Here is a 68,884-nt window from a genome sequence, read left to right on the forward strand (position 1 = left end):
TTGACAGGAGGAAACAAGGTTTTATGGGCTAATTGGGCTTTACTGCTTGCAACTCATTTTCGGTCCTTTCAAATCTGTAGACCCTCTACTGATGCTCTGGGTCTCGTTCTACTTGTCCGAGTGCAGGAGTTACAGGATCAAAGTATACCTAGATATTTGCCAGACAGCCAGCCTATACTGAGTTTATGAAATAGAAATATCTTAACATTTCTTTCTCCAAAGCAGAAGCTCTCAGGTATGCTTTAAGGTACGATGAGGAAATAATACAGAAGGTGGAAGTGGAAGGCTTCAAGTCTGAGCAGATGGGCTGGGCTTGCTGGCTGAGGACAAGGTTGCCTTTTCCTGTCTCAGTGGCACTCGGCAGGATGGCTGCCTCTTCAGCCTCCAAAAAGCCGCGTAGCTGAGGCTTGGCTACACCTGCACACACGCATGGCCCAGGGCTGAGGCGTGGGATGCTGGGGACAGGGAATCCTGCAGACACGTGTGCTGGGTGTCCTCCGGACAGCTGGGGCCTCGTACCTCCAGAGCAGTGTTTTCAGATTGCCAGGCTGAACATTAAAAAATAAGCTGACTGCAGAGAGCTTGAGCTGTTAGCTCCTTTGCTGGTGGTTGGAGCTGCGCTGAAAGCCTCCAGCCAGGACCAAAACCTCGCAGGTACAGCCTTGTCCACACTTTGAAGACCTTCCTCCTTCCACATCCACCTCCCTGTGCCACTCTCTCTCCCCTCGCAGGCCAGCCCAAGGCCTCTCCCACCGTCCACCTCTACCCGCCGTCCGATGAGATCTCCACGCAGAGCAAAGCCACTCTGATGTGTCTGCTGGAAGACTGCTACCCCGGCACCGTGCAGGTGACCTGGACGGCTGATGGCCAGACGCTCACCAGCAGCAGCGAGATCAGCCAGCCCCAGCGGCAGAGCAACAGCGAGTACATGGCCAGCAGCTACCTGACACTGAGTGCCGCCGACTGGAAGAGCCACGAGACCTGCGGCTGCAAGGTCACGCATGAGGCCGGCAGCATGGAGAAGAGCCTGAAGAGATCCGAGTGCTCCTAACCCCCAAGGGGAAGGGACAGCACTGGCTTTGGAACATCACACCCTCTGACACAGTGCTTCACCGTCTGCCCCATCCCTGTTCCCTGCTTCTGTGCAAGTCTCTGCCATCTCTGTGGGCCCTTCCTTATCCCTGTGCCTGAATCCCTCCCATCTACCCTGCCCTGTCCCCTCATTCTGGGCATCATCCAAATAAACCCTGAGCTAGCGCTGTCCCTGCTTCCACGTCTCCCAGTCCTTCCTCCTTGATCAAACAGGATCATGATGCTGCAACAAAACGTGGTCCCAATCAGCAAGAGGTCAACTGCTCGCTCCCATGTCCTGAGCTCGCTGCGTTGCTGCATTTTCAGCTGCAATGGTCTGTGCCTGGTCCTCAGGTGTCCCCTTCTCCTGCCCCAAGTTCTGTTGCACCTGGGGAGCAGGGCAGGAGCCATCTCAGGTGCTGGGGCTGCACCAGCCCTGAGTTTGGTCCGTGGGCACTGGCTTGACCCCCCGCAGCAAAGGCAGGAGCTAAATTAATTTGGAGAAAGCAGCCGGGCAGGGCTTCTCTGCTACAGTGTCCAGTGCTGGCCAATGGCCCTAGCCCTCCCCTCTGCCTGCGGACCAGGCCTCCCAACCCAGGCAGGGCATTAAGCGCTGAAACCTGTGCTGAGCTCTGTTAGGGCAGAACTAAAGCCCCTGTGAATTCAGCCTTCGGTCACCACCCACTGATGCAGCGACAGGGGCCTTCAGCAAGGGTGTGACCCTCCGTCATGGCTGGCAGGCTTCGTTGGCTCAGGGGGGCTCTGAACTTCCCCACACCAGAGGCAACCCTGCACCAGTGCCTTTGCCGGCGCCAGGGTGCCAGGTGTGATGAAGGGAAGTGCTTATCTAGCCGCGGTGGGATGGCCCAGTGCCCCGTGCCCAGCCCCGAGTGCAGGGCTGAGCTCTGGCACAGCGGCAGGCGCAGTGCGACAGCAGCTGGGGCTGCACCGCTCCCCTGCCGCCGGCTGCCCCAGCACAGGGCACCCCGACACCGCTGCTGCAAGGAGGCTCGCCCGCCCGCCAGGCACCAAAAGTCCTGCCCAGGTAAGGCCGTGGGCTGTGCCAGGGTCTACTTTTGCCCTGGAGAGCAGAGCCAGGCAGCAGCGTGGCACGGGTGCCAGGCGGTGGGATTCCCTATGAAACCGCAGCGCCTATGTCAGCTCCGGTGTTCCTGGGCAGTGGGAGGACAGATGGATGGTTTCTTCATGAAGTTTACCCGCACACACACTGTCCGATGGCAGGTGGTCCCCGCTGGCCCCAGCCACAGCCACGGTGTGGCCCAAGGAGTGGCAGGTCACAGCCCCAGGGCAGCCACAGCCACCCGCGTGGCAGCAGAACAGGTCAAGGCAAGGCGCTGCCTGTCGCTCCTTAGGAGCACCCAAAGCTTCCACCAGCCCTTCCTCACCTGGGACTAAGCCATGGGCAGGGACATGGGCTTGTAACACGCACAAGGCTTGTGGTGCTGGGCAGCAGTGTGTCCCTGGAGCAGCTGACAACACGGCCGCAGCTCTGGAGAGCCCAGCCAATATGGTCCATGTGGGATGGTGGGGCCAAAGCCACCCCATTTTCCCGTGGCCCCTCCAGCAAGGACATGCAGCCATCCCCATATGTCTGTCCTGCTGCTCCTGCTCTGACACATCCACTGGGACACGTCCAGCACCATGCATGCAGCCCACTGTGTCCATCGGGGCACCTCCATCTCATCACCTTCCTCCTGCTGGGGTCCATCAGGGCATCTCCATCTCATCACCTTCCTCCTGTTGTGTTCATCCGGACATCTCCACCCCATCACCATCCTCCTGCCACATCCATGGGCACCTGGACTGCTCGTGCTATGGGGCAGGAAGTTTTTGCATGGCCCTGTATCACTGTGTGGTATATTCGGGCCTGGGACCACACTGACTATCGCAGGTGAGTTGCTGACTTCTTCTCGGTCTTTCCTTCCCCACTGCGAAATTGTGACATTTTGACAAATTTTGGTGATTTGGGGTTTTTTTCTCGGACTTGGCTGTGGGCTGGGGTCTGCTGCCGGTTTGGGGACGGGCACTAAGTGCAGCACTGCGGGGTGTGTCTTGTCCCTGCAGACTCGGAGGGCTGTGGTGCACACCACAGAGGATTGGGGTGTATTGTCTCAACTGAAAGATCTTAAAATTTGGCCAGGAAATGTGTTTTTGAAAATTTGATATTTAAAAAATTGTGTTGCAAAAGGAAAGAAAGGAGTTTATGGCAACCAACCAGAGATTTTGTTTTATATTATATATATTATGTATAAAAATATATATAATTTATAAAACATATATATTGTATCAAAATATATGTAAATACACAAACATGTATATTATATAATGGCATATAATTATACACATATTTATATAACAACACATACTACATATATATCGGTATTATATTGTATATTTTTATATGTATTATATCCTCTGTGATTCATTGTGTAGGGTTTAAAGATATCCCTTTTTTTTAAAACAGATGAGGCAAAGGATGAGGTGGGCCTGTGTGAACCTCATGAGGTTCAACAAGGTCAAGTTCAAGGTCCTACACCTGGGTCGGGGTAATCCCTGGTACCAATACAGGCTGGGGGATGAAAGGATCGAGAGCAGCCCTGCTGAGTGGGACTTGGGGGTACTGACAGACGAAAGGCTGGACATGAGCCGGCAATGTGCGCTGACAGCCCAGAGGGCCAACCGTGTCCTGGGCTGCATCAAGAGAAGCGTGGCCAGCAGGTCGAGAGAGGTGATTCTGCCCCTCTACTCTGCTCTGGTGAGACCTCACCTGGAGTACTGCGTTCAGCTCTGGAGCCCTCAGCACAAGAAGGACATGGAACTGTTGGAGCGGGTCCAAAGTAGGGCTACAAAAATGATGCGAGGGCTGGAGCACCTCTCCTATGAGGACAGGCTGAGAGAGCTGGGCTTGTTCAGCCTGGAGAAGAGAAGGCTGCGGGGAGACCTGGTTGCAGCCTTTCAGTACTTAAAGGGAGCCGATAGGAAAGATGGGGACAATCTTTTTAGTAGAGACAGCAGTGACAGGACGAGGGGTAATGGTTTTAAACTAAAACAGGGTAGGTTTAGGCTGGATATAAGGAAGAAATTCTTTACGATGAGGGTGGTGAAACACTGGAACGGGTTGCCCAGAGAGGTAGTGGAGGCCCCATCCCTGGAAACATTCAAGGCCAGGTTGGACAGGGCTCTGAGCAACCTGATCTCGTTAGTGGTGTCCCTGCTCGCTGCGGGGGGGTTGGACTAGATGACCTCTAGGGGTCCCTTCCGACCCAAAACTTTCTATGATTCTATGATTCTATGATGCTGATGTGCCCTGGCAGAGCTCTCCTGTCCTGTTCCCTAACCGCTGGGCATTGCTGTGCATCAAGGTGCCATGTCCCTCCCTGCCCCTCGTGGGACCACCACCTGGTGATCAAGATGGTCCTGGTGACCAGCCGGCCCCAGAGATGAGTTAAAGCTGGTGCTTTCCCGATGCACCTCCGTATCTCACTGTAACGAACATGGCACTTGGCACGCCACTTCCCAGAGCTGCTCTCCTCCGGCGGGGGCCCAGGCCTGTGGTGTGGGGGGTGCTCGTGCTGGATGCTGACCTGCAGGCAGCGGGGATGACCAAATGCCCGACAGCGATGGCGTTAGCTGCTGGAGAGCCCAGGGGAGGGGCTGTGTTTCTAGCCGACGCTGTCGTAGTTTCAGTAGCCAGACTTCCCAGCAACAGGGAATGGCCCCCGCAGATACCTGAGCCTCCTCCAGCCAAGAAGTGGGTGAGGGAGGGTAGTGCAGGGGCTGGGCTACACAACAGCCTGTTGGGAAGGCTGCCCAGTCTCTGTGGTCCCAGCCACGCTGAACGTCAAGGCTTTTCACAGTCTTGTGGTGTTTCCTGCCCTCCCTGTTTGTCCTGCAGCTCTTCTGGGCTGTGATGGTGCCAGCTCATGCCCACCCTGCTCCCAGCTGAGTCCAACGCTGCTGTGAGGGCAGACGTGGTCTTCTCTGTGAGGTGGCTGGATGCCACCAGGAAAGCCTCTCTGAGGACCCTGCCTGTGTCGGTCCCGCTCTGGAGCACAAGGTAGCAGGGTTTCGAGCCCGGGAGGCACTGTGGGCAGTGGCCAGGACAGCAGCTGTACCTGCGCAGCAGAGCAGGAGGAAGCCACAGGGCTTTGAGGCGAATGCAGGGTGCTGTGGCAGTAAGTCCTGGTCACTGTTTCACCCTGGCCTGAAGGGTAGCTGAGCTTGGTCAGTGGCGTGTCAACCTGGGATAAATCTTACCTTGTTTGGGTGAGTTCCTTCTGTTCACTGAGCACATCTCATACTGCGTGCAGGAGGGAATAGAGCTGGCAGAGTGGGATGAGCATGGGGCTGGGCTCATACCTGTTCTTGTATTTTGCACAGCCAGGTACTGTCCTGCACCCCTGGGCCGTCCGAGCAATGTGCATGGCTTACGCACCGGCTGCATCTTCCATTTGGTGGCCAAATGTTGCTGTACAAGTCATCCTGCAGCAGTGCTTAGCGGGGCCTGTAGCATCATCCCCTTTTCCTGCAGAGATACTGAGACATACGGATGAAATCATGGCCCCAGGCTGGTCAGCAGATGTGGAGGACCTGAATAGCAGGAACCAGTAGCAACGCTGATGTACTGCATATCCAGTGCTCTCTGCTCTGTGGACAAATTCCCTTGCTCCAAAATGCCCCTCCTGGCATGAGGGGGTGATTTCCTTCTGCCTTCATGGGTCTTCGTTTCACAGCCTGTGTCTAATCCATGGATTTGACTTCTTCAGCGCTTGGTGACAGGGTGCATGTGTGACGCTCTTCACCTAGGACACACGCGCAGGGTGACTCATGTTCACCTTGCCACCACCTTGCAGTTAGTTTCGGGGGTGCTGGTGGGTAACAGCTGGAACTGAGTCTGCAGCATGCTCATACCTGCATGGGCTCGCTGGCCTGGCTGCATGAAACACAAGCTGCTGATACACTGCAATGGCAGGGCTTCACAAGCCCAGAAGGTATCAAGGCAAAGCCCCAGCCTTGAAGGGGCTTTGGAGCTGGCCTCACGCAGCCGTTGCTGCCCGCTGTGGGCTGGCTCTATGAAGTCTGATGCAGCAGGTTTGCCCGGATGGGCACAGGTGGGACACTGCCAGGCTTTAACGCACGCGTGGGGACTGCTGAGGCTCCTATATGCTCCACAGCCCCCTGGCAGATGTACAAGAGTCCTTGCTGCCCTGCTGTAATGCAGCAGCCCCCGCAGCCCAGCTGTGCAAGCTGCTGTATGGTCCCATCAGGTGTAACTGGCAGCTCACCACTTCATAGCACTGCAGGTGCAGACCCTGCTCTGTGGCATCTGTGTTACAGCTGCTCTGATTGTCCCCATCAATGACACCTTTCACTCTCCTTTTCCCCATGGAACGTGGAAAGAGGGACAGGCCACTTGGGAAGAGTAGCGGAATGTTGTCAGAGCATGCAGGGATGCAACGAGGAAGGCTAAGTTCCACCTGGAACTGAAGCTGGCAAGGGATGTCAAAGACAACAAGAAGGCCTTCTTCAAGTGCATCAGCAGCAAACGGAAGACTAGGGATAATGTGGGGCTGCTGCTGAACAAGGTGGGTGTCCTGGTGACGGAGGATGCAGAGAAGGCAGAGTTGCTGAATGCCTTCTTTGCTTCAGTCTCCAGTGCTAAGGCCAGCCCTCAGGAATCCCAGGTCCTGGAGGTAAGAGTGGAAGCCTGCAGAAAGGTTATCAGGAGCAGTCAACGTGGATTCACCAAGGGGAAATCATGCTTGACCAATCTGATAGCTTTCTACGATGGCATGACTGGCTGGGTAGATGAAGGGAGAGCAGTGGATGTTGTCTACCTCGACTTCAGCAAGGCTTTTGACACTGTCTCCCATAACATCCTCATAGGGAAGCTCAGGAAGTGTGGGCTGGATGAGTGGTCAGTGAGGAGGATTGAGAACTGGCTGAATGGCAGAGCTTAGAGAGTTGTCATCAGCAGCGCTGAGTCTAGTTGGAGGCCTGTAATTACTGGTGTCCCTCAGGGGTTAGTACTCGGCCCAGTCTTGTTCAACTTCTTCGTCAATGACCTGGATGAAGGGTCAGAGTGTACCCTCACAAGTTTGCTGATGACACCAAACTGGAAGGAGTGGTGGATACACCGGAAGGCTGTGCTGTCATTCAGCGAGACCTGGACAGGCTGGAGCGTTAGGCGCAGAGGAACCTGATGAAGTTCAACAAGGGCAAGTGCAGGGTCCTGCACCTGGGGAGGAACAACCCCATGCACCAGTACAGGCTTGGGGTGGACCTGCTGGGAAGCAGCTCTGTGGAGAGGGACCTGGGTGTGCTGGTGGATGACAAGTTGGCCATGAGCCAGCAGTGTGCCCTGGTTGCCAAGAAGGCCAATGGGATCTTGGGGTGCATTAAGAAGAGTGTGGCCAGCAGTTTGAGGGAGGTTCTCCTTCTCCTCTACACTTCCCTAGTGAGGCTGCATCTGGAGTACTGTGTCCAGTTCTGGGCTCCCCAGTTCAAGAAAGATGAGGAGCTACTGGAGAGAGTCCAGCAGAGGGCTACGAGGATGGTGAGGGGACTGGAGCATCTCTGCTATGAGGAAAGGTTGAGGGAGCTGGGCTTGTTTAGCCTGAAGAAGAGAAGGCTGAGAGGGGACCTTAGAAATGTTTATAAATATCTCAAGGGTGGGTGTCAGGAGGATGGGGCCAGACTTTTCAGTGGTGCCCAGCGACAGGACACGGGGCAATGGGCACAAACTGAAGCAGAGGAAGTTCCGTCTGAACATGAAGAAGAACTTCTTCACTTAGAGGGTGATGGAGCCCTGGAACAGGCTGCCCAGGGAGGCTGTGGATTCTCTTGCTCTGGAGATATTCAAGACCCGCCTGGACAAGGTCCTGTGCAGCCTGCTCTAGGTGACCCTGCTTCGGCAGGAGGGTTGGACTAGATGACCCAGAGAGGTCCCTTCCAACCGCTAACATTCTGTGATTCTGTGATCCCCTCACTGCTCCCAAGGGAGCCTGTGTCACAGTAATTTGGGCACTGTTGTGTGGGTGTTTGCTTTTGTTAGACCAACTGATAGAGAACGCAGAAAAAACAGATGAGCCGTAGGGCGCACCAGCCGTTGTTCAGAGCACTGCAGCGTGGCACAGCAAAGCAAGTGTCCAGCTTGCTGCGTTGCATGCTTGGGTGATGGTGGTGGTTCCTCTTCAGGATCTGCCCGTGCCAGAGACACGGTGCTGGGGTGTTCTGATGAGGCAGGGCTGTGTCTCAGGGCTGCATTTTCCCTCAGACTCAGAGCACGCACGAGCCAGTCATGTCAGGAACCACTTGCAAACATCTTTGGCTCGGGGGCACCTCGGGAGCAGGGCTGGGTGCTGCAGGGGGGAGGGAAGGGGCCGTCGGTGGGTGGTGATGTGATGGCATCAGGAGGGGCTGATCCTGCCTGTGGAGGGCAGGAGGTACCCGCAGGGTATGGGGGCTGCGAGTTGCCTGCCGCCCACGCTGCTGCGAGGGACGGCCACAGGCTGGTGACTGGAGGGTGCACAGACGTGCTGGGGGGAGGCCAGCCCGTGGCTGTGGCTGGCTGTGTAATGTGGCGTCTCTGGGCCCTGTGGCAGGTGTTACAGACAGGAGGGGTGTTACGCCCACTGAGTCTGGCAGCCTTTTGCTGTAACGGCCTGCTGTCTTTCCGCGCAAGGCACCAGCTGGGCTGCAGCCATGGCTCGCTGCACCGGCTTCCTTGGGAAACGTTGCTGGCCGGCCACTTTGGCAGCCAGCCCCGTGTGTTTGCCTGTGGCTGCTGCTCCTCAGGCGGCCCTGGCAAAGAGGCAGCGTTCCCAGCACCGTCGGCAGCTCCCAGCCCGTGCCACGGGGCAGCCCTTGGCCCAGCAACGGAGCTGAGTGGAGAAGGGTGCAGCAACTTCCCTGATGCTCCTTCTGCGATGAGACAGCTGCGGGGGGGCTTGGGCACGTCCTGTCCTTCTTTCTCCCTGGTGGCAGCAGAGCCAGCTGGCCCCCTGCCGGCTGCTACCACCGGGCATTGGCAAAAGGCCTGAGTGCAAGACCACAGGGAAACCTCTCTGCTCCCCCGATCAGAGGAGAGGTGGTCAGGGATGCCTCCCCATCGAACCCCCCTGCCCTGGGCAGAAGGGGAGGAGTGGCTGTGCCTGCATGGGTGCACCTGGAGGAAATGGCCTAGCCTGGGGCGAAGGTGGGCAGTGGGTCGCAATGCTCAGCTCTTGCCCCGCTGCTTCAAGCCCCCTCCCTGAAGCCCAGCTGCAGCAAAGCCAGCAGCGCAGGGAGCTGGAGTCCCCAAGCCCCCTGTGTCATTTACATACGCCTCACCGGCGCCAGCCGCGCAGCAGCCTGGGTTCATGTAGCACTGCAGACCCTCTCCGAAACAGCCTCCCTCCCTCTGCTTCCCGCCATGGCCCTGGGCTTCACGGTCCTGCTCCTGGTGGGGACAGGTAAGGGTGGTGCGGCTGAGGTGGCTGCTGCCTGCGGGGCGGCCCGCAGGACTGGGCTGTACGAAGGGGATGTCAGTCTGAGCAGGGCAGCGTGCTCTAGGGCTGTGTGGTGGGACGAGCCGGGTGGAGGCTGGCTAACAGGGTTCCCTCAAGGGAGCGGGGGGACGTCTTGGGGCTGGGGGTGGTGGGGAACATGGCTCAGCCCATCAGTTAACTGCATCCTTGGTGTGCACAGCTTCCAGGGCTCAGCCCATGCTGACCCAGCCACCCTCCGTGTTGGTGCTGCCCGGGCAGACCGCTCGGCTCTCCTGCACCCTGAGCCCCCAGTACAATATCAGCAAGTTCGGCATCTCCTGGTACCAGCAGCGCCCGGGGCACTCCTTGAGGTATCTGCTCTATTACAACTCCGAGCGAGACAAGCACAAGCCCGACAAGATTCCCGACCGCTTCTCTGCTACCAAAGACCTCGCCAGCAATGCCTGCATCCTCATCATCACATCTGCCCGCCACGAAGACAACGGCAGCTATTACTGCTCCCTGTCACATGCCTTCAACTGGTTTTAGAGACAGGGAACAAAAGCTTTCTGCGTTTTGCCTTGCAACCCTGACGCAAAGCCCTCAACAGGGAGAATGGCAGCCGGAGGAGGAATGGCAAAAGACCCTCTCGCACGCTTGAGCAAGCCCAGCAGCACCGCGTTGCGCCGTGAGGTGCGGCAACCTCCTCTTCGACCCCCAATGTCCCCCATGGAGCATCAGACAGCCTGACGCGGTGCGAGACCTGCCAGGGCTCAGCCCAGGAACACACAGCAGCAGGGATCTCCTGCTGCGGTGGGAGGACGGCGAGTGCTGCCCTGGCCAGGCTTTCCTGGGCTCTGCCAGCACTTGACACAATGCAGGCTTGATCCCAGCCTGAGCTTCTGCGCGGTTTGGCTCCCCTGATGATAAAGGTTAATCCTCAGCCCCGTGGCTTGTGTCATGTGTGCGGCGCCCAGAGGAGCCCCTCGGGCGTCTCTCTGTGGGGCTGAGCCAGGAGGGCAAGCCACAGGCGCTGCGCTGTGGCGTCGAGGTTGGTGGGACCTCTCGGGCCTGGAGGGAGCTGCATCACCCACCCCCGGCAGAGCCCACCTTCCCCAGCGAGCCAGAGCCCCTGCCAGAGCACCCCAACGCCTCTTCACGGCCCCAGCGCCTCCCTGAGCCCCACCTCCCTTCGCGCCGCTTCTCCCCACGCCGCCATCTTCCCTCACCCCACAAGCCCCCACAGCTTCTGAGGGGAGAAGGACGCCTTCAGACACACGGGCACTCGCGGGCACTTTCTACGAACGCGTTCACGCGGGAAGATCATGCATTTCCCCACCACAATCCCGCACACTTCATTCAAAACACGGCGGGGGGGGGGGGGGGGGGAGGGGGGGGGGAGGAAGGGGAGGGAACGCCACAGCGCTTCGCCCCCCGCACCAGCGGCAGCCTCCCCTCGGGACTGCGCATGCTCAGCGCCGAGGGCCAGCACCGGGGCGGGAGTTACGGCCCTTCCACCGGCGCCGCCGTCACGTGGGGCGCTGCTGGCGCTGCCATTGGCTTGTGGGAGGAGACAGGGAGGCGCGTCACTTCCTGGTTACCTCAGCGGGCGCCCGACGAGGGGCGGGGCGCCCGACGAGGGGCGGGGCGCCCGACGAGGGGCGGGGCGCCCGACGAGGGGCGGGGCGCCCGACGAGGGGCGGGGCGCCCGACGAGGGGCGGGGCGCCCGACGAGGGGCGGGGCGCCCGACGAGGGGCGGGGCGCCCGACGAGGGGCGGGGCGGGATGGAGAGCAGCCGCGGCGGGAGGGCGCGGTGCCGCTTCGCTGCATCGCCGGGCCAGAGGAGCGGCCCCGGGCCCGCAGCTTCAGCGCGGGGTGGCGGTCCGCCCCGGCCCGGCCCGGCCCGGCCCGGCCTGGCCCAGCTCAGCTCAGCTCGCCCCATCCCCGCCCTGTTGCTGCTGCTGCGGGCAGCGCGCTCCCTCGCCTCCGGCTGCGTGCGGGAGGGAGAGCGGCCTGCTCTCCCCGGGCAGGAGCGGGCTGGGCTGCCTGCGTGGGGCATCTCGGGCTCGCTGCGGGGTGTTTCCTCAAAGCTGAGCCTGAAAGGAATCCCTGCTGGGCCTGCAGTGCTTTGCCAGGCTTTGCGCGTGCCCTGCAGCGGCGGAACGGGTTTGTGCTGTTCTGCGAAGTAACCTGGGCTAAAGCTCGCTCTGTCCTCCTGCTGTGCCTGAAGTTGGTGTTAGCGTTGGGGGACCTTCACAGCCGCCACCGCTGCGGTGGTCTGCTGGTGGAGTTCAGCGAGCTGCTGGTTCCGGGAAAGGTTCAGCACACCTTGTGTATAGGGAACCTGTGCAGCAAGGAGAACTGTGACTGCCTCAGGACCCTGGCTGGGGACATGCATGTTGTTAGGGGGGACTCAGAGGTAATGTTCTTGCTGCTGTGAATTCCTCAGCCCACCTTCCCGCGTGCTGCGGCTGTTCCCGTGAAAACTGGGGAGTCCTTCAGCATTAGCAATTCCCAAACCGTTGTTCACGAGGATGGGAAGTAGGGAAAAGTAAGACTGAAGAAACAAACTTCTTTACCAGACCCTTCTTGTTGCACTTGCAGCAGGGGGACTGGGGGTGTGTGTCTGTGGGGGGGGGCAATACGTGCGCTTGATTCGTATGAACTCTGGCACAAGTCCGTTCGTGATTGCTGTGAGGCCACTGGAGTCCCCCAGCTGGCTGTGTCGTTGCCGGAACTGGGGACTTGTGTGTGTGTTTATTTACTGTTGAGTAGGCTTGAGGCTCATGATCTCTGTGCAAATTCCCTGCTCTTTGCTCGGCAGTTGCTCTTGCTGGGGTGTGGTACAGGCATCCAGCGGGTCCGCACCTGGGAAGAGACCTTGTACCCTCGAATAGCAAAAAGAGGTCTGTGTCTTGGAACGTAGGAGTATACATTGCGTAGGCAAGGTGTCTTTGGCTGATTTATAGGCTATGCCTTTCTCCTTCTCGGAGCCTGAATTATCCTGAAGAGAAGGTTGTAACTGTCGGGCAGTTCAGAATCGGGCTGATTCGTGGCCATCAAGTTATTCCCTGGGGCGATGTGGCCAGGCTGGCACTGCTGCAGAGGCAGCTGGACGTGGACATCCTCATGTCGGGATGCACACACAGAGATCTGAAACATTTCAACGTGAAAACAAATTCTACACCAACCCGGGATCAGCTACAGGAGCCTGCAGTGCTTTGGAACCATGAGTGATGGGGTCCCTGAGCTGCCCGGTGCAGCAGAGCCTGTAGGCATACCCGAAGTGTATGCCCAAGTGTCTGGCTACCCTGTTGGCGAGGTGCCGTGAGGCGCAGGAAGCCAGCTCTGTCCCTTGCCGGGGAATGCAGTGGGGCTTCCCCCTTACTAGGGTTTTACTTAGCCCCCGTGTTGGGCACAACGGCCCGGCACTAGTGTGTCTGGGGCTGCTTCTTGGGCCCTGAGAGGGGCGCATTCCAGCAGCTTCTTGAAGTAGTCTTGGTGTTTAGGGTCTTCCCAGAAGCTGCATGCTAGTATTTTGTAGGAATTCAGACTTCTGAAGGCACTGTCAGCTTAGATGTCTGAGCCTGACACGACTTCGGCTGTTGAGTTGAGGAGCTATTGGAGAGAGTCAGTGGAGGGGTACAAGAATGATGAGGGGACTGGAGCCTCTCTCCTGCTTTGGCACGGTGGTTGGACTAGATCATCCACAGAGGTCCCTTCCAACCCCTACTGTTCTGTAAGTCTGTGTTCCGCAGCCTCAAGGGCTGTTCGAGGCTACGTGCAACTGTGCCTGGGACGCTGTTGTCAGTGCCTGCCAGCTGCAGTGTTTCCAGATCCCTCCAGCCTTTGGCAACCAAGCGTATTAGAACACATAAGCATAAAGTACGTTAATAGCAAGAGTGTAATCTAATTGGGAAGATCAGCAAAGTATGCTTTCTTTCCAGGAACATCCTCCCTTCATTTGTGCTGACGGATATGCAGGCTTCCACAGTTGTGACTTATGTATACCAACTAATTGAGGATGATGTGAACGTAGAAAGAATGGAGTTCAAGAAGTACTGAATTAAGTTCAGACTGGCTTGCGGACTTCTGACCGCCTTGCATTCCTTCTCTTTCTAGCCAAGTGTAGGCGGAGGCAGGCCACGGGGGGGTGCTGCTGCTGTGGCATGCTGGACTGTAAAGGCACCACAAGGCTTTATTGCTTATGAGCTTGTTAAAAAAAAAAATCCAACACCCAGAAAACCTGTTAGCCTTGGTTCCCAACCAGAACTTGTGACAGAAGAAACTGTGGATTAACAGAAAGAGGCCTGTGGAAAATATCCTGTGTGTAAGGAGGGCCTGCTGTATTCCTGGCATAAGGTAGTCGCAGAGGGTGGTGGTAGCTTGGCATTGACCCTCTGTTGTGAAATGAACATAGAATAATAAATCCCTGCCTTTGTGTGTCTGGGTCCTATTCATTATGCCTCTAAAAGGTGATGAGGAGCTGGAATTTAGTCTGAGCGGGCTCTCTGAGGGCTGAAACCTGCAGTTTGCTTCCTGAGACGCAGCCCTGAAAACCTTCAGGAGCTGTCAGAGACACAGGGGACTCTTCAGAGCCTGGGACAGCACGGAGAGGAGGAGGCAGGTCTGGGAAGGCCGCTGTGGAGAGCTGTGGGTGGTGCGGTGGAGCTGGGCCAGCTGGGCATTTGCCCTGAAGCTGCAGAACCAGCAGGACTTGGCAGAGTCCAGAGCGCTTCTCCTCGTGCCCACGGTGCTGTGGGGAAGCAGGAGCGCCCGTGCTGCCGGAGCGATCCCCACCCGGGCCCAGGAGGCCTCGAAGCACTGGCGTGCCGTGGGTCTGCGCTGCGGGCAGGGTTCTGGGCCGGGTGCGGAGCCCTGCGGAGAAGTGCCCGTGTCGGGAGGGGAAGGGGAGCGTGGCTGGAGGAGCTGTGCTGCTGCACAGGGATGCTCTCAGGGTGGGTGTGTGGGTGATGCCAGGGTCGCAGATGGGCTGAGGCGGTTGCAGAGGGTGTGTCAGCGAGGCAGGGTAGCAAAGTGTTTCTGCCATCCCTTGGCATGTGCCTTGGCTAAGTTGTATTTGCCAAAGCCAGAGTCCAGGAGCTCTTGCCCAGACACCTCGATCCAGCCGGTCACAGTCTTGTGGCTCCTGAGAGAAACCCAGCTGTGGTGCCCTGGACTGAAGCAGGACCCGGTTTTCCCAGCTTGCAAGGCCCAGGGAGCAGGCAGCCCAGCGTGATCCTGGTGCTTTTGGTGGGCACTATATGGCCCCCTCCCTCTCTCCTCTCCCTCTGCAGGTTCCCTGGTCCAGGCAGCGCTGACTCAGCCACCCTCGGTGTCAGTGAACCTGGGAGAAACCGCCCAGATCACCTGCTCCGGGCTTAGCAGCGGCTATGCTGTTGGCTGGTTCCAGCAGAAGGTCCCTGCAGTGTCCCAGTCACTGTGATCTACTACAACAACCAGAGACCCTCAGACATCCCTTCGTGATTCTCCGGAACCAAGTCTGGCTTCACAAGCACGTTAACCATCACTGGGGTCCAAGCCGAGGACGAGGCTGTCTATTACTGTGGTGGCTGGGACAGCAGCAGCAATGGTGTGTGGTGACAATGAGTAATAGGAGGTGAGACACAGACTCCAAAATCAGCGGAAGGTTTTCACCCCTTCTCCCTCCTGGCAAAGCAGAGTTGTGGCTGTGGTGCTGATGCTGGTTCCTGTCCCCTCTGGATGGCCACGGCTGTGAATGTCCTCCCTTCTGTGTCCCAGACGACTGCAGGTGACTTGGTGGTTTTGGACTGTTATCTCTGTCCCGACAAAATTCCCACTGTGGCCTGGTCTGCCACTCCACTTCCTCCTGGTGCTCATGACCATGTCCTCCTGCTGCTGCCAGAGCTGCCTATGTGCTGTGATGCATTGGGCTGGGCTCTGCTCCCAGATTTACCGTGACAGTGCTTGTGTCCACTCTTCTGTGATTTTATGGCATTCCCTGTTCCGCTGCCTGGGGAGGGCTGTGATTCTGGGGCACTGTCTGCTCTCTCCTCTCCCTCTGCAGGTTCCCTGATCCAGGCAGAGGTGACTCAGCCACCCTCGGTGTCAGTGAACCTGGGAGAAACTGCCCAGATCACCTGCTCCGGGCTTGACAGCAGCTATCCTTATGCTGGCTGGTACCAGCAGAAGGTCCCTGGCAGTGCCCCTGTCACTGTCATCTACAATGACAACTACAGACCCTCAGACATCCCTTCACGATTCTCCGGATCCACATCTGGCACCACGGCCACGTTAACCATCACTGGGGTTCAAGCCGAGGATGAGGCTGATTGTTACTGTGGTGGCTGGGAGGACAACAGTTCTGATCGGGGTGATGGAGGCACTGAGTACCGTGGAAGCAAGACACAGACACTATCATTGAAGAGGCAGGTTTTCAGGCCTTCTGCCTCTTGGCCAAGCAGAGTTGTCCCTGTGGGGTAGATGCCAGTTCCTGTCCTCTCTGCATGGCCATGGCTGTGAATATCATCCCTTTCGTGTCTTAGAGCACTGGAGGTGACTCAATGGCTGTGGAGCATTGTCCCTGTCATTGTTTGACCACCGTGTCTGTAAAGCAATGCAGGGATGAGCCCAGCAGCCCTGTCCCTGCCCTTTGCTGCAGGGCAGAGGTCCCCTGCGCTCCCTGGCTGGCCCCCAGGGCCCTGCCGGGTGCCTCCCTGCCCTCCCCCCAGCCCGGCTGCGCCAGGAGGCCCCGGGGCATCACCCGAGGGGGGTTCAGCCCTGCTGAAAGTGCAGCCCCAGCACCAAGAGGTGGGGACGTGCTGTGGGCGGGGGAGCTGGGCCAAAGCTCTGCCTGCAAGCCCTGGGAAGGGAAGTTTCCCCTGGGCACAGCAGCTCAGGGCCGTGCACAAGGCTGTCGGGGCAGAGCAGGGCTGGCCAGGAGCTGCTCTGTTGTGCTGCAAGAGCAGCCCACGGGCTCCTCCAGCGTTGGCTGTGTCTGCGCAGTGCCAGCCCACGGGGCTCATGCTCAGCCTGTGCCCGAGCCTCCCAGCACATCTGCCCTCTTGGGAAGCCCCTGACCCTGGCTGATTTCCCACCATGGCCCCACAACAGCAGGGTATGCCCAGCACCCAGACCACATCCCCGTCCTGTGCTGTGTGAGTTCAGGTCTGTGGCTATCACTGGGGACAAAGGCACCGTCTCCTTCATGTCATGAGGTGCCACTTGCTTTCATCAGTGACGTTTCCTCTGTCCCAACAAGTGTGACGGGGCAGGGGACAAGATGTGGGGGTGCGTAGGTGTGACAGGTTCAGGCTGTGGGTAGGGGTGCTGGCCCCATGGGGGCTGCATTTGCAGTGTCGGGATGTGCCATGTGGGCAGCCGGGTCCCAGGTGGCCTTGTGCCCCAGCTCTGTGCCCAGGACCATGGTGCTGGGGAGGAGGGCCATGTGCCATGGGCTGGGGCCAGGAGGGCAAGAGCAGGGCTGCTCTGAGCACCCTGAGGTCTTCAGGGGCGAGGGCAGCTGTGTGCTCCCTGAGAAGCCCCACTCCCAGCCCCCTCCCTCCAGGCCACTGCAGGTTACGTTCCCAGGTGCTCATTGGTCATAGATAAGGTTCAGCTGAGGATCTCAGAGGGATTGAAATGGGGACTTTATTCTTGCTTTTTCTCAGCTTGAGCACTGGCTTATCCTTCCATCCTGGCACAGGCACCGGCTTGTCTACTCCCCGCGACCCGTGGCAGGGCTGTTGGAGCTGTGGGCGCTGCCCGTGCCCCCTGCACCCTGCCCCAGCTCCCGACTCCCCGCACCCATTGGCCCTGCAGCCCTCGTCCGCGGCTGGGCACGGGGGTCCGTGCTGGTGGGTTTCGAACTCTGAGCTGGGACGTGTCTCCGTGCTGTGCCTGGGGACAAGCTCCACTGCATCTGGGGTGGTGGGGCTGGGCAGGAGTGGGGAGGGAGGGAGGTGGGGAGAGGCGTGGGGAGGATGCGGCCCTGAGCGTGGAGTCAGATTTGCATGGAGGGGCCGTGCCCTGGACAGGCGGGGGGTTAAAAAGGAGTCGCGGTCCACAAAACATCTCCACCGGCGTGGGGACGCAGAGCTGGTGGGATCGCGCCATGGCCTGGGCCCCTCTCCTCCTTGCGGTGCTCACCCACAGCTCAGGTGCCCTGGCCAGACTCGCTGCGCCCGGCTGTGACCCTTGGGCACAGGGGCTCCGTCCCGCTGTCCGGGCAGGGCTGTGCCTGCGGAACACTGGCTGACCTCCATCTTCTGCTCTCTCTGTTCTCCCTCTGCAGGTTCCCTGGTCCAGGCAGCGCTGACTCAGCCACCCTCGGTGTCAGTGAACCTGGGAGAAACCGCCCAGATCACCTGCTCCGGGAGCAGCTACAGCTATGGCTGGTTCCAGCAGAAGGTCCCTGGCAGTGCCCCTGTCACTGTGATCTACGCTAACGACAAGAGACCCTCGGGCATCCCTTCACGATTCTCCGGATCCAAGTCTGGCACCACGGCCACGTTAACCATCACTGGGGTCCAAGCCGAGGACGAAGCTGTCTATTACTGTGGAAGCTACGACAGCAGCAGTACTGGTGCCACGGTGACACAGAGCAATGGGGAAGTGATACAAGAACATCTCACCGTCACAGGGGCCAGTTAGGAGTCTCTGCTGTCCTCAGTTGATGGTGGCAGATCCACACCGTCGACCTGCCCTCACTGCCCTGTGCTGCAGGTGGCTGTGCCTGGTGTCCCAGCTCGGACGTTCCTTGGATCCCTAGGTCTGTGCCCATGCCCTGTCATTCGGTAAGGAGATAACTACCAGCAGCCCCGTGCCTGCCTTGAGCTGCAGGGCTGAGGTCCCCTGCGCTCCCCGGCTGGCACCAAGGGCTGTGTTTTGCCCAGTGCCAGCCCACAGAGCTCATGCTCAGCCTGTGCAGGAGCCCCTCACTCTGGCCAATATCCCACCATGGCCCCACGACAGCAAGGGGCTGCCCAGCAGCCTGCGTTCCTGGTCATGTGTTGGGACCAGGTGCCTGGGTGGCTTTGTCCCTCTCCTCATCATGGTGCTCACCCACAGCTGAGGTGCCCTGGCCAGATTTACTGTGCCCAGATGGGGACTTTGAGCACAGGGGTCCTGTCCCTGTCCCACTGCCCGGGCAGGGCTGTGCCTGCGGGACACTGGCTGACCCCCGTCTTCTCCGCTTTCTCCTCTCCCTCTGCAGGTTCCCTGGTCCAGGCAGCACTGACTCAGCCACCCTCGGTGTCAGTGAACCTGGGAAAAACCGCCCAGATCACCTGCTCCAGGTTTAGCAGCAGTAGTGCTGTTGGCTGTCACGAGCAAAAGGTCCCCGGCGATGCCCCCATCACTGTGATCTACAACAGCAACAAGAGACCCTCGGACATCCCTTCACGATTCTGTGGATCCATGTCTGGCTGCACAGGCACGTTAACCATCACTGGGGTCCATGCCGAGGAATGAGGCTCTCTGTTACTGTGGTGGTGCCGACAGCAGCTATGATGGTGACATGGAGCAATGGGGCAGTGACACAGAAAGCTCCCACCATCACCGGAGCTGGTTGGGAGTATCTGTTGTCCCCATTTGATGGTGGTCCAGGTCCCCATCATGGCCCTGACCTTGTTGCCCTCTGCTGCAGGTGGTTGTGGCTGGCGTCCCTGCTCAGCCATTGCTTAGAGCCCCAGGTCTGTGCCCATCCCCTGTCATTGCGGAGGGGATGACCCCAAGCAGCCCTGCGCCTGCCCCTGTGCCTTCCTGCACCACGGCCCCTCTTGTCACTGGCACCTGCTCCCCACCACCCTCTCCCCTTCCCTTGGACCTGGAGCTGCTGTGACGCGCTGTGGTTGCTGACGGGCTTTTCCTTGGCCTGGAGGTGTCCAGCTGGCACGGCTCTGTGCGAGCACCGGCATGGAAATGTCTGACTGCTCCGGCAGCCAAAGGGCTCTGACTGCAGCCACGCAGCACGGAGGGAGCGTGGTGCTGCTGGGCTGTTGCAGAGGCCCTTGTGCTGTGGGACACTGAAGTCCTGGGCAGGGGTAGGTATGGGCTGAGGAGCCGTAGCCATTGGTTTGGGGTGACCGGTGCGTCTGGGTGCAGGCCGGGGGAGCCCACCTGGGCTGGGCTGCAGGAGAGGGGTGCCTGGCCATGCTTGGGCTTGACCTGCCCACAGCAAGGTCTGTGCCTGATCCTGGGCATCCCTGCTGGGGAGTTCAGCCTGCTGAAAGCTCAGCCCCATCACAGACAGGCAGGACCGTGCTGCCAGCCGAGCAGCCAGGACAAAGCTTGACCTCCAACCCCCAGGATGAGGAGTTTGGGAGAGCAAAGTGGTGCTGGTGGGAAGCCTGGGCAGCCGACAGTCTACCAAGGGCTGCAGGCCAGGGAAGCTTGCGGCTCCATGCTGCTTTGGTTTGGACTGGATAAATGCCAGGTGCCCACCAAAGCAGCTCTGTCACTGCCCCACCTCAGCTGGACAGGCAAGAAAAAATATGATGAAAGGCTCGTGGGACGAGATAAGGACAGGGAGAGATCACTCACCAATTACTGTCACGGGCAAAACAGATTGAACTTGGGGAGAAAAGGAAGTTTAATTTATCACCAATCAATTCAGAGTAGCATAATGAGACATAAAACTAAATCTTGAAAAGCCTTCCCCCCACCCGTGCCATCTTCCTGGGTCAACTTCACTTCCATTTTTCTACCTCCTCCCCCCCGAGCGGCACAGGGGGACGGGGAATGGGCGTTGTGGTCAGTTCATCACACGTTGTCTCTGCCACTCCTTCCTCCTCAGGAGGAGGACTCCTCACACTCTGCCCCTGCTCCAGCGTGAGGTCCCTCTCAGGGGAGACAGTTCTCCACAAACTTCTCCAGCGTGAGTCCTTCCCACGGGCTGCAGCTCTTCACAAACTGCCCCAGCATGGGTCCTTCCCACGGGGTGCCTGCCTCCCCGTGGTCTTCATCACGGGCTGCAGGGGAAAAATCTCTGTTCTGGCATCTGGAGCATCACTTCCCCCTCCTTCTTCACTGACCTTGGTGTCTGCAGAGTTGTTTCTCTCACATAGTCTCACTCCTCTCTCTCGACTGCCATTTTGACTGCAGGATGTTTTTTCTCCCTTCTTAAATATTTTATCACAGAGGCGCTACCACTGTTGCGGATTGGCTTGGCCTTGGCCAGTGGTGAGTCCGTCTTAGAGCCAGCTGGCATTGGCTCTATCAGACATGGGGGAAGCTTCTAGCAACTTCTCACAGAAGCCATCCCTATAGCCCCCCCCACTTCCAAAACCTTTTCATGCAAATCCACAACACATGCCCAGGGACACTGCCCACTGCAGCTGCCCCACAGGCACCCGACGTTCCCTGGGGACTGTCGGTGAGAGGCTGGAGCCCATCCGGATGGTGTTGGGCTGTGGGACAGAGCCTGAGGCATGGGGCTGGGCACTGGGTGCTCTGCTCACCCAAGGCCAAGACCAGGCAGGAGAAGGGCCAGGCAGGGGGCAAGGCTGCAGCAGGACCCGAGGGAAGGAGGGGGGGAATGGGAGGATCAGTCTTGACGTCTGACGCTGGGGAGCAGAAAGGCATTGGTGCTGCCCCACGCCATGTGCCCAGAGCTCTCTGCAGCTGCTGCTGCCCTGGCCTCTCTGTGCTCTAGGTGGTCCAGGCAAGATGTATGCCCTGAGTGTGGGCTCAGATTTGCATGGAGGAGTCGTGCCCTGGGCAGGCGGGGGCTTAAAAGGGAGTCAGGGTCCGCAAAACATCTCCATCGGCGTGGGGACGCAGAGCTGGTGGAATCGTGCCATGGCCTGAGCCCCTCTCCTCCTCGCGGTGCTGGCCCACAGCTCAGGTGCCCTGGCCAGACTCGCTGTGCCCGGCCGCGGCCCTTGGGCTCAGGGCCTCCGTCCCGCTGTCCGGGCAGGGCTGTGACTGCAGGACACTGGCTGACCCCCATCTTCTGCCCTCTCTCCTCTCCCTCTGCAGGTTCCCTGGTCCAGGCAGCGCTGACTCAGCCACCCTCGGTGTCAATGAACCTGGGAGAAACCGCCCAGATCACCTGCTCCGGGCTATACAGCAGCAGCAGCAGCTATGCTGTTGGCTGGTTCCAGCAGAAGGTCCCTGGTAGTCCCCCTGTCACTGTGATCTACAACAGCAACCAGAGACCCTCGGACATCCCCTCACGATTCTCCGGGTCCAAGTCTGGCACCACGGGCACGTTAACCATCACTGGGGTCCAAGCCAAGGACTAGGCTGTCTATTACTGTGGTGGCTACGACGACAGCAGCAGCAATGGTGTGTGGTGACAATGAGTAATAGGAAGTGAGACACAGACTCCAAAATCAGCGGAAGGTTTTCACCCCTTCTCCCTCCTGGCAAAGCAGAGTTGTGGCTGTGGTGCTGATGCTGGTTCCTGTCCCCTCTGGATGGCCACGGCTGTGAATGTCCTCCCTTCTGTGTCCCAGACCACTGCAGATGACTTGGTGGTTGTGGACTGTTATCTCTGTCTCTACAAAATTCCCACTGTGGCCTGGTCTGCCACCCCAGTGCCTCTTGCTGTTGACGACCATGTCCTCCTGCTGCTGTCACATCATTTTCTGTGCTGGGATGTGTTGGGCTGGGCTCTGCTGCCCAAATGTGCTCCGGGGTTGACAGCAGCAGCAGCAATGATGTCGGCTGGTACCAGCCAAAGGTCCTTGGCAGTGCCCCTGTCACTGTGATCTACAATGACAACAAGAGACCCTCGGACATCCCTTCGCGATTCTCCGTACCTTTCTTTGGCTCCATGGCCACGTTAACCATCACTGGGGTCTAAGCCGAGCACGAGGCTTTCTATTACTGTGGTGGCTCTGATGGCAGCAGTTCTGATCTGGGTGGTGGAGGCACCGGGTAATAGGGAAGTGAGACACAGCCTACAGCATCGAAGAGGAAGGTTTTCAGCCCGTTTCCCTCCTGGCCAAGCAGAGTTGTGGCTGTGGAGATGAGGCAGGTTCCTGTCCCCTGTCCAAGGAGGTCACTTTGAAGAGCCCTACCTCCATTCCGCGAGGCACAGAAGGTGACTGTGTGGCTGGGGGTTCCTTTTCCCTATTGCTATAATAGTCTTATTGCCTCATCCCCAGCCTTGCTGCCTTTTGCTCCTGGCAACCCCATCCTCCTCTTGCTGCTGGAGCTGCCTCTGCTGGCTTGCTCTGGGCCAGGCTGGGCTCTGCTCCCCAGAAGTTTCTGTAGCCATGACCAGGTGCCTTGCCCTCAGAGGGTGGTGTTCTGCTTCCCTGCTGCTGCCAGCTCTCCTTGCAGGGCCATGGGTCTCTGGTCTTCAGTGCTGTGTGTGGGGCTGTTGGCCAGCTGGGGCATGAGGGCGTTTCGGCACAGGGGCCATGTCCCACTTGTGTGGTATTGACTGACCCCCATCTTCTGCTCTCTCTGTTCTCCCTCTGCAGGTTCCCTGGTCCAGGCAGCGCTGACTCAGCCACCCTCGGTGTCAGTGAACATGGGAGAAACTGCCCAGATCACCTGCTCTGGGCTTGACAGCAGCAGCTATGCTGGCTGGTACCAGAAGAAGGTCCCTGGCAGCGCCCCTGTCACTGTGATCTACAAGGACGACCAGAGACCCTCGGACATCCCTTCGTGATTCTCCGGATCCGTATCTGGCTCCACGGGCACGTTAACCATCACTGGGGTCCAAGCCGAGGACGAGGCTGTCTATTACTTCGGTAGTGAAGGCAGCAGTGCTGATCACATGGTGACACCAAGCCAAAGGCAAGCAAGACCTTGAGTGCGAAAGTGGTCGGTTTGATCTCCTGCCTCTGTGCCCAGCAGGGGCATCTTGCGAGCTTTGGGATTTTTCATTTTCCATGCCGCTGCCCTTGCCCATGTACCCTGTTTCTCAGGGCTGTTAGTATGTCCCCAGTTATATGGCTTTGGTGCTGGAGAGGCCCTGGCTGCGCTAGTTCTGCTGCCCAATGTCCATGTGAGGAGCAGAAAAGCCTGCAACAGTGTTAGGAGTTGGAGCCTACGGAGCTGCCTGGGAAAAGTTTGGAAGCATTTTTACAACCTTAGGCTGAGGCTTACCTGGGGCCCCGTGCCATTGCAGCTGACCTGTGGGCATGGGGCTGGGTGCATGGGCATTTGCCAGGCTGGGGAAGCCTCTGGCACTGTGGCTGGGAAGGGAGAGCTTCTCTCTCAACCCCTTGCTCTCCCATGGGTCTGGCTCAGCCACCTGCAGTGTCTACGTCCCTTGGACAAACCACCTAGATGTGCTCTGGGAGTACCAATGGTGTTTATGGCTGGTACCAGCAGAAGACAACTGGCAGCGCCCCTGTCATAGAATCATAGAATGGTAAGGGTTGGAAGGGACCTTAAAGATCCCCCTTTTCCTATCACTACACACCCTTGTGAAAAGTCCCTCTCCATCCTTCCCGTAGGCCCCTTCAGGCACTGGCAGGCTGCTATAATGTCACCCCGGAGCCTTCTCTTCTCCAGGCTGAACAGGCCCAGCTCCCTCAGCCCGTCCTTGTAGGAGACGTGCTCCAGCCCTCCGATCATCTTTGTGGCCCTCCTCTGGACCCGCTCCAGCACATCCATGTCCTTCTCATGTTGGGGGCTCCAGAGCTGGATGTAGTACTTCAGGTGGGGTCTCACAAGAGTGGAGTAAAGGGGCAGAATCACCTCCCTCGACCTGCTGGCCACACTTCTCTTTATGCAGCCCAAGATATGGTTGGCTTTCTGGGCTGCAAGCGCACATTGCCGGCTCATGCTGAGCTTCTACTCCACTGGTACCCCCAAGTCCTTCTCCTCAGGGCTGCTCTCGAGCCACTCTCCGCCCAGCCTGTGTTTGTGTTTTGGATTGCCCCAACCCACATGCAGGACGTTGCACTTGGCCTTGTTGAACTTCATGCGGTTCACGCAGGCCCACCTCTCCAGCCTGTCAAGGTCCCTCTGAATGGCATACCTTCCCTCCAGCATGTCAACCACACCACACAGCTTGGTGTCATTGGCAAACTTGCTGAGGGTGCACTCAGTCCCACTGTCCATGTCGCCAACAAAGATACCAAACAGCACCGCCGCCAGTACCGACCCCTGAGGCACACCACTCGTCACTGATCTCCACCTGGACATCGAGCCATTGACTGCAACTCTTTGAGTGCGTCCATCGAGCCATTTCTTATCCAATGAGTGGTCCACCTGTCAAATCCATGTCCCTCCCATTTAGAGACAAGGACATCATGCGGGACAGTGTCAAATACCTTGCACAAGTCCAGGTACATGATGTCAGTTGCCCGCCCTTTGTCCACCAAAGCTGTAACCCCATCATAGAAGGATACCAAGCTGGTCAGAAATGATTTGCCCTTGGTGAAGCTATGTTGGCTGTCCCCAACCACCTCCTTGTTATCCATGTGCCTTAGCATGGTTCTGAGGAGGATCTGCTCCATCATCTTGCCAGGCACAGAGGTGAGACTGACTGGCCTATAGTTCCCCGGGTCTTCATTTTTTACCTTTTTAAAAATGGGGGTGATGTTGCCCCTTCTCCAGTTGGTGGGGACCTCCCCAAACCGCCACAACCTCTCAAATATGATGGAGAGTGGTTTGGCAACTTTGTCCGCCAGTTCCCTCAGGACCCATGGATGCATCTCGTCAGGTCCCATGGACTTGTGCACCTCCAGGTTCCTTAGGCAGTCTCAAACCTGGTCTTCTCCTGCAGTGGGCAGTTCTTCCTTCTCCCACTCCCTGCCGTTGTCTTCTGCAACTTGGGCGGTGTGGCTAGAGCACTTGCTGTTGAAGACTGAGGCAAAAAAGTTGTTAAGCAGCTCAGCTTTCTCCACATCCCAGGTAACCAGGTCTCCAGCTTCCTTCCAGAGAGGGCCCACATTTTCCCTAGTCTTCCTTCTGATACCTGTAATGTAAAATTTCTTCTTACTAGAGTGATTGTAATTAAACTAAAGCAGATTCTTGCTGTTTTGAGAAGGCAGAAAAGTTCTAAGATAAAAAGGCCCCTAAATAACGCAACTTCGACAAACTTGACTTGCTGTTTTGGGGGGGACAGGAAAGCTCTAAGAGAGACTCCTAAATAATGTTATTTGGACAGCTCAGCCTTGGGAGGGCAGATGCACCAAGCTACACAGATAAAGAGACATCAAGAAGGCAACAAGACCAGAGCAAAACAACCTGGAAGGACACGGTATATTGGATCTTAGAACTGAGTTTGCGCAGAAACTATGGTCAACCAGCGGACACTGTGGTGAGGAGTATAAGCCTTCATCTTAAGACCCCCAAAGGCCACCCAAGGACACTAACAGACATGCGTGAAAGACATTAACAGATGCTAATTAGATCTTGGAAAAGTCATGAATATGCTAAGCATTTCTCAGAAATATAATTAATATGTACATTGTAATTGTATTTAACCTTAAATGACAGCATGTTTGGCACGCACGTTTGGAGGAGATATCCCCCGTGTGCCCGGCGCAGTAATAAAGAATACCTGCTTAATAGTCTTCCGACTATTGAGTCTTCAGTTCCAGCTGTTCACAGCATCACTTCTGGCAACCCAGGTGGGACCCACTCTACTCGACTGCAGGACCCGCTGAGAACAGGACTCCCTAGGGTACCCCTGGGATTTCCCGGAGGGACTCCTCGCCTCAATCGAATCACTGCGGGAGCAGACAAGGACCATCTAAAGGAGTAAAGATATTCTTTAATTATTTTTTTCCTTTCCTTTCTTTCTCTGTTTTGAAATCTGAGACTGGTCATTTGGAGAGTTCTCATAAGTGATATGAGACGTCCTACGCTGAGCACAGTATACCAGGCTACTAGTGCCTGGGGGTATACATTTTGGTACGTTGGTACAAGCACTGGTTAAGCTTTGTACTTCTGTAATAACGTACTTTAGGTATTTGTATTTTAGTACATTGGTACAAGCACAGGCTAAGCTTTGTACTTCTGTAATAACGTGGTTTTGGTATTGGTACACTTAGGTAATCCACTGAAGCTGTACTTCTGACAATACAGATTTGTTGGTATTGAACTCGGATATCGGACATCTCGGATACTGGCTTGTTAACATACCCCTCTAGGCATCATAAAACCAACAAATGAGTATGAATGTGTGTGAATGGGAGTTAACTGGTGAATGAATGTGTAACTGAAAAGCAGTACAGCTGTAAAGTGGGGGTGAAAAACTAGAAAAACTGCGCATTTCACCATGAACCTCTTTTTCTCGTAAATTGTGTGAACATGGTCAGAGTGGAACAGAAGGGGATGACAGGTTAAAGTTGTTAAAATAATCTGTGGAAAGATAACAGAAGTACAGAATCAGTAAAGTGGGGGGACAGCAAAGCAGTGACATTTTGAAGAAAATCCCTTAGGATGTATCCTAGCACATTAGAAAGATTGTATGACTGTGTGTGAAACCCCTGTGTGAATGACAAGTAAGTCAAATAAGTACAAATAAGTACGAAGCAAGTGTGGAATTCTGCTCTCCTGTGAGAGAAGCAGCCGGAGGTGAATGAAGCCGGTTTTTGACTTGGGACTGTTGTATTTAGACGCTGATTTAACGGGGCTGCGGTTTATAATTTCTTAAGTATCAGTGCAGGGTCTTCCCGTGGCAGGGGGGGTGGGAATTTTGAGAAAGTCTCTCCTAAGATGTATATTGAAACACTGGGAAAAATACGGGGAGACCTCCCCCCACTCGAATACAGCTTAATAATGTATGGGGTTTAGTTTGTTTAAAGAAAAATTGGCATGATTTAGGAATTGAATTGGGATCATGGGAATTGGTTTTAAAATACTTACAAGTTGGTATATTGTCCTGGGTTTGGCCAGGACAGGGATAATTTTCACCAGAATCCAAGAAGGGACACAGCCGGGTGGGCTGGCTCAACCTGGCCAAACAGAGCAGGGTATTCCATACCATGTGCCGTCATGCTGCATTCTGGCTGGGGGGAAGCTGGGCGGCGGGAACTCACGTGCAGCTGGAGCGCGTGGTGGCAGGCGGTGAGAGCGGCTCTGTCCGTTCCTGCTGTTTGTGTTGTGTTTTCCCCTTATCTGTATTGTTGTTGTTAATGTTTCCCTTTGTTTGCTGTTCTGTTAAACTGCCCTTATCCCGACCCACCAGTTTCTGCCTGTTTCTTTCCATTCTCCTCCACACTCCAGCGGGGGGAGGGGCGGCAGAGTGACTGCGTGGCGCTTTTGTTGCTGGTCGCAGCTAAACTATAGCACTAAATTTGGTGCCCAGTGTGGGGCGGGGATAACGGCAGGGCTGAGCAGAGTGTGTTAAAACAGCTTTCTTACATTTTGTTAAAATTTATTATACGCATTTACTGTGTTAGTTAAATAGTCGCCAGTAAAAAATGTTGCTGACATTGATCAGATGGCTGTGGTACTTGAACCCTTACTTGCACTATGTGTTCATTGCTGTGCTGTTCATCATCTCTGGGAGAAAGATCAGGATGACGATTTTGCTCTACTGTACGATATCCACTTATGACAAGGTAACATCACTGTGCATGAGATTAGGCTTGTATTTGCATGCGGCACTGCGGTCATTTCCATACCTCGGATCCTATGTCTTAGAATTTATTAACAATCGAACCCAATCTGTGGGGAAACCCCGAGGGGATGCTTTCCCCCACTCTTTCACCCCTCGTCTCTCCTTCAGGCTGGTCCTAATGGCTTTTGAGAATTTCGAGTACCCGTGGGATGCTCAGGCCAGTGTGTTTCTATTGTTATGCCTCCGGAATGGGTTTCAGGTTTTGTTTAGGGTTAAACAAGTAGTTAAGAACGTGGTGCAGAGACCTGCCCCGGGCCCCGGGATTGGATAGCTGTGAGTGGCTGGGTGTGTGGGATAGCATGGGCAGGTGTCTAGGGCAGTGGGCACCCCCAGTGTCTTTGAAACTCACCCCTGAACAAGTACAGAATCCGGACAAACTAGTAAAATATCTGTAAAAAGTGTGCTGCCACCCTGGGAAGTCCAGAGAGACACAAATCACTGCCACGTGCTGGGGTCTGGCTCACGTCTACCGAGCCCTGTTCAACCTGATTCAGTGCTCTAAAGGGGAAAGGGGGGGAAAACGAAGCGGCAGGCGCTGCGGCTGGTGCTGCCCCCCCAGCTGGCCCTGCAACCTCTCCAACCCGGCGGGCACAGCAGTTGCTGCAGCTCCAGCTCCAGCCACAGGCACCGTGGCTGAGCCCAATGACCAACCTGTGCCGGTAGCAGTTGCCTCTGTAAAACTAAAGAAAGACGTAAAGAGAGCAGATCGCTCTGGGAGGGATGACGATGAGCCAGGGTCATCGCAGGAGACAGAGAGCAGAGATCATCACCCGGTCCCTGTCCCTGGGCAAGCTGCGAGAAATGCAGAAAGATTTCAGCCGCCACCCAGGCGAACACATTGTCATCTGGCTGCTGTGGTGCTGGGATAATGGGGCCAGCATCTTGGAATCAGAGGGCAAGGAAGCCAAGCAGCTGGGATCCCTGGCCAGGGATGGGGGCATTGACAAGGCCATTGGGAAAAAGGCACAAGTCTTCAGCCTCTGGAGGAGACTTCTGTCAGGCATGAGGGAGAGATACCCCTTCAGTGACGATTTTGTATGCTGTCCTGGCAAGTGGACCAATATGGAAAGGGGTATTCAGTACTTGAGGGAATTAGCTGTGCGGGAGCTTGTTTACTATGAACCAGACGATGAGCAGTTGCCCACAGACCCAGATGAAGTCCAGTGCACATGACACATGTGGAGAAAGTTTGTACAGAGCACACCATCCTCATATGCCAACTCACTGGCAGTAGTAGACTGGAGAGGTGAAGAGGCACCAACAGTGGATGAGGTGGCTGTCTGACTCCAGCAATATAAAGAAAGTCTCTCTTCCTCCCTTGTCTGAGCCGTGGAGAAACTGGTCCAGCGACCCGAAATGAATATATCCTACTCCCCACCTCTATGGGCCAGCATCTCAGCTATTAGGGGCAGGCGTTTCTCTGCTCAGGAGAGAGAATATAGAGGCTATACACCATGGGGACCTTGTGGTTCTACCTTCGTGACCATGGAGAAGGCATGAGGAACTGGGATGTAAAACCTACCTCAAGCCTAGAGGCATGAGTGTGTGTTGCGAGGTAAAACAATCACAAAAGGGGATTCTTCTAGGAAAAATGCTGCTCCAGTTTCTAGCAGTCAGCTCTCCAGACCAAGTAGACAGTTTGCTCTTGATTCTGATCCTTCTGAAGGGACCTCCAAGTCATTTTTCCAGCAAGTGAGCAGCAAATTCTCTGACCAGGATTAGAGTGGCCCTTCCTCCAGCCAGGTGGAGGAAAGGGACAACCGCGTTTATTGGACAGTGTGGATTCGATGCCCTGACACGTCAGATCCACAAGAGTATAAAGCTCTAGGGGACACTGGTGCACAGTGTACTTTAATGCATCAGGTTTCAAAGGGTCAGAGTCCATTTGCATTTCTGGAGTGACAGGGGGGTCCCAAGAGCTGACTGTGTTGGAGGCTGATGTGAACCTAATTGGAAGGAGTGGCAGAAGCACCCCATTGTAACTGGCCTCGAGGCTCCGTGCATCCTTGATATAGACTATCTTAGGAGAGGCTATTTCAAGGACCCAAAGGGGTATCAGTGGGCTTTTGGCATAGCTGCTTTGGAGACGGAAGAAATTAAACAGCTGTCCATTTTGCCTGGTCTCTCGGAGGATCCTTCTGTTGTGGGGTTGCTGAGGGTTGAAGAACAGGTGCCAATCGCGACCACAACGGTGCACCGGTGACAATATCGCAGTAACCGAGACTCCCTTATCCCCACTCATCAGCTGATCCATCAGCTGGAGAGTCAAGGAGAGATCAGCAAAATTCGCTCACCCTTTAATAGTCCCATATGGCCAGTGAGAAAATCTACTGGAGAGTGGAGACTGACAATAGACTACCATGGCCTGAATGAAGTCACACCACCGCTGAGTGCTGCCGTGCCAGACATGCTAGAACTTCAATGTCAGCTGGAGTCAAAGGCAGCCAAGTGGTATGCTACAACTGACATCGCTAATGTATTCTTCTCCATCCCTTTGGCAGCAGAGTGCAGGCCACAGTTTGCTTTCACCTGGAGGGGCATCCAGTACACCTGGAATCGACTGCCCCAGGGGTGTAAACACAGTCCCACCATTTGCCATGGACTAGTCCAGACTGCACTGGAAAAGGGTGAAGCTCCAGAACATGTGTAGTACATCAATGACATCATTGTATGGGGCGACACAGCGGAGGAAGTTTTTGAGAAAGGGGAGAAAATAGTTCAGATCCTTCTGAAAGCCGGTTTTGCCATTAAGCGAAGTAAAGTCAAGGGACCTGCGCAAGAGATCCAGTTTTTGGGAATAAAATGGTAGGATGGGCGCCGTCAGATCCCAATGGATGTCATCAACAAAATAGCAGCTTTGTCTCCACCAACCAGCAAAAAGGAAGCACAGGCCTTCTTAGGTGTTGTGGGTTTTTGGAGGATGCACATCCCAAATTACAGCCAGATTGTAAGTCCTCTGTACCACGTGACCCAGAAGAAGAATGATTTTGAATGGGGCCCTGAGCAACGACAGGCATTTGAACAAATTAAACGGGAGATAGTTCATGCCGTAGCCCTTGGTCCAGTCCGGTCAGGGCAAGATGTTAAAAACGTGCTCTACACCGCAGCTGGGGAGAATGGCCCAACCTGGAGTCTCTGGCAGAAAGCACCAGGGGAGACTCGAGGTCGATCCCTGGGGTTTTGGAGCCGGGGATACAAAGGATCCGAGGTCCGCTATACTCCCACTGAAAAAGAGATTCTGGCAGCATATGAAGGCGTTCGAGCTGCTTCAGAAGTGGTCGGCACTGAAGCACAGCTCCTCCTAGCACCACGATTGGCGGTCCTGGGCTGGATGTTCAAAGAGAGGGTCCCCTCTACGCATCATGCCACCGATGCTACGTGGAGTAAGTGGGTTGCGCTGATCACACAGCGGGCCTGAATGGGAAACCCCAGTCGCCCAGGAACTCTGGACGTAATCATGGACTGGCCAGAAGGCAAAGATTTTGAAGCATCGCCAGAGGAGGAGGTGACATGCTGAAGAGGCCCCACTCAATAAAAAGCTGCCAGAAAATGAGAAACAGTATGCCCTGTTCACGGATGGGTCCTGTCGCATTGTGGGGAAGCAGCAGAGGTGGAAGGCTGCTGTATGGAGCCCTACACGACAAGTCGTGGAAACTGCCGAGGGAGAAGGTGAGTCGAGCCAGTTTGCAGAGGTGAAAGCCATCCAGCTGGCTTTAGACATTGCCAGTCGAGAGAAGTGGCCAGTGCTCTATCTTTACACCGACTCCTGGATGGTGACCAATGCCTTGTGGGGGTGGCTGCAGCAATGGAAGAAGAACTGGCAGCCCAGAGGCAAATCTGTCTGGGCTACCTCATTGTGGCAAGATATTGCTGCCCGGCTGGAGCAGTTGGTTGTAAAAGTGCATCATGTGGACTGTCACGTCCCTAAGAGTCAGGCCACTGAGGAACATCAGAACAACAAGCAGGTGGATCAGGCTGCCAAGACTGAAGTGGCTCAGGTAGATCTGGACTGGCAACATAAGGGTGAACTATTCATAACTTGGTGGGCCCATGACACCTCTGGCCACCAAGGAAGAGACACGACATACAGATGGGCTCGTGACCGAGGGGTGGACTTGACCATGGACACCATTGCACAGGTTATCCATGAATGTGAAACACGTGCTGCAATCAAGCAAGCCAAGCGGGTAAAACCTCAGTGGTATGGAGGACAATGGCTAAAATATAAATACGGGGAGGCTTGGCAGATTGACTACATCACACTGCCACAAACCCGCCAAGGCAAGCGCTATGTGCTCACAATGGTGGAGGCCACCACCGGATGGCTGGAAACCTACCCTGTGCCCCATGCCACCGCCCGGAATACTATCCTGGGCCTTGAAAAGCAAGTCCTGTGGCGACATGGCACTCCCGAAAGAACTGAGTCGGACAACGGGACTCACTTTCACAACAGCCTCATAAACACCTGGGCCAAAGAACACGGTATCGAGTGGGTGTATCACATCCCCTACCATGCACCAGCCTCTGGAAAGATCGAATGATACAATGGGCTGCTAAAAACCACTTTGAGGGCAATGGGGGGTGGGACTTTCAAAAACTGGGATACTCATTTAGCAAAGGCCACCTGGTTGGTTAACACCAGAGGATCCACCAACCGGGTTGGTCCTGCCCAGTCAAAACCTCAGCACCCCGCAGAAGGCATAAAGTCCCTGTAGTGCACATGTGGAACATGTTAGGGAAGACAGTCTGGGTTAGTCCTGCCTCGGGCAAAGGCAAGCCCGTCCACGGGATTGCTTTTGCTCAAGGACCTGGGTGTACCTGGTGGGTAATGCGGAAGGATGGGGAAGTCCGATGTGTACCTCATGGGGATTTGATTTTGGGGGAGAGTAGTCCATAAATAAATCATATAAAGTTAATTGTTAAATAACCCTGTCACTGTCTGTTATCACTGTTATAATTGTTATATGTTATACCAGTAGTAGCATAGTAAGAATTGTCCAGATTAAAGAAGGATGGACTTTTCTCGATGAAAACCTAGCAGAGCACAGCGATGATGGGACTGGACCTGTTTTTCAACAACTGGCACCCAGCAACTTCATCAAAATCGACATCTCCAACCTGCGGACTGTTGGAATGGGCCGCACCAGATACATCAGCCGTAAGCTCCGGATGCAGTAAGCGACTGCCCATCAGCACACATCACCTCTCCTGCCATGGAAGACCGTTACGACAGATGGAGCCCGAAGTCATGGATTAAATGAACTCAATGGACACTTTAGAGTGATGATCCATAGACTAAGGGAATGATATCTGGAGACAGGAGAAGTGGTGGTGATCATCTGGAAAATGGGGGACGTGGGCATGACGTAGATGGTATGGAATAAAGGGTGGATAATGTCCTGGGTTAGGCAAGGACAGGGTTAATTTTCACCATGAGCCAGGGGGGAACACAGCCAGGTGGGCTGACCCAACCTGGCCAAACAGAGCCGGGTATTCCATGCCATGTGCCATCATGCTGGGTTCCGGTTGGGGGGGAGCTGCGTGGCAGGAACTCACTCACGGCTCGGGAGCGCGTGGCGGCGTTGGGTGGTGAGAGTGGCTCTGTCGATTCCTGTTGTTTATGTCGTGTATTCTCCTTATCTGTACCGTTGTTGTTCCTGTTCCCTTTGTTTGCTGTTCTGTTAAACTGCCCTTATCCTGACCCACAAGTTTCTGCCTGTTTCTTTCCATTCTCCTCCGCACCGCAGTGGGGGGAGGGGCGGCAGGCCAACCGCGTGGCGCTTTTGTTGCCAGCCGCAGCTAAACTATAACATATATATTGTGGGGTTACAAGTTCTCTAGTTATTTGGCATTGATCAATCATTTCAGGACTCTGGTTTTGTGGTATGTATTAAATATACTGTATATACTGTTTCAAATGAGCTCTATGTGTATACATATATAAACATTAGTTGAAGTAATTTACCTCTACATATTGTTGTACTTAAGGAATACACAGTTTGTAAACAGAATTATTTTAAAAGATCCCTTACAGGATGTATGTGTGTGTGTGTGTCTACGTGTTGTTGTGTTACTCGGTGAAGAAATTGAGAAGTTATTTTATTGTAACATGAGCTTTGGAAGGGGGTGATCTGCTCAGAAAGAAACAATTAATTGAATTATGATACGCTGCTACAATTTTGTAGACAATTAAAAGGTATAGGAGACGAAAAGTTTAACGAGATATTAAAAAAAAAAAAGGAAAATCTCTCTGGATTTTTCACTTGTGTAAAATGATTAAGTCAAAAATGTATCAAGTTACCAGCTTCTTTACCTGCTCTAAATTGAAAAAAAGCAGAGGAGTACTTAAAAGTCAAGAGACAGAAAGGCGGAATGAAACAGGGGGTGGGGGGGAGGGGGGGGGGGGGGGGCGAAACAGGGTAGTCTTCCCCAGCAAAAAAAGAGGCAAAAGCAATACGACAAAAACAACATCCCTTGAAATCAGAGGATTGAAAAAGAATAGAAAGACCAATTAATAACTTTTTACATATGAACTACGAGTGGAATGTGGGTCAGAATACAATACTCCTTTATTACCAGTGGAAAAAAGAAACCAAACGAAACAGATGGAACTTATCAGGTAGTACAGCATTTAAGAGAAGTGAATAAGATTGTTAAAGACATATACCCTGTGGTAGATAATCCCTATACTTTACCCACTAAATTACAAGATAATCAAGTATGGTTTACGGTATTGAATTTAAAAGATGCATTCTTCTGTCTGCCTTTAACCAAAGAGAGTCAGAATTTATTTGCGTTTGAATAAGAAAATCCTACCACGGGTAGAAAAACCCAGCTTGCCTGGACAGTGTTACACCAAGGTTTTAAGAACAGCCTAACAATCTTTGGAAATCATTTAGCACAAGAGCTTGAAGCTTGGAACCCTCCCTCCAGAGATGGAACCCTTTTACAGTATGTAAATAATTTACTAATAACAACTAAAACAAAACCTGCCTGTATACAGTGCTATCAGTTTATTAAACTTTTTGGAACTAAATGAGTATCGAGTCTCTCAACAGAAAGCTCAGATGGTGTGCCAAGAATAACCTGCCGTGGATAGGAGCTGTCTGGAGGGACAGAAAGAACTAGGAACAGAACGAAAAAAAGCCACCTGCAAGACTCACGTCCCTCAGACGGTAAAAGGGCTCAAGGCCTTTCTGGGAATGACAGGTTGGTGCCGGTTATGGATTTATAATTATGGAACAATAGTGAAACCCTTGTATGAGCTTGTGGAAAACAACCCCACATGACTGATCTAGTCCAAAGAAACTCAAAATGCATTTAAGACACTTAAGAAAGAGCTAATGAAAGCCCCGGCTCTGGGCCTGCGTGATGTTATTAAACCCTTCTGGCTGTTTTCTTATGAGACACAAAGCATAGCTCTGGGGGTCCTAGCTCAATGGCTAAGACCCTACAAAGAAACTGTGGTTTTTCTAAACAGCTGGATGAAGTAAGCAAAAGATGGCCAGGATGTCTGCGATCTGTGGCAGCGGTGGTCTTGAGTATTCAGGAAGCCCAAAAATTTACCTTGGGCCAAAAATCACAGTGCTCGTCTCACACACAGTATCAGCTGTACTGGAACAAAAAAGGAACCACTGGCTTTCCCCATCCCAATTCCTACAATGCCAGCCCATTCTGATTGAATCAGAAGATACTAATATTGTAGTAGCTAATGTTACGAACCCAGCTTCTTTTCTCAGTGAGTCAGTCTCTAAACCATTGCTTAAAAACCGTAAAATCTGTGTACTCCAGCAGATCAGATTTGAAAGAAGAACCCCTAGCAGATGCACAGGACTCCTGGTTCACAGATGGAAGCAGCTTTGTCCAACAAGGTGTTCGAAAGGCCGAGTACGCGGTGACAACAACAGACGAAGTAATTAAGTCTCACTCACTAGCTGCTGGAACATCAACTCAAAGGGCTGAAATTATTGCCCTAACTAGGGCTCTGGAGTTAGCAAAAGGAAAAAGATAAACATATGGACAGATTCCAAATACGCTTTTGGAGTTGTCCACGCTCATGGGACAATTTGGAAGGAGCGAGGACTACTAACTGCACAAAGGAAACAAATTAAATATGCTGAAGAAATCCTTTGCCTATTAGAAGCCATTCAACTACCAACAAGAGTTGCCATCATGCACTGCCGAGGACAACTGCAGGGTAACACTGACCAAGAAAGAGGTAACAGACTGACTGACTATGAGCTAAATAGGCGGCAAAGAAAATGCAAAAGATTTTAACCTTAATTCCAGATAATAGAAGTAGAAACCTAATTAACCAAGAAAATATACTACAGTCCAACAAGTAACTCAACAGTGTAAGATATATTTAAAAAATAGCCCCAACACAGGTAACCAGGTACAATTAGGAAATATTGGGAAGGGAAGTGTACCGGGAGAACATTGGCAAATTGATTTCTCTGAACTTCCAAGAAAAGGAGGGTACAGCTACTTATTAGTACTTACGGATACCTTTTCAGCTTGGCCGGAAACATTCTCTTGTAGAAGAAACAAAGCAAGAGGAGTAACCAAGGTATTCTTAAACAAAATAATACCTCAGTTTGGGGTACCAACAATCATCTCCTCAGATAAGGGGACACATTTTCGTGTAGAAGTAGTGCAACAGGTCAGCAAGCTATTGGAAATCGATTGGCAGTTACATACGCCCTAATAAAGAATACCTGCTTAATAGTCTTCCGATTTTTGAGTCTTCAGTTCCGGCTTTTCACAGCATCACTTCTATCACTGACATACCTATAGAAGGCTTTCTTGTTCCCTTTGACATCCCTAGCTGGATTTAATTCTGTCAGGGCTTTAGCTTTCCTAGCTTGCTCCCTGGCTACTCGGATGATTTCTCTGTATTCCTCCCAAGCCACCTGTCCTTGCTTTCATGCTCTGTAGGCCTCCTTCTTCTGCTTGAGTTTGGCCAGGAGCTCTCTGCTCATCCATGTACGCCTCCTGGCGTTTCTGCCTGACTTTCTCTTGGTCAGGATGCATCACTCCCGAGCTTGGAGGAGGTGACCCTTGAATCCTGACCAGCTTTCTGGGGTCCTCTTCCCTCTAGGGCTTTATCCCATGGTATTCTACCCAGCCGATCCCTGAGAAGCCCAAAGTCTGCTCTCCTGAAATCCAGGGTAGCGAGCTTGCTGTGCACCCTCCTCGCTGCCCTAAGGATCTTCAGCCCCACCATTTGGTGGTCACTGCAGCCAAGGCCACCCTTGACTTTCACATTCCCCACCAGCCCCTTCTTGTTGGTGAGAACAAGGTCCAGCATCACACCTCTCCTCGTGGGCTCCGCTATCCCTTGGAAGAGGAAGTTGTCATCAACGCATTCCAGGAACCTCCTGGATTGCCTGTGCCCTGCTGTGTTGTCCCTCCAACAGATGTCAGGGTGGTTGAAGTCCCCCATGAGGACCAGGGCTTTTGAACGTGAGGCTTCTCCTATCCGCCTATAGAGGGCCTCATCTGCTCGCTCGTCCTGGTCTGGTGGCCTGTAGCAGACTCCCACTGTAATGTTGCCCGTGCCTGCCCTGCCTTTAATCTTGACCCATAAATTCTCCCTGGGCTTGACCCATAAACTCTCCAATCCCAGGTGGAGCTCCATGTACTCCAGCTGATTTTTGACACAGACGGCGGCACCTCCTCCTCGCCTCCCCTGCCTGTCTTTCCTAAAGAGCCTGTATACTCCCATCCCAATACTCCAGTCATAGGAGTTGCCCCACCACACCTCCGTGATGCCGATGGTATCATAGCCCCACAGATGTGTGCACGTCTCTAGCTCCTCTTGTTTATTCCCCACGCTATGTACATTTGCATAAAGGCATTTGAGCTGAGCCCCTGATGAAGTTGCACTGTTGCTGCCGCACAGCTCCCTGTTGCGTACCCTCACTGACTCAGCAGAGTGAAGGTCCTCGCTAGCACACCGTCCACTAACAGCTCAGTCACTTTGATCTATCGCAGCACCAAGAGACCCTCGGACATCCCTTCGTGATTCTCCAGATCTCTGTCTGGTTCCACAGGCACATTAACCATCACTGGGGTCCAATCCAAGGATGAGTCTCTCTGCTACTGTGGTGGCCATGACAGCAGCAGTTATGATCTCATGGTGACAGAGAGCAAAGGGGAGCTGATACAGAAACCTCCTACCATCACAGGCATGTGTTAGGAGTCCCTGCTCTCCCACCATGGTCCATTGAGGGAGGGCTGTGCTTGTGGGGCACTGGCTCACCCTGCCTTCTCCCCTTCCTCTCCTCCCTCTGCAGGTTCCCTGGTCCAGGCAGCACTTACTCAGCCACCCTTGGTATCAGTGAACCGTAATTAAACCAACCAGATCACCTGCTCTGAGCTATACAGCAGCAGCAATACAGTCAGCTGGCACCAGCAGAGGGTCCCTGGCAGTCCCCCTGTCACTGTGATCTACAAGGATGACAAGAGACCCTCGGACATCCCTTTGCGATTCTCCGGATCCATGTCTGGCACCACGAGCACGTTAACCATCACTGGGGTCCAAGTCGAGGACAAGGCTGTCTATTACTGTGGTGGCTGGGACAGCAGCAGCAGCAACGGGCTGTGGTCACAATGAGTAACAGGAGGTGACACACAGACTCCAAAATCAGAGGAAGGTTTTCAGACTGTTTCTTTCCTGGCTAAGCAGAGTTGTGCCTGTTGGGACTGAGGCTGGTTCCTGTCCCATCTGCAGAGCCATGGCTGTGAATGTCCTGCTTCCACGTCTCAGAGCACTGGAGGTGACTTGGTTGCTGTGGACCATTGTCCCTGTCCCTACAAAATTCCCACTGTGGCCTTGTCTGCCACTCCACTCCCTCTTGCTGCTGACGACCATGTCCTCCTGCCAGGTCATCCTCTGTGCTGGGATGCATTAGGCTGCGGTCTGCTGCCCAGAGTTATCTGTGATCATGTCTGCGTCTTTTCTCCCTCCAGCTGTGGCATTCTGTGCCGGGCAAGACGATGGGGTAGAGCCTCCTGGAAACTATGCTAAGGCACATGGAAAATAAGGAAGTGACTGGTGACAGCCAACATGGTTTCACTAAGGGCAGATCGTGTCTGAGAAATTTGGTGGCCTTCTACGAGGGGGTAACTGCCTTGGTGGATAAGGGCAGAGCAACTGATGTCCTCTACCTGGACTTGTGCAAAGCATTTGACACTGTCCCACATGACATCCTTGTCTCTGAATTGGAGAGACAATGATGTGGTGGATGGATCACTCGGTGCATCAGGAAATGTCTGGATGTTCGCACTCAGAGAGTTGTGGTCAATGGCTCAATGGCCAAGCGGAGACCAGTGACAAGTGGTGTTCCTCAGGAGTCAGTGCTGTTGTACATCCTTGTCAGTGACATGGACAGTGGGACTGAGTGCACCCTCAGCAAGTTTGCCGATGACACCAAGGTGTGTGATGCGGTTGAATTTTGAAAGAAATTCTTTACTGTGAGGGTGGTGAGGCACTGGAACAGGTTGCCCAGAGAAGCTGTGGCTGCCCCCTTCCTGGAAGTGTTCAAGGCCAGGTTGGATGCGGCTTTGAGCAGCCTGGTCTGGTGGAAGGTATCCCTGCCCATGGGCAGGGAGGTTGGAACTAGATGGTCTGTAAGGTCCCTTCCAACCCAAATATTCTCTGCCCAGCCTGGACAGCGCTGTGGTTCTGGGGCACTGGCTGACCCCCATCTTCTCTCCTCTCACTCTCCAGGCTCCCTTGTCCAGGCAGTGCTGACTCAGCCGCCCTCAGTGTCAGCGAACCTGGGAGAAACTGTCCGGATCACCTGCTCCGGGGTTGACAGCAGCATCAGCAATGATGCCGGCTGGTACCAGCTGAAGACACCTGGCAGTGCCCCTGTCACTGTGATCTATGAGAGCAGCAACAGACCCTCAGGCATCCCTTCACGATTCTCCGGATCCAGGTCTGACTCCACGGGCACATTAACCATCGCTGGGGTCCAAGCCAAGGTCACAGCTATTACTGTGGTGGCAAGGACAGCAGCAGTGGTGCTGTTATAGCGACACAGAGATGTGGAAGTGAGGAATTACAAATGGAGGTTTTCTGCCCTTTTCCCTCATGGCTCAGCAGGGCTGTCGTGCTGGGGCAGGTTCGTGTCCCTGCCCAAGGAAGTTACTGTGCGTGTTCTCCAACTGTACCATGATGTGCAGAGGTGACTGTGAGGCCAGGGGCAATTTGTGTCTGTCCCTGCAAATGGCATGGCATTTCCTTGTCCCCAGCCTCACTGCCTCTTGCTCCTGGCAGCCCCATGCTCCTTTTGCTGCTGGAGTAACCTTTCTGCTGGGATGCTCTGTCCTGGGCAGGGGTCTGCTTCCCCATAATGTGCCCATAGCATGATGGGTCCCTTCTCCATCTCAGGCACTCCCTGTCCGTGCTTCTGCCAGCTCTCCACCCAAGGACCATGGGAGCCTGACCTTGTGCTCGGTGTGTGTTTCTCAGGGTCCCTATGTGGCGTCAGGCCCTTCTGGAAAAGGAGTCCTGTCCCCATCCCACTGCCTCTCCCTCTCTAGTCTCTTGGCAGTGCCAGCTCAGCCCCCGTGATGTACGTGTCCCCAAGAGTAAACACCTGGATCTGCTGCTCCAGGATTAACAACTACGAAGGCTGGTTCCAGCAGAAGGTCCCTGGCAGCCCCTGCCACTGTGATCAACTACAATGACAAGAGACCCTCGGACATCCCTTCACGATTCTCCAGATCCACATCTGACTCCACGGGCACGTTAACCATCACTGGGGTCCAAGCCAAGGACGAGGCTGTCTATTACTGTGGTGGAAACAGTGGCAGCAGCAATGGTATATGGTGACAATGAGTAATAGGAAGTGAGACAGACTCCAAAATCAGAAGAAGGTTTTCAGCCCTGCTCCTTCCTGGCCAAGCAGGGTTGTGCCTCTTGGGCTGAGGCAGGTTCCTGTCTTTTCTGCACGGCCATGACTGTGAAAGTCCTCCCTTCAGTGTCCCAGAGCACTGGAGGTGACATTGTATCAGAGGACCATTGTCTCTGTCTCTACAAAATTCCCACTGTGGCCTGGTCTGCCACCCCACTGCCTCTTGCTGCTGACAACCTTGTCCTCCTGCTGCTGCCAGAGCTGCCTATGTGCTGTGATGCGTTGGGCTGGGCTCTGCTCCCAGATGTACACATGACTGTGCTTGCGTCCATTCTCTGTGATTATGGCATTCCCTGTTCCGCTGCCTGGGGAGGGCTGTGATTTTGGGGCACTGTCTGCTCTCTCCTCTCCCTCTGCAAGTTCTCTGATCCAGGCAGTGCTGACTCAGCCACCCTCGGTGTCAGCAAATCTGGGAGAAACCACCAAGATCACCTGCTCTGGTATTAGCAGCAGCAGTGGTGTTGGCTGGTACCAGCAGAAGGTCCTTGGCAGTGGCACTGTCACCGTGATCTATGAGAGCAACCAGAGACCCTCGGGCATCTCTTCACCATTCTCCTGATCAATGTCTGGCTCCACAGGCACGTTAACCATCACCGGGGTCCAAGCCAGTCAATAGACGAGGCTGTCTATTACTGTGGTGCCCAGGACAGCGGTGCTGATCGGCTTCCAGGGCCCCACAGGGTGCCATGGTTGGGTGCTCTGGGTTGACCATTACTGTCTGCTGTGCGTGGGTGTCAGCGGTCCTGATGGTGCTGCTGGAGGTTGTGGAAGTGACACAGCTCCTGGCAGTGCAGACCTGTCATGCGGCCAGTCGCTCTTGCCCTCAAAATGTCTTATCCTGCGCCTGGTCTCGTGGCCCAGAGAAGCTGGGAGAAAGCCTGTCACCATCTCTGGGCATCCCGCTCTGGTCCCAGGCTCCCTGTCGGTTCAGGGCTGATGCCCACCCTGCTCTGGTGACAGCAACGGTGCCTAAGGGCCCTGTGTCTGTGTGAGCTGCTCTCCCCTGTGAGCACGGGGTGCCTTGGGCTGGGTGCCATGCCGAAGCCGCCAAGGTTGTGGCAGGGGCTGGAGGTGTCTCTGGACTTGGTGGAAGCTGTGGTGGGGGTGAGAGACAGCGTGGGCAGAGTCCAGTGCCGGGCTGTACTCTCTGTTCCTCTGGTGCTGTCCCTGAGAGCCTTCTTGTCCCCACACGGTGTCCGTGTGGCCCCACACCACAGTCCTGAGGATCACGGGGCAGCCAGGAGGCAAAGGGGCTGGGGACAGCCAGGTGCCAGTCTGTAACACCCTGGTGTGGAGCTGTGCCAGCAGACCCCGTAGGAGGCTGTCGGCAGGTAGCAGAGGGGCTGCCCCTGGCCGGAGAAGTGTGGGAGGATGACACGTGCACTTGATTGGAATGAACTCCAGCCCAAGTCTATTGGTGGTTGCTGCAAGGCTGCTGGAGACGCCGAGCTCACTTTGCAGCTGCAGGAGCTGGGGGGCTTGTGTTTCCTCACGGCTGGGTAGCCTGAAAGCTCCTGGTCTCCGTGTGGTTCCAGTGCCCTTTAAAATCCCAGTTCTCTGCTCTGCGCATCTGCTGTGGCACTTAACAGAGGCCCAGTTGTGGCACCCTCGCTTGAAGCAGGACCTGGTTCTCCCAGCTCCTCAGTCACTGCTGCTGAGGAGGGCGGGGCTTAAGAGAGAGTTGGGTCCATGGCGCAGCCCCATCAGCATGAGGACGCAGAGCTGGTGGGATCGCGCCATGGCCTTGTCCTTCTCGTCCTTCTGGGATTAGCAGCAGCAGCAATGTTGGCTGGTACCAGCAGAAGGTCCCTGGCAGTGCCCCTGTCACTGTGATCTACAATGACAACAAGAGACCCTCGGACATCCCTTCGCGATTCTCCATACCTTTCTTTGGCTCCACGGACATGTTAACCGTCACTGGGGTCTAAGCCGAGCACGAGGTTGTCTATTACTGTGGTGGCTCTGATGGCAGCAGTTCTGATCTGGGTGGTGGAGGCACCGGGTAATGGGGAAGTGAGACACAGCCTACAGCATCGAAGAGGAAGGTTTTCAGCCCGTTTCCCTCCTGGCCAAGCAGAGTTGTGGCTGTGGAGATGAGGCAGGTTCATGTTCCCTGTCCAAGGTGGTCACTTTGAAGAGCCCTACCTCCATTCCCTGAGGCACAGAAGGTGACTGCGGCTGGGGGTTCCTTTTCCCTATTGCTATAATACTCTTATTGCCTCGTCCCCAGCCTTGCTGCCTTTTGCTCCTGGCAACCCCATCCTCCTTTTGCTGCTGGAGCTGCCTCTGCTGGCTTGCTCTGGGCCAGAGTGGGCTCTGCTCCCCAGAAGTTTCTGTAGCCATGACCAGGTACCTTGCCCTCAGAGGGTGGTGTTCTGTTTCCCTGCTGCTGCCAGCTCTCCTTACAGGGCCATGGGTCTCTGGTCTTCAGTGCTGTGTGTGGGGCTGTTGGCCAGCTGGGGCATGAGGGCGTTTCGGCACAGGGGCCATGTCCCACTTGTGTGGTATTGACTGACCCCAATTTTCTGCTCTCTCTGTTCTCCCTCTGCAGGTTCCCTGGTCCAGGCAGCACTGACTCAGCCACCCTCGGTGTCAGTGAACCTGGGAGAAACCGCCCAGATCACCTGCTCTGGGTTTAGCAGCGACAGCTATGCTGGCTGGTACCAGCAGAAGGTCCCTGGCAGCGCCCCTGTCACTGTGATCTACAATGACGACCAGAGACCCTCAGGCATCCCCTCACGATTCTCCGGATCCATGTCTGACTCCACAGCCATGTTAACCATCACTGGGCTCCAAGCCGACGAATGAGGCTCTCTGTTACTGTGGTGGTGCCGACAGCAGCTATAATGGTGACATGGAGCAATGGGGCAGTGACACAAAAAGCTCCCACCATCACCAGAGCTGGTTGGGAGTATCTGTTGTCCCCATTTTGATGGTGGGCCAGGTCCCCATCATGGCCCTGACCTTGTTGCCCTCTGCTGCAGGTGGTTGTGGCTGGCGTCCCTGCTCAGCCATTGCTTAGAGCCCCAGGTCTGTGCCCATCCCCTGTCATTGCGGAGGGGATGACCCCAAGCAGCCCTGCACCTGCCCCTGTGCCTTTCTGCACCCACCACGGCCCCTCTTGTCACTGGCACCTGCTCCCCACCACCCTCTCCCCTTCCCTTGGAGCTGGAGCTGCTGTGACGCGCTGTGGTTGCTGACGGGCTTTTCCTTGGCCTGGAAGTGTCCAGCTGGCACGGCTCTGTGTGAGCACCGGCATGGAAATGTCTGACTGCTCTAGCATTGGCCTGACTTCTCCAGCTGGCATTGGCTCTCTCAGACATGAGGAAAGCTTCTAGCAACTTCTCAAAGAAGCCACTCCTATAGCCCCCCCCACTTCCAAAACCTTTTCATGCAAATCCACAACACATGCCCAGGGACACTGCCCACTGCAGCTGCCCCACAGGCACCCGACATTCCCTGGGGACTGTCGGTGAGAGGTCGGAGCCCATCCGGATGGTGTTGGGCTGTGGGACAGAGCCTGAAGGCGTGGTGCTGGGCACTGGGTGCTCTGCTCACCCAAGGCCAAGACCAGGCAGGAGAAGGGCCAGGCAGGGGGCAAGGCTGCAGCAGGACCCGAGGGAAGGAGGGGGGGAAAGGGAGGATCAGTCTTGACGTCTGACGCTGGGGAGCAGAAAGGCATTGGTGCTGCCCCACGCCACGTGCCCAGAGCTCTCTGCAGCTGCTGCTGCCCTAGCCTCTCTGTGCTCTAGGTGGTCCAGGCAGGATACAGTCCTGAGCGTGGAGTCAGATTTGCATGGAGGGGCCGTGCCCTGGACAGGCAGGGGCTTAAAAGGGAGTCGGGGTCCGCAAAACATCTCCATCAGCGTGGGGACGCAGAGCTGGTGGGATCGCGCCATGGCCTGGGCCCCTCTCCTCCTCACGGTGCTCGCCCACAGCTCAGGTGCCCTTGCCAGAATCGCTGTGCCCAGCCACGGCCCTTGGACTCAGGGGCTCCTTCCCGCTGCCCAAGGATGGTGGTGCCTGTGGGGCACTGGTTAACCTCCATCTTCTCCCCTCTCTGCTCTCCTCTCCCTATCCAGGCTCCCTGGTCCACGCAGCAGCAACTCAACCACCCTCGGTGACAGCAAATGTGGGAGAAACCATTGAGATCAACTGCCACTGTGGTGGCAGCTACTATGGCTGGTACCAGCAGAAGACACCTGGCAGTGCCCCTGTCACTGTCATCTACGATAACAGCAACAGACCCTCAGGCATCCCTTCGCGCTTCTCTGGATTCTTGACAGGTGCCACAGGCACGTTAACCATCAGTGGGGTCCAAGCTGAGGATGAGGCCGCTACGCGGCAGCAATTATGTCCCCATGGTGACAGGGAGCAATGGGGAAGTGATACAAGAAGCTCCCGCCATCACAGGGCCTGGTAGGAGTCTCTGCTGTCCCCGTTTGATGGTGGGTCGCGTACCTGCCATGGCCCTGCCCTCACTGCCCTGTGCTGCAGGCGGCTGTGCCTGGTGTCCCAGGTGGGCCGTTCCTTAGAGCCTCAGGTCTGTGCCCATCCCCTGTCCTTGGGGAGGGGATATGCACACTTGGGAACGTGATGTTCTCCACGGCCACGTTACCCATCCTGGGGTTCAAGGCAAGACGAGGAGGCTGTCTCTCACTGTGCCAGCTGGGACACCAGTGCTGAGGAGAGTCGCTGCACCTCCCAGCACAGGGGCAGTGAGACACAAACCCGCTGTTGCCCCACAGCCCCTCAGGTGCCGCCTGCTGCTGTTGTGGGGGAAGTCCCAGAATCGCTGGGGCTGGAGGTGCCTCTGGAGACTACCCCTGTCCCACCTCCTGCTCGAAGCTGGGTCGGCTACTGCCGGTTGCCCACAGCCTGTCCCAGGGGGGTTTTGAATATGTCCAAGGATGGCAACTTCACAGCTCTCTGGGCAGCCCGTTCCAGTGTCTGAGCATCCCTGCAGCAGAAAAAAGGGTTTGCTATGTCTAGGCAGATTTTCCTGTGTCTCACACTGTGCGCATTGCCTCTCGTGCCGTCACAGGACACCTCTGAGAGGAGCCCAGCTCCATCTTCTCTCCTGCCCCAGGAGACATAATGTTCATAGGATGCCCCTGAGGCTTCCCCCTTCGGGCTCAGCCACCCCGGCTCTTTCCGCCTCTCTCCGTACAAGAGGTGCTCTGAGCCCTTCATCATCCTCGGGGCCCTTGGCCGGCCTCGCTCACACCTGTTGCCGTCGCTGGCTGGGGAGCCTAGAGCTGACGCAGCACTGGGCTGTGCCTGAGGGTGCTGAGCTGAGGGAAGGATCCTCTCCCCAGCTGCTGGCGAGGCTCCTGCGAACGCAGCCCACGGGCGCTTTGCTGGCTCGTGTGCAACTTGGTGTCCTCCCAGCCCCCTCGGGGCCTTGTCTGCCCCAGGGCTGCCAGCCGCTCGGCCCCAGCGTGCCCGGGCAGGGGTTGCGCGCCCAGGGGCAGGGCGCTGCATGGCTGTTGCAAGGGAAGGGGCAGGGGCAGCGCTGCGGGGCTGCAGGTGCGTCAGGAAAGGGCAGGAAGGGCTGAGCCCTGTGTGGGGTCTGGGACACCCGCAGGAGGGGCAGATGCCGAAAGTGGGGACGGGGGGTGCTGGGGGTTGGCGTCGTCCCAGCCCTGCCACTGGGAGCTGTGGGCGCTGCCTGCCCCCTGCACCCTGCCCCAGCGCCCGACTCCCCGCACCCGTTGGCCCTACAGCCCTCGTCCACAGCTGGGCATGGGGATCCGTGCTGGCGGGTTTCGGATTCTGAGCTGGGACGTGTCTCCGTGCTGTGCCTGGGGACAAGCTCCACTGCATCTGGGGTGGTGGGGCTGGGCGGGATTGGGGAGGGAGGGAGTTGGGGAGAGGCGTGGGGAGGATGCGGCCCTGAGCGTGGAGTCAGATTTGCATGGAGGGGCCGTGCCCTGGACAGGCGGGGGCTTAAAAGGGAGTCGGGGTCCGCAAAACATCTCCATCGGCGTGGGGACGCAGAGCTGGTGGGATCGCACCATGGCCTGGGCCCCTCTCCTCCTCGCGGTGCTCACCCACAGCTCAGGTGCCCTGGCCAGACTCGCTGCGCCCAGCCGTGACTCGTGGGCACAGGGGCTCTGTCCCGCTGCCCGGGCACGGCTGTGCCTGCGGAACACTGACTGACCTCCATCTTCTGCCCTCTCTCCTCTCCCTCTGCAGGTTCCCTGGTCCAGGCAGCGCTGACTCAGCCACCCTCGGTGTCAGTGAACCTGGGAGAAACCGCCCAGATCACCTGCTCCGGGCTATACAGCAGCAGCTATGCTGGCTGGTACCAGCAGAAGGTCCCTGGCAGTGCCCCTGTCACTGTGATCTACAACAGCAACCAGAGACCCTCGGGCATCCCCTCACGATTCTCCGGATCCAAGTCTGGCACCACGGGCACGTTAACCATCACTGGGGTCCAAGCCGAGGACGAGGCTTTCTATTACTGTGGTGGCTACGACGGCAGCACTTATGTCTCCACAGTGACACAGAGCAATGGGGAAGTGATACAAGAACCTCCCACCATCGCAGGGGCTGGTTAGGAGTCTCTGCTGTCCCCATTTGATGGTGGGTCACGTACCCGCCATGGCCCTGCCCTCGCTGCCCTGTGCTACAGGTGGCTGTGCCTGGTGTCCCAACTCAGGCATTCCTTGGAGCCCTGGGTCTGTGCCCCATGCCGTGTCATTCAGGGAGGGGATGACCACCAGAAGCCCTGTCCCTGCCCCACACAGTGGGGCCGATGTCCTATGTGCTCCCTGGCTGGCACCCAGGGCCCTGCTGGGTGCCTCCCTGCCCTCCTCCCAGCCCAGCTGCGCCAGGAACCCCCAGGCACTGGGCACCTGCTCCCCGCAGCCAGTGCTGATTTTTCATCCATGAAGGACGCGTTTTCTTGGGATCGGTGCTTGTACAAGCCATGCCAGGGACATTTCAGGACATTTTATACTGCAAGGCTTCTCGGCATGTCCCAGCCTTTCCCTTCGTTTCCACCATTGTGTGATTGGGCAAGCCACATGGCAGCAGCAGAAAGTTCCTAGCATGGCCTCCGCTGCTCAGCCCCAGCAGCTGGGACACAGCAGTTGCACGCAGCGTCCCAAGTGCCCGGCAGGGACCAGCACCCCTTCACCTGCCCCTGCTCCCGCTGAGGCCACGTGTCAGGGAAGTGCTGAGGGACCAACACCCCTGGTACGTCCAGCACAGCATCAGTCCTCCTCCACACCTCCCTCCAAGGAGAGCAGCTGGACAGTCGAGCTGCATCTCGTTCCCCTTTCTTGTCCTCCCCTAAAATGGAACCAAAACGCCATAGAAATCTGAGAAATTGTCAGAAATCAGTCGTCCCCAATAGATGGCATCAGCTTCAGGTAAATGCTTTGCATAGGAAAATTTCAGGGATTTTTTTGGCTGGTTTCAGCCTTTGCGTCAATAAATAAGCCTACCCTGAGGCAAACCAAAACTCTGGAATACAAAAAGTGTCTCGAACCACAAAATCTTTGCAGCATCATTTATTTTCTAGTGACTCAGGGCGTCCAGTGACTGCCTCTTTCTATAACCACTTCCACAAACCACAGCATTTGAATAATTTTGACTTCAGTTTAAGTTGGTGCTATTGAAATTCAGCTCTCCAGGAGCTTGTTTGCTCGCAGCCAAGCACCGTGTGCCCTGTGAGATTGACACCATGCTGGGAAAGCACTTTACAAGGCAGCATCCAAGCCTTCCCCGGGGAATTTGAAGTTCATCAGTCTTTGCTGAAAGCCATCCTGGCTCAGCCCTGCCTTGGCTATTGCAACTGTATGTAGGCATCCGCATCTCTTGCGTGCTTTTCTCTGCTAGTCCCAGCTCTTCCTCTTTACAAACAGCCTCTGATGCCTCCTCTCCAACCCCTTTTCTGTGCCCTGGCCCTTGTCAGATGCTGCCGGGACCCTCACCCAAGGGCTGCTGCTCCAAGGGGTTGTGAAGGCAGGGCCCTGCCAGGAGCAGCAGCATGGGAAATGCAGAATGGACCGGGGGCGGCTCTGCGGGAAGCTGAGTTCCTGGGTGGGCAGGGGATACTGCTGGCAGGGTGCTTGGAGCAAGCCTGCAGGTCTCTGCGGTCTGTGTGTCTCCTGTGCGAGGAAAACATGCCTGCCATGCCTTTCTGTGCATGCTGCTCCTCCCTGCTGCTCCGGAGCTGGCTTGGCTGGTGGAGCAGCACCATCCTCCGCCCCCAGTGCCTTGGGAAGCAGTCGCCACCTCGGCAGAACCGGGTGAGATGGGTAGAAGTGCTCCTCTTGGCGTTGAAGGCTGCTGCAGCACCGTCCAGCTCGTCTCCTGAAGGCAGGAGGATGCCCAGGGCAGGACCAGCAGCGCATGGGCTGCTTGCCCTCCGCCTGTGCTCACCCTGGCAGTAACACGTGTCTCCCCTCGACACACACCTGCACTGGGACCTGCTGCCCTCACTCGCCCTTTACTCTGTGCTCCGCGCACCCCCCAGCCTTTGGCTTGCCCATAGCCTGGACCCTGCCCCCAGCTCGGGGCTGCCCGTGCTCGATGCATCTCTGGGGTCTCCGCACAGCCCGGCCCAGGGAGGAGTGCTGCCGAGGAGTGCTAGAGTGCTCAAATAGGGCAAAGCTGGACCTGCCAAGCTGATACCCCCTCCCCAGGGACAGGGCTGGACTCATCTTAAGGCCACCAAAGGCAGACTGGCCGAAACATGGTGGCACCTTCACTAAACCTTGCAATCTAGCAAGCATTTTCTGTGTGGGGTGTTTGGAGGGGTATTGACATGTGATTTCAGCCAAGACAGTGGCACAGCTGCTGGATATCCCTTGGGAGAGACGGGTCGGAGAATGATGTTCAAATACCATCCCTACTCCGAATGGTCGGGGAGGATGCACAAATACCATCCCTATTCCGAAGAGTCAGAGGAGGATGCACAAATACCATCCCTACTCCGAATGGTCCGGGAGGATGCACAAATACCATCCCTACTCTGTCAAACTCAGCAAGCAGCACCGCACAAGCTGCGCCTGTGGCTGGGGTGCTGGCTGCCTCCCTGCCATGCTCACGGGGCGCCGGGGCCTCTGGCTGGGCATAAGCGGCTGCTTGGGCTCCTTCTGCGCAGCAATGTGTCTCTGCATTTATTTCTTTGGCAGTGGGACCCAGCTGACCATCCTCAGTAAGTCGCTTTGATGCTCACTCAGGGTCTTCCCCATGCCAGGGGCTATACAGGCTTTTCCTGGGCTGGGTTTTTTTTTTCTTTGTTCAACTTCTCCATTTGGTTATAATAGCATATCCTCCATCTGTCTAACCACAGTGAAACGTATTCGTGTGCCTTTCCTTGACAGGAGGAAACAAGGTTTTATGGGCTAATTGGGCTTTACTGCTTGCAACTCATTTTCGGTCCTTTCAAATCTGTAGACCCTCTACTGATGCTCTGGGTCTCGTTCTACTTGTCCGAGTGCAGGAGTTACAGGATCAAAGTATACCTAGATATTTGCCAGACAGCCAGCCTATACTGAGTTTATGAAATAGAAATATCTTAACATTTCTTTCTCCAAAGCAGAAGCTCTCAGGTATGCTTTAAGGTACGATGAGGAAATAATACAGAAGGTGGAAGTGGAAGGCTTCAAGTCTGAGCAGATGGGCTGGGCTTGCTGGCTGAGGACAAGGTTGCCTTTTCCTGTCTCAGTGGCACTCGGCAGGGTGGCTGCCTCTTCAGCCTCCAAAAAGCCACGTAGCTGAGGCTTGGCTACACCTGCACACACGCATGGCCCAAGGCTGAGGCGTGGGATGCTGGGGACAGGGAATCCTGCAGACACGTGTGCTGGGTGTCCTCCGGACAGCTGGGGCCTCGTACCTCCAGAGCAGTGTTTTCAGATTGCTAGGCTGAACATTAAAAAATAAGCTGACTGCGGAGAGCTTGAGCTGTTAGCTCCTTTGGTGGTGGTCGGAGCTGCGCTGAAAGACTCCAGCCAGGACCAAAACCTCGCAGGTACAGCCTTGTCCACACTTTAAAGACCTTCCTCCTTCCACATCCACCTCCCTGTGCCACTCTCTCTCCCCTCGCAGGCCAGCCCAAGGCCTCTCCCACCGTCCACCTCTATCCGCCGTCCGACGAGATCTCCACGCAGAGCAAAGCCACTCTGATGTGTCTGCTGGAAGACTGCTACCCCGGCACCGTGCAGGTGACCTGGACGGCTGATGGCCAGACGCTCACCAGCAGCAGCGAGATCAGCCAGCCCCAGCGGCAGAGCAACAGCGAGTACATGGCCAGCAGCTACCTGACACTGAGTGCCGCCGACTGGAAGAGCCACGAGACCTGCGGCTGCAAGGTCACGCATGAGGCCGGCAGCATGGAGAAGAGCCTGAAGAGATCTGAGTGCTCCTAACCCCCAAGGGGAAGGGACAGCACTGGCTTTGGAACATCACACCCCCTGACACAGTGCTTCACCGTCTGCCCCATCCCTGTTCCCTGCTTCTGTGCAAGTCTCTGCCATCTCTGTGGGCCCTTCCTTATCCCTGTGCCTGAATCCCTCCCATCTACCCTGCCCTGTCTCCTCATTCTGGGCATCATCCAAATAAACCCTGAGCTAGCGCTGTCCCTGCTTCCACATCTCCCAGTCCTTCCTCCTTGATCAAACAGGATCATGATGCTGCAACAAAACGTGGTCCCAATCAGCAAGAGGTCAACTGCTCGCTCCCATGTCCTGAGCTCGCTGCGTTGCTGCATTTTCAGCTGCAATGGTCTGTGCCTGGTCCTCAGGTGTCCCCTTCTCCTGCCCCAAGTTCTGTTGCACCTGGGGAGCAGGGCAGGAGCCATCTCAGGTGCTGGGGCTGCACCAGCCCTGAGTTTGGTCCGTGGGCACTGGCTTGACCCCCCGCAGCAAAGGCAGGAGCTAAATTAATTTGGAGAAAGCAGTCGGGCAGGGCTTCTCTGCTACAGTGTCCAGTGCTGGCCAATGGCCCTAGCCCTCTCCTCTGCCTGCGGACCAGGCCTCCCAACCCAGGCAGGGCATTAAGTGCTGAAACCTGTGCTGAGCTCTGTTAGGGCAGAACTAAAGCCCCTGTGAATTCAGCCTTCGGTCACCACCCACTGATGCAGCGACAGGGGCCTTCAGCAAGGGTGTGACCCTCCGTCATGGCTGGCAGGCTTCGTTGGCTCAGGGGGGCTCTGAACTTCCCCACACCAGAGGCAACCCTGCACCAGTGCCTTTGCCGGCGCCAGGGTGCCGGGTGTGATGAAGGGAAGTGCTTATCTAGCCGCGGTGGGATGGCCCAGTGCCCCGTGCCCAGCCCCGAGTGCAGGGCTGAGCTCTGGCACAGCGGCAGGCGCAGTGCGACAGCAGCTGGGGCTGCACCGCTCCCCTGCCGCCGGCTGCCCCAGCACAGGGCACCCCGACACCGCTGCTGCAAGGAGGCTCGCCCGCCCGCCAGGCACCAAAAGTCCTGCCCAGGTAAGGCCGTGGGCTGTGCCAGGGTCTGCTTTTGCCCTGGAGAGCAGAGCCAGGCAGCAGCGTGGCACGGGTGCCAGGCGGTGGGATCCCCTATGAAACCGCAGCGCCTATGTCAGCTCCGGTGTTCCTGGGCAGTGGGAGGACAGATGGATGGTTTCTTCATGAAGTTTACCCGCACACACACTGTCCGATGGCAGGTGGTCCCCGCTGGCCCCAGCCACAGCCACGGTGTGGCCCAAGGAGTGGCAGGTCACAGCCCCAGGGCAGCCACAGCCACCCGCGTGGCAGCAGAACAGGTCAAGGCAAGGCGCTGCCTGTCGCTCCTTAGGAGCACCCAAAGCTTCCACCAGCCCTTCCTCACCTGGGACTAAGCCACCCCATTTTCCCATAGCCCCTCCAGCAAGGACATGCAGCTGTCCCCATATGTCTGTCCTGCTGCTCCTGCTCTGACACATCCACTGGGACACGTCCAGCACCATGCATGCAGCCCACTGTGTCCATCGGGGCACCTCCATCTCATCACCTTCCTCCTGCTGGGGTCCATCGGGGCATCTCCATCTCATCACCTTCCTCCTGCTGTGTTCATCCGAACACCTCCACCCCATCGCCATCCTCCTGCCACATCCATGGGCACCTGGACTGCTCCTGCCATGGGGCAGGAAGTTTTTGCATGGCCCTGTATCATGGTGTGGTATGTTCGGGCCTGGGACCACACTGACTATCGCAGGTGAGTTGCTGACTTCTTCTCGGTCTTTCCTTCCCCACTGCGAAATTGTGACATTTTGTCAAATTTTGGTGATTTGGGTTTTTTTTCTCGGACTTGGCTGTGGGCTGGGGTCTGCTGCCGGTTTGGGGACGGGCACTAAGTGCAGCACTGCGGGGTGTGTCTTGTCCCTGCGGACTCGGAGGGCTCTGGTGCACACCACAGAGGATTGGGGTGTATTGTCTCAACTGAAAGATCTTAAAATTTGGCCAGGAAAAGTGTTTGAGCTCTCAGGGAGCCTATTTCAGAAACTCAGGTTTCGGTCTCGAAGAAAGTCAATTTTTGTCTTTGTTAAAGAAATTAGCCTTTAGTCTAAGGTCTAAGTCCTCAACTCTTAGTCCTAAGTCCACTGCCCTCAGTGAGGAGCAGGGGCTTCTCTGCAAGGTCCCGCAGCTGAGGATGCGGGCGCTGCGAAAAGGCAGCCTGTCTTTGGCTGCCAGCTGGCTGAAGTCACATCCAATTTGGTCTTAAAATGGCATTTCCCGGGGATCTTAACCAAAAGTGTTTAGGGGGATCTTAAAGAGCACATTGTCCAGGAAAGCCATGTCCAAAATGGAGATGATTGTTTTCAAAATGCTACCGGGAACATGGTTTGTGTGTCGTTGTCTGTAATTTTCATAAGAGTTTGACCAAAAATCTCAATCTGAACCAAATTACTAGGGGTGTAAGATCAAGAAAATGCCAATATCTTCAGCAGAAAGTTTTTAATGGTGAAATCCTTGTGGTTTTCACATAGAGATAGACACTGAGACATAGATAGAGACAGAGACCGATATAGAGACATTGTACATTTGAAGAGGCAGCAGAACGGCCTCGGAAAGACTAAACACCTTTTCTTCATCTTCCTTCGGGTGATTCATGGTTGTAGTTTTTTGAGACAAGTCTGAAAGTGTCTGAAAGCAGAACTGGGCAGAAAACAGGACGGTTTGCTTTTGAAATTTTGATATTTAAAAAATTGCGTTGCAAAAGGAAAGAAATGAGTTTATGGCAACCAACCAGAGATTTTGTTTTATATTATATAAAATATATAAATAATATAATATAAACAATAATATATAATATATATAAAACATATATTATATGAAAAGAGATATAAATACACAAACATGTATATTATGTAAGTGGTATATAATTATACACATATTTGTATAACAATACATACTACACATATATGTATTATATTGTATATTTTTGTATGTGATATAAAATATAAATATATGATGTATATGAGCTGTTTATAGAGCAATCTGTGATACATAATGTGTATAGACACATATACACATATAGCATAAATATAACTTATGTACAATATAGACAGTATGTACACATATGTGTGTGTATTACAAACACACACTTTTTTATATATATATATATATTAAAAATATGAAAATGTGTACCAAATCTAAATGCATTAGAGTTATAAATTTTAAACTCTTCGCTGTGGAGGAAGTGAGGAGTTTGTGGCAGTGACAGCAGGGGCAGGCAGGGCAGGCAGGGAGGGGGGTATGGTGGGGCACAGGGTATCCCTGATCCCATGTCACTCTCTCTTCCCCCCTCACAGGCCGGCCCCAGTCCCCCCCTGAACTCCTCCTCTTCCCGCCGGCCACCGAGGAGATCTCCACGCAGAGCAAAGCCACGCTGGTGTGTCTGCTGGAAGACTTCTACCCCGGCACCGTGCAGGTGACCTGGACGGCTGATGGCCAGACGCTCACCAGCGGCATCCAGACCAGCAATGCCCAGCAGCAGAGCAACAGCAAGTACATGGCCAGCAGCTACCTGACACTGAGTGCCGCCGACTGGAATAGCCATGAGTCCTACACCTGCAAGGTCACGCACGAGGCTGGCAACGTGGAGAAGAGCCTGAAGAGATCCGAGTGCTCCTAACCTTGCCGAGAGCCCCCGCCCGCCATACCCAGTGGCCCCTTGCCAGCCCCATTCCTCTTCCCCCACGCAGATGTCCCTCCCTGCTGTCCCCTGCTCTTGTCCCCCCCTGCCCTGAGTGTCACTCAAATAAACACCGACACTGAACTAGCGCTGGCTCAGCATCCCTGTCTCTGTGTCCTTCCAACGTGCCCGGCATCGCCCCAGTGGCTCCAGCATGGAGGAGGGTGGGCTGGGAACACACAGGCATGTGTACACACCTGTGTTGCTGGGGGTGCCCAGGGCTCCTGAGCTCTTGCTTGCCCCTGAGGACCCTGCTGAACACCCCTGACATGCCAGGTCCAAGGGATGAGCAGCCTGGGGCATCAGCCTGGTCTAAGCTCCCACGCCAGCAGCAAGCACATGGCCCTGGCTGTGCCAGTCTTGTCCCTCACTCGCTGGCCTCTGGGCACCAGGTCATGCAGGGACACATGGCTTGTGGTGGGACCACGGCCAGCCATGTCTGCTGGCCAGCCCTGCCTCTGTCCCCATTTCCCTGGTCACCCCTCTGTCTCCCAGGATGGGGGTGCTGGTATAGCCACCGGGACATGCACATGCACCAGCCTGTCCCTTCCACCCTGTGCCATGTCAGCCTAGTCCCCTACGTGCCACATGCCCTGTCCCTGGCACAGCCCCAGGAAATCTTCCCTGAGGCCCTGCACATAAAGCAACTCACAGCCACAGCTGTGCCGAGAGCGCTAGTGCTCAGCTGTAGGCACCCCGTCAGAGCTGCCAGGAGCCACCCCCAGACAGGGGATGGGGCACCCAGCCACGCTGTGTGAGGTTCTGGGGGAGCTGTCCCCTCCCCAGCCTCTTGGTAAAGGGGGGGACAGCCACAACACAGCCCCCTCCCCAGGCTGTGTCAGCGCCAGCGGGGTGCCCACCCCAGCCAGGATTTCGGTTGCCACATGTCCCTGCAGATGCCTCCTGGGGACACAGAATCACAGAAACGCGGAATGGTTTGGGTTGGAAGGGACCTTTAAAGGTCGTCTACTCCAAGCCTCGTCCCCCTGCAGCGAGCAGGGACATCAACTAGATCAGGCTGCTCAGAGCCCCGTCCAACCCGACCTTGAATGTTTCCAGGGATGGGGCATCTACCACCTCTCTGGACAACCTGTGCCAGTGTTTCACCACCCTCATCATAAAAAATTTCTTCCTTATATCCAGTCTAAATCTACCCTCCTTCAGTTTAAAACCGTTACCGCTTGTCATATCACAACAGGTGCTGCTAAAAAGTTTGTCCCCATCTTTCTTGTAAGCCCCCTTTAAGTAGCAAAAGGCGACAATAAGGTCTGCCCAGAGCCTGCTCTTCTCCGGGCTGAACAGCCCCAACTCTCTCAGCCTGTCCTCACAGCAGAGGTCTCCCATCCCTCTGACTGTTTTCGCACCCTCCTCTGGACCCGCTCCAACAGCTCCAGGTCTGTTGTGTGCTGAGGGCTCCAGGGCTGGATGCAGGACTCCAGGTGGGGTCTCACCAGAGCAGAGTAGAGGGGCAGAATCACCTCCCTCACCTGCTGCCCACGCTGCTCTTGGTGCAGCCCAGGGTAGGGTTGGCCTGCTGGACTGCGAGCACACATTGGTGGCTCATGTCCAGCTTCTCATCCACCAATACCCCCAAGCCCTTCTCTGCAGGGCTGCTCTCAATCCCTGCATCCCCCAGCCTGTGTTGATACCGGGGCACAGGAGGGATGACCGAACCCCAGGAGCCCGGGCATGGGGAGTGCCCCACAGAAAGGCACAGAGGTCAGCCCCGCTCAGGGCAACCCCTGTGCCCATCCCAGGGACCTGGGCCCCCACCGCCACCGTGGGTCCTCCCTGCCTCCTACTGTCAGCTGCCTCGAGAAGGCCGGGGGCCAGCCAACACCTTCACTGTGGGATGGGCACTCCCCACATTGGCCTTGCTTGGGGCAAACCTCCCGGCAGCTTGCAAGGAGAAAGCAGCACTGCTCTGTGCAGTGCTGCTGACCATGTGTCTGTGCTGCATCCATCTGTCCTGTCTACCCCAGTGCCTCTGTCCTCTCCACCTCAATGCCCCCATCCACCCTGCGCACCCCAATGCCCCAATCCATGCTGGAGAGCTCTGGTGGAGCTGCCCACCCCGGATCTTTAATGTTCTTTTTTACCCAGCTGTTCAGTAACCACGTAAGGATTTCTCAGGAAATGAAGCCAAAATGAAACCAAAAATCTTCTGCCAAACTCAAATTCTATGAGAAAAGATCCGAGGGGACAGTTTCTGCTATCTGCATTGTGCCTTGTCTGGCAAAACGTCTAAGGGAGTGGAGCCTCCTAGGGAACAAGCACTGCAGCAGCAACCACTAACTTACCTGTGGAGCAAATACCAAAGAGAAACTTTGAGTGGAATTCAGTTTCTTTCATCCGTCTCTTGCTTACATGGACATGCCGGAGTGGGCAGTGGTGGCCTGGTCCTGCTGCTGGTGAAAGGAGCACCGTGTCCCTCCGCAACTCTGGCAACACAGTGTTTTAGCATTTCAGAAGACTTTATTCTGATGGGAAGATGCTGCTCACTACTCAGATAAGGCGCTTTTCCAAGTGTGCATTTCTGCAGGGTGTGCAGCTGTCAAGCCAGCTCCGGGTCCATGGTCACATCTGCAGCACCAGCCCGATGCTCCTGGCTGGAGCAGCATCCCTGTCGCTGTCCCCATCCCTCCCCAGTGCTGCTGGAGACAGCAGATCCCCACTCCATGCTGTCCCCACATCTCCATGCCCAAACCATTCCCACCCTCCCACCCCGCCCCGCCTATGTGCCCTGCACGCAGGGGTCACCCAAACAAACACGGCCACCAAGCTTGCGCTGGCTCTGCATGGATGGCCACATCTCCTGCATCCCCCACCCGATTCACATGCTGGTGTTGTCTCCACGTGCACTAAGATCAGCTTTTGCGAAGTAGCAGGGCTGTTTACAGCTGCCATTTCTCTCTCACTGCCCAGTGACCCTGCAGTCCCTGGGGATGAAGGAGCACTGGGAGATGCACTGAGTGCCCCAGGCCTCTGCCAGCCTGCCTCCCTGCCCATGCACCGCTGAAGGGGGTCATCCTGGCTGGCACAGGCAGGGGCTCAGTCCCCGCAGCACAGCCCTGCTCTGACCACCAGCAAACCCTCACCCCTCACTGTGCCTGAGGCCACCCCAGGATGCTCCTCTCCAGAGCTGCTGGGGTTTCTCCAGCTGCACCAGCCATTTTGTCCTCACCAGAGTACAGCCCGAGCCTTCCCCAGGCACCCCAAGCAGCTCCAGGGATGCATGCCAGCCCTGCAGGGATGTGTGCCAGCCCTGTGGAGGCCGTGGGCACTGTGCAGTCCTGGCAGGGCACAGACAGGAGGGGACACAAACTCTGGTCTGCCCTGGCACTCCTTCCCTCTTGCTTTTCAGCAGGGAGCTGGCAGCGGGGCCTGGACCCCACCATAGGTGCCAAGAGGCACCTTGTTCTCCAGAAAATTTATTGGCTTTATTCTGGCTTTATCCTGCTCCCCAGCTGGGCAAGGGAAACCCTGCCATGGCACAGCCCCATGTGTGGGGCAAACCCTCTTCCCATTGCCCTGCATGGAGGCAGTCCCACAGTGTCACTGCCCATGAGTGGGGTGACAGGCTCAGGGTTTTGCCAGAAAACCCCATGCCCACCGAGTAAACCCATCCCCAGGCCAGATCACAGCCCTCTGGGCTGCGGCTGGATCCAGGGAAGAAACCAACAGCAGGATGGATGCTCAGCCTGCGTCACAGCAGGGGAAGGAAGGGCGGGCAGTGGAGGCATCTGTCCTGCTGTGCTTCAGGATGAGCTCCTTTAAGACAGAGTTTCCCAGGCAGAGAGAGCCCACAGCAGCAGAGAGCCAGCAGAGTTAGTCCTGGGGGGCTGCCGGGATGCGGTGCCTGTGGTGAGGGTCCAGGATGCGAGTGTCCCCGCAGTGTGGCCACACACACTCATCCTGGCTCGCTGCTGGGGGTCACGGACTCAGAGACGGCACCAGCTCTTTCGCCCCGACGTTTCCATGCTCAAGTAAGATTAATCCTCGGCAAACCCCTGCCTGCAGCATCCTCTTCCCCAGCCTTGTGATGCTGCCAGGGCTTTCAGCAGGGAGACCTGCTGCCTGGGTTTCTGCCAGCCAAAAATGCCCCAAGGACCGAGACCTGCTGCCAGGAAGGAAGCTCGCTTCTTTTGTCCTCTGAGAAAGCTGAAGCCTCAGTAATCATTGATCCCAGCAGTTGGCAAATCACACCTTTAAGCAGCAGCTGAGGCCGGAGTGAACGATCGGGTAACACAGGAGCCTCCGTCCCAGCCCTGCATGTGCCACACTTTGGGGGGGTGGCTGGTGGGGAGGGGGGCAGCAGGGCAGTGCTTTCCATGGGGCCTGAAACCCATCTCAATGTCCCACAGGTAAAGCCTGTCCCTTGGTTACAGGACACCAAACCAAGCTTTTCACAGGCTCAGTTTGGGGCAGGTCCTGCTGGGCCACAAGCCGGGGTCTCGCTTCGGCTCGGGTCTGGGTGAGCAGAGCACAGGCACATCTCCAGCTCCGAGTGCAGGAAACCTTATTAGTTATTGATTAGAAGATTTTGCTAAATCCTCTCTGTAAGCAACAAGTGGCAAGGAAATATCTGCTGAATTACTGATCAGTGGCCCTGGCTGCCCCAGGGCCCACATACTCCCCCACCACCCACAGCACAGCGAATTTCCAGCCGGTGATGAGCACGTCAGCGGGGCTGGAGAGCTGCTGCTGGGAATCACACTGGAGTGCAGGGCCTGATCCAGCCCGTGGAGGGGAGGGGAGCCGTGCCTGGGAAGAAAAGGCCCATTCTGCTCTCGCAGCCGCCCTCAGTGGGATTTTCTGTTGAGCAACTGTGCTGAGCGAAACCGAAACCTGCGCCTCTCCCAGCTGCAGCTCTCGCTCTGCTGTCTCCGGTGCCATTTTAAACAGTCATTCATTTTTTTGTTTTCCCGGATTGCCATTAATTTTAAATTGAGAGAGAAATACTTTAGTAAATGAGATGCTTCAGGAAGGCTTTAATTAGCTGCAGAGAGAGGTGGCAGGTCCCACGACGGGGTCGGGGCTTGACAAGAGCTGCTCTCCGAGGCTGAGGCTCGCAGGCGAAGGCTTAGCGAGGCGTTTGGGGGCTTTAATAAACCCTCGTGGTTTAGATGTTTTGGGCTTGGAGGGGCCCCATGGCCAAGACCAGAGGGAGGGATGTGGGGATGGAGGCAGAGGGGTGTGGGCCCACGGGAGCGCTTGCAACCCTTTCCCCAAAACAGCACCCGGCCCCGGAGGCCAAAGCTCTGCTTTGGTCCTCTAACCCTGCCCTGGGGCCAGCGCAGCTCCTGCACCCACGGCCTTGCACTTGGGGGTGGCCATGCTGGAGCCCCTCCGCAGGGACCATGCCCAGCCAGGTTTGCCCCCTCTAAACCAGACCAGGCTTGCTTGTTTTCATTGCACATCACTCTGATTTCCCCAGGCCATGGCAAGCCCCAGCATCTTGTGCGGGGAGAATTTGAGGGCTCCCTGTGTGGGGATGTGGCAGGAGCGGAGTGAGTGCACCTGGGGCTGATGAAGCACCTCGTCTGGAGAGACATGAGTGACGTGGCACCACCGCAGGGGCCGGGGGGGTCCTGCCTGCCCTCCCCGCGGCAGCTCCAGCTGCCCAAGCAGCCCCCATTCCTGGAGACAGCAGGGCTGGAACTCGAAAGCGAGAGCTGGGGACAAGAATAGCCCCAGCCCAGGCTGGGGGGAGTGGGGCAGGGCCAGACCCTGCCGGGGCTGCCATGGGACAGCAGCAGGAGTGCCCTCGCTTTGGCTCTGTGGCTGTGCCAAGCTTGGGTGATACCTGATGGCCCCTGCCCTGCCTGAGCCGAGGGGCTGCCACCCCTGAGCACCCGGAGGGGCAGCTGGTGGCTCCTGCACCCCATCCCGACCCCCACCCCCCACTCACGTAGCTTCTCTGAAGGGTCTGGGGGAAGGCTATGCAGAGCCCAGGCTGTGCCACGCCAGCCCTGGCCCTCCTCAGCGCCTGGCCGTGGCCCTTGGGCACAGGGGCTCCGTCCCGCTGCCTGGGCAGGGCTGTGCCTGCGGAACACTGGCTGACCTCCATCTTCTGCCCTCTCTCCTCTCCCTCTGCAGGTTCCCTGGTCCAGGCAGTGCTGACTCAGCCACCCTCGGTGTCAGTGAACCTGGGAGAAACCGCCCAGATCACCTGCTCCGGGAGCAGCTACAGCTATGGCTGGTTCCAGCAGAAGGTCCCTGGCAGTGCCCCTGTAACTGTGATCTACGCTAACGACAAGAGACCCTCGGGCATCCCTTCACGATTCTCCGGATCCAAGTCTGGCACCACGGGCACGTTAACCATCACTGGGGTCCAAGCCGAGGACGAAGCTGTCTATTACTGTGGAAGCTACGACAGCAGCAGTACTGGTGCCACGGTGACACAGAGCAATAGGGAAGTGATACAAGAACATCTCACCGTCACAGGGGCCCGTTAGGAGTCACTGCTGTCCTCAGTTGATGGTGGCAGATCCACGCCATGGCCCTGCCCTTGCTGCCCTATTCTTCAGGTGGCTGTGCCTGGTGTCCTGCTCGGACATTCCTTGGATCCCTAGGTCTGTGCCCATGCCCTGTCATTCGGTAAGGAGATAACTACCAGCAGCCCCGTGCCTGCCTTGAGCTGCAGGGCTGAGGTCCCCTGCGCTCCCCGGCTGGCACCAAGGGCTGTGTTTTGCCCAGTGCCAGCCCACAGAGCTCATGCTCAGCCTGTGCAGGAGCCCCTCACTCTGGCCAATATCCCACCATGGCCCCACGACAGCAAGGGGCTGCCCAGCAGCCTGCGTTCCTGGTCATGTGTTGGGACCAGGTGCCTGGGTGGCTTTGTCCCTCTTCTCATCATGGTGCTCACCCACAGCTGAGGTGCCCTGGCCAGATTTACTGTGCCCAGATGGGGACTTTGAGCACAGGGGTCCTATCCCTGTCCCACTGCCAGGGCAGGGCTGTGCCTGCGGGACACTGGCTGACCCCCGTCTTCTCCGCTTTCTCCTCTCCCTCTGCAGGTTCCCTGGTCCAGGCAGCACTGACTCAGCCACCCTCGGTGTCAGTGAACCTGGGAAAAACTGCCCAGATCACCTGCTCCGGGTTTAGCAGCAGCTATGTGTTGGCTGTCACAAGCAAAAGGTCCCCGGCGATGCCCCCATCACTGTGATCTACAACAGCAACAAGAGACCCTTGGACATCCCTTCACGATTCTGTGGATCCAGATCCAGCACCACAGGCACGTTAACCATCACTGGGGTCCATGCCGAGGAATGAGGCTCTCTGTTACTGTGGTGGTGCCGACAGCAGCTATAATGGTGACATGGAGCAATGGGGCAGTGACACAGAAAGCTCCCACCATCACCGGAGCTGGTTGGGAGTATCTGTTGTCCCCATTTGATGGTGGGCCAGGTCCCCATCATGGCCCTGACCTTGTTGCCCTCTGCTGCAGGTGGTTGTGGCTGGCGTCCCTGCTCAGCCATTGCTTAGAGCCCCAGGTCTGTGCCCATCCCCTGTCATTGCGGAGGGGATGACCCCAAGCAGCCCTGCACCTGCCCCTGTGCCTTCCTGCACCACGGCCCCTCTTGTCACTGGCACCTGCTCCCCACCACCCTCTCCCCTTCCCTTGGACCTGGAGCTGCTGTGACGCGCTGTGGTTGCTGACGGGCTTTTCCTTGGCCTGGAGGTGTCCAGCTGGCACGGCTCTGTGCGAGCACCGGCATGGAAATGTCTGACTGCTCCGGCAGCCAAAGGGCTCTGACTGCAGCCACACAGCACGGAGGGAGCGTGGTGCTGCTGGGCTGTTGCAGAGGCCCTTGTGCTGTGGGACACTGAAGTCCTGGGCAGGGGTAGGTATGGGCTGAGGAGCCGTAGCCATTGGTTTGGGGTGACCGGTGCGTCTGGGTGCAGGCTGGGGGAGCCCACCTGGGCTGGGCTGCAGGAGAGGGGTGCCTGGCCATGCTTGGGCTTGACCTGCCCACAGTAAGGTCTGTGCCCTGGTCCTGGGCAAACCTGCTGGGGAGTTCAGCCTGCTGAAAGCTCAGCCCCATCACAGACAGGCAGGACCGTGCTGCCGGCCGAGCAGCCAGGACAAAGCTTGACCTCCAACCCCCAGGATGAGGAGTTTGGGAGAGCAAAGTGGTGCTGGTGGGAAGCCTGGGCAGCCGACAGTCTACCAAGGGCTGCAGGCCAGGGAAGCTTGCGGCTCCATGCTGCTTTGGTTTGGACTGGATAAATGCCAGGTGCCCACCAAAGCAGCTCTGTCACTGCCCCACCTCAGCTGGACAGGCAAGAAAAAATATGATGAAAGGCTCGTGGGACGAGATAAGGACAGGGAGAGATCACTCACCATTTACTGTCACGGGCAAAACAGATTGAACTTGGGGAGAAAAGGAAGTTTAATTTATCACCAATCAATTCAGAGTAGCATAATGAGACATAAAACTAAATCTTGAAAAGCCTTCCCCCCACCCATGCCATCTTCCTGGGCTCAACTTCACTTCCATTTTTCTACCTCCTCCCCCCCGAGCGGCACAGGGGGACGGGGAATGGGGGTTGCGGTCAGTTCATCACACGTTGTCTCTGCCACTCCTTCCTCCTCAGGGGAGGACTCCTCACACTCTGCCCCTGCTCCAGCGTGAGGTCCCTCTCAGGGGAGACAGTTCTCCACAAAATTCTCCAGCGTGAGTCCTTCCCACGGGCTGCAGCTCTTCACAAACTGCCCCAGCATGGGTCCTTCCCACGTGGTGCCTGCCTCCCCGTGGTCTTCATCACGGGCTGCAGGGGAAAAATCTCTGTTCTGGCATCTGGAGCATCTCTTCCCCCTCCTTCTTCACTGACCTTGGTGTCTGCAGAGTTGTTTCTCTCACATAGTCTCACTCCTCTCTCTCGACTGCCATTTTGACTGCAGGTTTTTTTTCTCCCTTCTTAAATATTTTATCACAGAGGCGCTACCACTGTTGCGGATTGGCTTGGCCTTGGCCAGCGGTGAGTCCATCTTAGAGCCAGCTGGCATTGGCTCTATCAGACATGGGGGAAACTTCTAGCAACTTCTCACAGAAGCCACCCCTATAGCCCCCCCCGCTACCAAAACCTTTTCATGCAAATCCACAACACATGCCCAGGGACACTGCCCACTGCAGCTGCCCCACAGGCAGCCGACGTTCCCTGGGGACTGTCGGTGAGAGGCCGGAGCCCATCCGGATGGTGTTGGGCTGTGGGACAGAGCCTGAAGGCGTGGTGCTGGGCACTGGGTGCTCTGCTCACCCAAGGCCAAGATCAGGCAGGAGAAGGGCCAGGCAGGGGGCAAGAGTGCAGCAGGACCCGAGGGAAGGAGGGGGGGAATGGGAGGATCAGTCTTGACGTCTGACGCTGGGGAGCAGAAAGGCATTGGTGCTGCCCTGGCCTCTCTGTGCTCTAGGCGGTCCAGGCAGGATGCGGCCCTGAGCGTGGAGTCAGATTTGCATGGAGGGGCCGTGCCCTGGACAGGCAGGGGCTTAAAAGGGAGTCAGGGTCCGCAAAACATCTCCATCGGCGTGGGGACGCAGAGCTGGTGGGATCGCGCCATGGCCTGGGCCCCTCTCCTCCTCGCGGTGCTCGCCCACAGCTCAGGTGCCCTTGCCAGACTCGCTGCGCCCGGCCGCGGCCCTTGGGCTCAGGGGCTCTGTCCCGCTGCCCAAGGAAGGTGGTGCCTGTGGGGCACTGGTTAACCTCCATCTTCTCCCCTCTCTGCTCTCCTCTCCCTATCCAGGCTCTCTGGTCCACGCAGCAGCAACTCAGCCACCCTCGGTGACAGCAAATGTGGGGGAAACCATTGAGATCACCTGCCGCTGTGGCGGCAGCTACTATGGCTGGTACCAGCAGAAGACACCTGGCAGTGCCCCTGTCACTGTCATCTACGATAACAGCAACAGACCCTCAGGCATCCCTTCTCGCTTCTCTGGATTCCAGTCAGGTGCCACGGGCACGTTAACCATCAGTGGGGTCCAAGCTGAGGATGAGGCTGTCTATTACTGTGGTTGCTACGACGGCAGCAATTATGTCCCCACGGTGAAAGGGAGCAATGGGGAAGTGATACAAGAACCTCCTGCCAACGCAGGGCCTGGTAGGAGTGTCTGTTGTCCCTATTTGATGATGGGTGACGTACCCGCCATGGCCCTGCCCTCACTGCCCTGTGCTGCAGGCGGCTGTGCCTGGTGTCCCAGCTTGGCCGTTCCTTAGAGCCTCAGGTCTGTGCCCATCCCCTGTCATTTGTGGAGGAGAGCAGATAGAGTTGAACAGAATAGAATAGAATAGAATAGAATAGAATAGAATAGAATAGAATAGAATAGAATAGAATAGAATAGAATAGAAGTACAATACAATAGAATTTAAGCTGGAAGAGACCTCCGACGATCATCTCATCCAAGTGCCTGACCACTTCAAGGCTGACCAAACCTGAAAGCCTGTTATTAAGGGCATTGTCCAAATATCGTCTAGAACTCCGCCAGGCTTGGGATATCGACCACCTCTCCAGGAAGCCTGTCCAGTGTTTGACCACCGTGTCTGTAAAGCAATGCAGGGATGAGCCCAGCAGCCCTATCCAACCCCTCTCTGCAGGGCAGAGGTCCCCTGCGCTCCCCAGCTGGCCCCCAGGGCCCTGCCGGGTGCCTCCCTGCCCTCCCCCCAGCCCGGCTGCGCCAGGAGCCCCCCGGGGCATCACCCGAGGGGGGTTCAGCCCTGCTGAAAGTGCTGCCCCATCACCAAGAGGTGGGGACGTGCCATGGGCGGGGGAGCTGGGCCAAAGCACTGCCTGCAAGCCCTGGGAAGGGAAGTTTCCCCTGGGCACAGCAGCTCAGGGCTGTGCACGAGGCTGTCGGGGCAGAGCAGGGCTGGCCAGGAGCTGCTCTGTTGTGCTGCAAGAGCAGCCCACGGGCTCCTCCAGCGTTGGCTGTGTCTGCGCAGTGCCAGCCCACGGGGCTCATGCTCAGCCTGTGCCCGAGCCTCCCAGCACATCTGCCTTCTTGGGAAGCCCCTGACCCTGGCTGATTTCCCCCCATGGCCCCACAACAGCAGGGTCTGCCCAGCACCCGGACCCCATCCCTGTGCTCTGTTGGGACCTGGTACGTGCATGGCCTTGTCCCTCTCCTCCTTGCAGTGCTCACCAGGAGCTGACGGGCCTGTGCAGGGGTCTGATCCCCCCTAACGCGCCCACAGTGTGATGGGTCCCTTCTCCAACTCGGGCCCTGCCTGTCGCTGCTTCTGCCAGCTATCCTCCCAAGGGCCGTGGGAGTCTGGCCTTGGGCTCAGTGTGTGTTGCTCAGGATCCCTGTGTGGCGTCAGGACCTTCTGGAACAGGGTGTCCTGTCCCCATCCCACTGACTGAGGAGGTCTGTGCCCCTGGGGCACTGGTGAAAACTCATCTTCTGCCCTATCTCCCTCTGCAGGTTCCCTGGTCCAGGCAGCACTGACTCAGCCACCCTCAGTGTCAGTGAACCTGGGAGAAACCGCCCAGATCACCTGCTCCGGGCTATACAGCAGCAGCTATGCTGGCTGGTACCAGCAGAAGGTCCCTGGCAGTGCCCCTGTCACTGTGATCTACAATGACGACCAGAGACCCTCAGACAGCCCCTCACGATTCTCCGGATCCAAGTCTGGCACCACGGGCACGTTAACCATCACTGGGGTCCAAGCCGAGGACGAGGCTGTCTATTACTGTGGTGGTGATGACAGCAGCTATCTTGGTGACCTGGAGCAATGGGGCAGTGACACACAGACCTCCCGCCATCGCAGGGCCTGGTAGGAGTCTCTGCTGTCCCCATTTGATGGTGGGTCACGTACCCGCCATGGCCCTGCCCTCGCTGCCCTGTGCTGCAGGCGGCTGTGCCTGGTGTCCCAGGTGGGCCGTTCCTTAGAGCCCAAGGTCTGTGCCCATACCCTGTCCTTTGGGGAGGGGATATGCACACTTGGGAACGTGATGTTCTCCACGGCCACGTTACCCATCCTGGGGTTCAAGGCAAGACGAGGAGGCTGTCTCTCACTGTGCCAGCTGGGACACCAGTGCTGAGGAGAGTCGCTGCATCTCCCAGCACAGGGGCAGTGAGACACAAACCCGCTGTTGCCCCACAGCCCCTCAGGTGCCGCCTGCTGCTGTTGCGGGGGAAATCCCAGAATCGCTGGGGCTGGAGGTGCCTCTGGAGACTACCCCTGTCCCACCTCCTGCTCGAAGCTGGGTCGGCTACTGCCGGTTGCCCACAGCCTGTCCCAGGGGGGTTTTGAATATGTCCAAGGATGGCAACTTCATGGCTCTCTGGGCAACCCGTTCCAGTGTCTGAGCATCCCTGCAGCAGAAAAAAGGGTTTGCTATGTCTGGGCAGATTTTCCTGTGTCTCACACTGTGCGCGTTGCCTCTCGTGCCGTCACAGGACACCTCTGAGAGGAGCCCAGCTCCATCTTCTCTCCTGCCCCAGGAGACATAATGTTCATAGGATGCCCCTGAGGCTTCCCCCTTCGGGCTCAGCCACCCCGGCTCTTTCCGCCTCTCTCCGTACAAGAGGTGCTCTGAGCCCTTCATCATCCTCAGGGCCCTTGGCCGGCCTCGCTCACACCTGTTGCCGTCGCTGGCTGGGGAGCCTAGAGCTGACGCAGCACTGGGCTGTGCCTGAGGGTGCTGAGCTGAGGGAAGGATCCTCTCCCCAGCTGCTGGCGAGGCTCCTGCGAACGCAGCCCACGGGCGCTTTGCTGGCTCGTGTGCAACTTGGTGTCCTCCCAGCCCCCTCGGGGCCTTGTCTGCCCCAGGGCTGCCAGCCGCTCGGCCCCAGCGTGCCCGGGCAGGGGTTGCGCGCCCAGGGGCAGGGCGCTGCATGGCTGTTGCAAGGGAAGGGGCAGGGGCAGCGCTGCGGGGCTGCAGGTGCGTCAGGAAAGGGCAGGAAGGGCTGAGCCCTGTGTGGGGTCTGGGACACCCGCAGGAGGGGCAGATGCCGAAAGTGGGGACGGGGGGTGCTGGGGGTTGGCGTCATCCCAGCCCTGCCACTGGGAGCTGTGGGCGCTGCCTGCCCCCCTGCACCCTGCCCCAGCGCCCGACTCCCCGCACCCGTTGGCCCTACAGCCCTCGTCCACAGCTGGGCACGGGGATCCGTGCTGGCGGGTTTCGGATTCTGAGCTGGGACGTGTCTCCGTGCTGTGCCTGGGGACAAGCTCCACTGCATCTGGGGTGGTGGGGCTGGGCGGGAGTGGGGAGGGAGGGAGTTGGGGAGAGGCGTGGGGAGGATGCGGCCCTGAGCGTGGAGTCGGATTTGCATGGAGGGGCCGTGCCCTGGACAGGCGGGGGCTTAAAAAGGAGTCGGGGTCCGCAAAACATCTCCATCGGCGTGGGGACGCAGAGCTGGTGGGATCGCGCCATGGCCTGGGCCCCTCTCCTCCTCGCGGTGCTCACCCACAGCTCAGGTGCCCTGGCCAGACTCGCTGCGCCTGCCCGTGACCCTTGGGCACAGGGGCTCTGTCCCGCTGCCCGGGCACGGCTGTGCCTGCGGAACACTGACTGACCTCCATCTTCTGCCCTCTCTCCTCTCCCTCTGCAGGTTCCCTGGTCCAGGCAGCCCTGACTCAGCCACCCTCGGTGTCAGTGAACCTGGGAGAAACCGCCCAGATCACCTGCTCCGGGTTTAGCAGCGGCAGCTATGCTGGCTGGTACCAGCAGAAGGTCCCTGGCAGTGCCCCTGTCACTGTGATCTACAACAGC

The 68,884-nt window shown here is 56.4% G+C and overlaps 3 protein-coding genes, 1 pseudogene and 2 gene segments (V, D, J or C); all 6 read left to right on the forward strand.

Moving 5' to 3' along the window:
* The first annotated feature begins 9,505 nt into the window (after positions 1–9,505).
* Positions 9,506–10,109, forward strand: LOC104329768 (pre-B lymphocyte protein 3-like). Its single transcript, XM_075435059.1, has 2 exons — positions 9,506–9,551; positions 9,781–10,109. The coding sequence occupies exons 1-2, from the start codon at positions 9,506–9,508 to the stop codon at positions 10,107–10,109; spliced, it is 375 nt and encodes a 124-aa protein (XP_075291174.1).
* A 7,524-nt stretch (positions 10,110–17,633) lies between these two features.
* Positions 17,634–19,014, forward strand: LOC142362973 (Ig lambda chain V-1 region-like). The segment is given in 3 exon segments: positions 17,634–17,702; positions 17,837–18,156; positions 18,758–19,014. Coding segments are annotated over 3 exon segments (623 nt in total).
* Positions 19,015–21,342: 2,328 nt separating this feature from the next.
* Positions 21,343–21,842, forward strand: LOC142363005 (Ig lambda chain V-1 region-like; annotated as a pseudogene).
* A 23,044-nt stretch (positions 21,843–44,886) lies between these two features.
* Positions 44,887–45,433, forward strand: LOC142362974 (Ig lambda chain V-1 region-like). The segment is given in 2 exon segments: positions 44,887–44,953; positions 45,093–45,433. Coding segments are annotated over 2 exon segments (387 nt in total).
* A 1,569-nt stretch (positions 45,434–47,002) lies between these two features.
* LOC142363004 (immunoglobulin lambda-1 light chain-like) lies at positions 47,003–55,268 on the forward strand. The gene is made up of 4 exons (XM_075434723.1): positions 47,003–47,074; positions 47,209–47,503; positions 53,153–53,187; positions 54,785–55,268. Exons 1-4 carry the CDS (start codon positions 47,029–47,031, stop codon positions 55,105–55,107), a joined length of 699 nt encoding a protein of 232 aa, XP_075290838.1. The 5' UTR covers positions 47,003–47,028; the 3' UTR covers positions 55,108–55,268.
* A 13,253-nt stretch (positions 55,269–68,521) lies between these two features.
* LOC104334946 (uncharacterized) overlaps positions 68,522–68,884 on the forward strand; it is an 8,339-nt gene continuing 7,976 nt past the window's right edge. The window contains exons 1-2 of the mRNA XM_075434441.1: positions 68,522–68,589; positions 68,724–68,884. The exon at positions 68,724–68,884 is cut by the window's right edge and continues 136 nt beyond it. Coding sequence (XP_075290556.1) covers positions 68,544–68,589; positions 68,724–68,884 — 207 coding nt within the window. The 5' untranslated portion in view covers positions 68,522–68,543. The remainder of the gene's footprint in view (positions 68,590–68,723) is intronic.

Source organism: Opisthocomus hoazin, chromosome 13, assembly GCF_030867145.1.
Source record: "Opisthocomus hoazin isolate bOpiHoa1 chromosome 13, bOpiHoa1.hap1, whole genome shotgun sequence".
Lineage (NCBI taxonomy): Eukaryota > Metazoa > Chordata > Aves > Opisthocomiformes > Opisthocomidae > Opisthocomus > Opisthocomus hoazin.

Bases quoted from the DNA above. Each gene is read 5' to 3' on its own strand.
- LOC104329768 (XM_075435059.1), top strand. From the start codon at position 9,506: ATGGCCCTGGGCTTCACGGTCCTGCTCCTGGTGGGGACAGGTAAGG. The intron at 9,552-9,780 runs GTGGTGCGGCTG...TGGTGTGCACAG, and splicing joins CCTGGTGGGGACAGGTAAGG to CTTCCAGGGCTCAGCCCATG.
- LOC142363004 (XM_075434723.1), top strand. From the start codon at position 47,029: ATGGCCTGGGCCCCTCTCCTCCTCGCGGTGCTCACCCACAGCTCAG. The intron at 47,075-47,208 runs GTGCCCTGGCCA...CTCCCTCTGCAG, and splicing joins GGTGCTCACCCACAGCTCAG to GTTCCCTGGTCCAGGCAGCG. The intron at 47,504-53,152 runs TGTCTCCACAGT...ATCATGGTGTGG, and splicing joins GGCTACGACGGCAGCACTTA to TATGTTCGGGCCTGGGACCA.